Source organism: Muntiacus reevesi, chromosome 12 (genome assembly GCF_963930625.1).
Source record: "Muntiacus reevesi chromosome 12, mMunRee1.1, whole genome shotgun sequence".
NCBI classification, from domain to species: domain Eukaryota; kingdom Metazoa; phylum Chordata; class Mammalia; order Artiodactyla; family Cervidae; genus Muntiacus; species Muntiacus reevesi.
Window position 1 is genome coordinate 4,341,173 of NC_089260.1, and position 60,948 is coordinate 4,402,120.

The 60,948-nt window shown below is 40.0% G+C and overlaps 1 protein-coding gene across 1 annotated transcript; it reads left to right on the top strand.

The window, feature by feature from the left end:
• Window positions 1–45,365: 45,365 nt before the first annotated feature.
• On the top strand, window positions 45,366–60,232 carry LOC136144980 (solute carrier family 7 member 13-like). The gene is made up of 4 exons (XM_065903092.1): window positions 45,366–46,148; window positions 48,068–48,199; window positions 55,621–55,982; window positions 59,715–60,232. The coding sequence occupies exons 1-4, from the start codon at window positions 45,464–45,466 to the stop codon at window positions 60,006–60,008; spliced, it is 1,473 nt and encodes a 490-aa protein (XP_065759164.1). The 5' UTR covers window positions 45,366–45,463; the 3' UTR covers window positions 60,009–60,232.
• Window positions 60,233–60,948: the final 716 nt, after the last annotated feature.

A 60,948-nucleotide genomic window follows, 5' to 3' on the forward strand; every position in this document is an offset into this window, starting at 1 on the left:
ACTATCGGATTAAAATTTTACTGAGTGCTATCCACCAGAGAGACTCAGTTTTGCCCTCCGCCAGTCCCTCCCATCAGGAAGCTTGCACAGCCCTTAAGCCTCACCCACCAGAGGGCAGACAGAAGAAGCAAGAACTACAGTCCCACAAGAAAGTCCAGAACTAAAGTTCAGAGAGACAGTCACAGTCACAGAAAGTCCAATCAAAATGAAAAGGCATAAGATTATTTCCCAGATGAAGGAGCAAAATAAAACCTCAGAAAAACAACTAGATGAAGTGGAGATAGAAAATCTTCCAGAAAAAGAAGGCAGAATAATGACAGTGAAAATGATCTGGGACCTCAGAAAAAGAATGGAGAAGATGCAAGAAATGTTTACCAAAGACCTAGAAGAACTAAAGAACAAACAGAGATGAACAATACACTAGAAGGGGATCAATAACAGAATAACTGATGCAGAAGAACAGACAAGTGACCTAGAAGACAAAATGGTAAAATCCCTGTCACAAAACAGGATATAGAAAATGAATGAAAAGAAAAGAAGACAGTCTAGGAGACTTCTGGGATAACATAAAATGGACCAACAGTCCCATTATAGGGGTACAAGAAGCAGAAGAGAGGGAGAAAGGACCTGAGAAAATATTTGAAGAGAAAAGAGCTGAAGACTTCCCTCACATGGAAAAGGAAATAGTCAACCAAGTCCAGGAAGTGCAGAGAGTCCCAGGCAGGATAAATATAAGAAGGAACACAACAAGACACACAGTAATCAAAATTAAAGACAATGATAAAATATTAAAAGTAACAAGGGAAAAACAACAAATAGTATACAAGGGGACTCCCAAAAGGTTATCAGCTGATTTCTCAAAAGAAACTCTACAAACCAGAAGGAAATAGCACAGCATACTTAAAGTGATGGAAGAAGCTACAATCAACAATACTCTACCCAGCAAGACCCTCATTTAGATTTGATGGAGAGATCAAAAGCTTTGCAGAAAAATAAAAGCTAAGAGCACTGCTAAACCAGCTTTACAATAAATGCTAAAGGAATTTCTGTAAGCAAAAAACACAAGAGAAGGAAAAGACCTACAGAAAATAAACCCAAAGCAATTAGAAAAATGATAATAGGATCATACATATTGATAGTACCTTAAATATAAGTGGATTAATTGCATCAACCAAAAGACATAAACTGGTTGGGCAGATACAAAAACAAGACCCATATACATACTGTCTACAACAGACCCATCTCAGACCTAGGGACACTTAAACAGACTGAAAGTAAAGGGATGGGAGAAAATATTCCCCACAAATGGAAATCAAAAGAAAGCTGGAATAACAATACTTGTATCAGGCAGAATAGAATTTAAAACAAAGACTGTTATTAATATAAGAGACAAAGAAGGACACTATATAATGATCAAGGGTTCCATCCAAGATGAAATAACAATAATAAATATATATGTACCCAACATAGGAGGACCTCAATATTAAGGTAAATACTAACAACCAGAAAGGGAGAAATCAACAGTAACACAATAATAGTGGGAGACTTTAATATCTCACTTTCATCAATGGACAGATCACCAGACAAAAACTTAATATGGAAACACAGGCCTTAAATGACACTGTAGACCAGTTGGACTTAATCGACATTTATACAGCATTTTATCCAAAAGCAGCAGACTATACATGCTTCTCAAGTGCACATGTAACCTTCTTCAGGACTGACCACATTTGGGGCCACAAGGTGAGCCTTAGTAAATTTAAGAAAACTGAGATTAGATCAAGCCACTTTTCTGATCACAACACTATTAGAAATAAACTACAAGAAAAAAACTACAAGAACAGTGGACTGATTCGTAATTGGGAAAGCAGTACATCAAGGCTGTATTCTGTCACCTTGCTTATTTAACTTATTTGCAGAGTACACTATGGGAAATGCCAGGCTGGAAGAAGCACAAGCTGGAATCAAGATTGCCAGGAGAAACATCAATAACCTCAGATATGCAGATGACACCACCCTTATGGCAGAAAGTGAAGAGGAACTAAAGAGCCTCTTGATGAAGCTGAAAGATGAGAGGGAAAAAGTTGACTCAACAGTCAACGTTCAAAAAACTAAGAACATGGCATCCAGTCCCATCATTCCATGGCAAATAGATGGGAAAACAATAGAAACAGTGACAGACTTTATTTTCTTGGGCTCCGAAATCACTGCAGATGATGACTACAGCCGTGAAATTAAAAGACAATTGCTCCTTGGAAGAAAAGCTATGACCAACCTAGATAGCATATTAAAAAGCAGATTCATGTTGAGGCTGATTCATGTTGAGGTTTGACAGCAAACAACAAAATTCTGTAAGGCAATTATCCTTCAGTAAAAAAATAAAGATAAAAAAAAGCAGAAAGATTACTTTGCTGACAAGGGTCCATCTAGTAAAAGCTATGGTTTTTCCAGCAGTCATGTGTGGATGTGAGGATTGAACTCTGAAGAAAGCTGAGCACTGAAGAATTGATGCTTTTGAACTGTGGTGTTGGAGAAGACTCTTGATAGTCCCTTGGACTGCAAGGATATCCAACCAGTCCATCCTAAAGGAAATCAGTCTTGAAGATTCATTGGAAGGACTGATGACAAAGCTAAAACTCCAATACTTTGGCCCCCTGATGTGAAGAACTGACTCCTTGGCAAACACCTTGATGCTGGGAAAGACTGAAGGCAGGAGGAGAAGGGGCCAACAGAGGACGAGATGATTGGATGGCATCACTGACTCAATGGACATGAGTTTGAGCAAGCTCTGGGAGTTGGTGATGGACAGGGAGGCCTGGCATGTTGCAGTCCATGGGGTCGCAAAGAGGCGGACACAACTGAGAGACTGAACTGAACTAAGAAGATACATGCAACAACACAACATGAATTTACATGAAAATGTCTCAGCAGCAGGACCATCATCTGCTTTGAAGAATTTGAATCCTCCCAGCTTCTTACCAATATTGCTATCTTGCCCCTTAAGCCAAATAAACTCTTAAGAAATGTGAGGTATACAAAACCAAACATGAATACAGAGCTAGCTTTACTTTGGCCCGGATAACTTGTGACGATGCGCTGCGCCAAGAAGCAGGCCCTGGCTGTTGATGGGCATTCTTGCTATCACTAGCCACTTTGCAGGACAGCCTCAGCGGTGAAGTTCACATTGTCTCCTGGTGAACTAACTGCACTTAAACTGTCATGATGTTATTTAGCAAAGTTCATTTCAGTTGACCTTCTGATTGGACCAAAGGTAAACACTCTGTGTAATCTTAGAATACTAGTCTCCATAAAGCCTATGGGAATGACTTACTCTAAATTAAAGATAATCTGGAGCAATAGATAGAAGATTTTGTAAGTTTGGTTGGCGATGTGATATAATCCAAAACTTATCTCATGAGTGAAAGCTTATCAGAACTTGACTCCAGCATTTTACCACAATTTGAAAAGAAAATTGACATCAATAAATGCTACTCGTGGGCACTGCAGTCAGCTTTTAAAAGTAACTGCTGACTCCTGTGACAACAGTCAGACTCTAGAGTGACTTGGTGAAATATATTTGCTAACAGCAAATATCTTTGTTTTAAAATGTGTAAACTCAAACAATATTCCTTGAAGTACCAGCCATAAATGCAGAAAAAAATGAAGTATCTATAATCAGACTTAATAATAATTCTCCACATCCCAGGGCTCACTTAATGTTTGCAGGTCTCCAGTTTCTATCGGAAGCTGTTACTGGTGATACCATATTCACAACCATATTCTCAAGACTAATGTAGATACTTGAGGAAGACCTTATCTATCTCAGCAGCCTCCTTTTCAAACTTAACAACTTACTTCTTGATCCTACTAATTTCTTTTTCCAGTCCCCAAATTCATAATGTGTATATCTTAATACCCAGAGTTTTTAAGCAGCCTTTAGAATGTTTGGATAAAATCACCATGTTCAGTCTTTGCTGTATTATTCACATAAAACACAGTGTATGAATCAAGGATGATAGCAACACTTCTGCAGTTTACTAACAGTTCTTTGAGCATTGTCTTTGGTTTGAAGTCACAAACTTAAGGACAAACATTTTTAAATGAAGGATATTCTGTGAAAACCCATCAGAATGACAAAATAAAACAAAATCATGTCACATAGGAACAACTGAGGACATCAGAACTAGAAAAACAAGATTTGGGCTGTCATTTGGATAAGGAAAGGAAAGAGAGTGATAGAATAGAAATTACAGATATAGATTTAGGTTCAACTGAAAGAAATATTAACAAGTGCTGTTAAAATGAAATCTGACATCCCAGAAGTGAGGGTACATTTCATCGCTGCAGGTGTTTAAGAGAAAATGAGATGAGCATCTGTCTGGAAAATTTTGAGCTGTTTGTCTAGATAACTTCTAAGGTCTCCAGCTGCAAAAGTCTTTGATTCTTCCATCCATTCTGCAATTAGTAAACAGAGCTCTCTACTGCAAACACAACTGGCCATGGGCTTCTTTTACAACAGCAATGGAGAAACATCAGGTTTCAAACTTTAATGTTCTCCAAACATTGAAACTGCTTCCTGTAACTCTTTACATATAGTTTTTGCTTACTTCTTCATTACAGTCTCAAAAACATTTCCAAAGTACTTGAAAGTTTATTAATTTCACATATTAACGACCTCATCAATAAAATGTCTTTAACACATCATATATTGTCATAACATATTTCAGAGGTATAAGCTCTTGGGTGTATATTTAAACCAAAGAGAATAAAAAGGGCTAATTTTAGAATGTGCCAATGCTCCTTAGGCAACTGCTAACAGCATTGATGGTTAAGGACACCATCTTTTTTTTTTAATTTATTCATTTATTTTAACTGGAGGATAACTGTCCTTGATACTGAACAGAAAGAGGTTCTCGCTCAGGCTACACAACTGACTTGGCTACATGAACTTCCAGCACCCAACCTTCCTAACTGCGCTTGTTTCTTCATCTGCAAAGCGTAGATAATATCAACATATATCGTCTTTTAGGGTTGTAAGTTGCATACAATAACACACAAAAGGCATTTAATATGCTCACTAGTATATATCAGTTAATTTTTTTCTTGGAGATTTGCGTTTCATTAATTGCAGTATAATTGCTTTGCAGCGCTGTGTTGGTTTCTGCCGCACAACAAAGTGGATCAGACCTGCTGGGACACGCGGCCGCTCCCTCTGAGCCTCCCTCTTGCCTGCCCCCTCCAGCCCCTGGAGGTGCTCGCGGGGCTGCGAGCCAAGCCCCCTGTGCTATGGGCAGCGCCCGCCAGCTGCCTGTGTTCCATACGGCCGTGTGTGTCTGTGTGTGTCTGTCTGTGTGTGTCTGTGTGTGTGTGTGTGTCTGTGTGTGTGTGTGTCTGCGTGTGTCTGTGTGTGTGTGTGTCTGGGTGTGTCTGTGTGTCTGTGTGTGTGTGTCTGCATATGTGTGTCTGTGTGTGTGTGTGTCTGGGTGTGTCTGCATGCGTGTGTCTGTGTGTGTGTGTGTCTGTGTGTCTGTGTCTGTGTGTGTGTGTGTATCTGTGTGTGTGTGTCTGTGTGTCTGTGTGTGTGTGTATCTGTGTGTGTGTGTCTGTGTGTCTGTGTCTGTGTGTGTGTGTCTGTGTGTCTGTGTGTCTGTGTGTCTGTCTGTGTGTGTCTGTGTGTGTGTCTGTGTGTGTGTGTGTCTGTGTGTCTGTGTCTGTGTGTGTCTGCGTGTGTCTGTGTGTGTGTGTGTCTGGGTGTGTCTGTCTGTGTGTGTGTGTCTGCATGTGTGTGTCTGTGTCTGCGTGTGTGTGTGTGTCTGTGTGTGTGTGTGTCTGTGTGTGTGTGTGACTGTCACAGAGCTGCTCTCCCAGTCCGTCTCGCCCCCCGCCCCTTGTCCACACGTCTGTCCTCTGCTTCTGCGTCTCTGTCCCTGCCCTGCACACACGCTTATCTGTGCCGTGTTTTGGATTCCATGGATAAGCGCTGATTATGACCTTTGCTTTTCTCTTCCATGACTCCCCTCACGCAGTATGAGGGACTCTAGGTCCATCCATTAATCGCTCTTACTGCTGCAACTGCCATTGTTAAAGTTTAACCCGAGCACGTGAAGTAGGATTTTACATTTAACCAAATCTTCACAAGTGTAGTCTAGGAGTTCCTTGATATTCCAGTATTCACCTAGCTAGAACATTTTTATTTGTACCTCCTTATATTAAATTTTATAACAAATCTTTGGTCAAAGTAATAAAGAAGCAAATGTTCAATGGGAAACTTTTTCAATACTGATATCAAGAGTAGATTTACACCTGATATCATCCTAATAAATTTAAAGGAGTACATTATGCTCAGTGCTCATGTGTGACCTGAAAGCTACACTTGACCTCAAAATATGTGGTTACAGAGTAATCTGCAGTATCTGTTGAAGTATGATTGCTTTATAATCATATCAATTATATTCACAATATTAATAAGGTTATACTTTATACAAAGAACAATTATTTTATCAAGCTAAAGCCATTTGCCTAAATTTTTTGCACATGATATTTGAATAGAAATAAAATTAATCAGCACACTTTGAAGTAAAAGCAATAGGATGAGAGGGAGGAAGAGTTTAAGTGTGAATAAAATCAGCAAAAGAAAAGTTATTCTAAACCACTTAGTAGATCAAAAGGAAAATTCAGATGACACCTCAAGGCTGTTGACTTCTGCCTTCACGTTATATTTAAAAGCTCATTCACTCTTCTTATAATACAAATATTCTTACAGAAACAGCTAAAAATTTCTAAGCTTTTGATTGGAACCAAAAAAAAAAAAGAAAGAGAGATCTAAAATGACTCATTATGTTTTACGCCCTTAGTATTATTTTTCAGTTTGGTAACTGTGTTTTCTCATTCAATGAGTCATGGACCAACATTACAAGAGATTATTCATGAAGACAAAGTACTCAGGCCAAAAACACAGTGGTAAAAGCTCAAACAAAATATTTGTAAAAACCTTAATTAATTCTGATTCTAAAACCTCTTTCAGATTGGTCAGAGAGAAACAGACTAAGGGAACAGTGTCATTACTCTCAAGCACCAATGTAAGAAGTATTACAAACACTCCTTTTAAATCACTCTTGCAAGTCTCAGGAAGACAGACTTGCGTCCAACGGCTCTGTGAGAAATACAGGGGGTGCTTCACAGCCCTGGAGGTAACAGCAGACAAGGGAGGTAAGACGCTGGACCTGGGACCACGGAACAGCCTGGATCAAACTCAAGCTCCCTGCTTTCCCGCCGTGTGAAATTGGGCAAGTCCTCAACATCTCTGATTCTTAGATTCCTTTTCTATAAAGTGAGGTTAACAATAGCACCTGCCTCATGGGGTTGTGATGTTACATGCTAATGCCTAGCAGAGTGCCTGCCCATATGAATTATTAGCTAATATGATTAAAAAATTAAGATCTCTTAAGCAAAATAGATGACCACTTTACTTGCTTATTCATGGATAAGCAACAAACTACTGCTGCTTTAAAAGAATTCCAAAGAAAACTCCATTATTTGACAGTCTGTAAAGCAAAGCAGAGGAAAAGGAAAACCCCTGGAGAAAAACTGCCTCTAGCACAAAAATGCCTAGCTCCGACTCTGCATTTTATTAACACATTGGGAGAAATTTAGAGTAATCTGGTAACATACTTTTTAAAATGGGATTTTTCTCACATCATTTCAACAATACCTTTCAACGCTCAAGTAAACATATTCATTTAGAACCTAGTCTACCACAAAGAGCAAATCAAGAGAAAAAATAGTTTTTCTGTGTTGTCAATCCAAGTCATCACATGAGAATATGTCAGTAATACTCAAAAAGTGCCATGAATATAAAAATTATCATTTTAGAGACAGCTATTTGAGTAGTTTCATGCTGTTGGTCAGAATCAGAAACTAAGTGATTCTTCCAGAAACTAGAGAATAAAATAGACACGCTCCCTTCACAGTTGGTGGTGTGGAACGGGGGTGGGAGGTGCGGTTTGCTTCATCAGGCACTCCGACATTTTAAAACTTCGCAAAATGCCTGATACATAAATGTCTCAGAGGCACGAAGTGGTTGTTATTAAAAAGTCATTCTATAGGCCAAGTACTTGACCTTTCAGTTCTATCTTTTGGATTCTATCGAAACTTTAGCCTTATAAGTTGTAGCCCATAATAGATGCATTTCATTAAGTGAACAACAATACTATAGGCAAATATTACAATTTGCATTGTAGTTAAGAACAAACCACGCAAAACTAATTGACTCATTCAGAGCCATGCAGGCTCAGCGGAGTAGTGGAAAGAATCAGTCAAGCTGGGTTTGAATACGGTTGGCACCTTACATTACCTCTCAACTCTGACATCTTAAGGTCTTTGAAATTCATTTCTTCTTTGTCAAATGGGCATGGCAATATCTACTTTCAAAGTTACTGTGAGAAATATGCAAGATGCGTGTGAAAAAGTCTGGCACTTCATAGGCTCTCCATAGTCAGATGTACAAAGAAGTTCCACATTTCCAACAATAAAAGAAAAGAAAGTGAAGTCACTCAGTCTTGTCCAAATCTTTGAGACCCCATGGACTATAGCCCAACAAGCTCCTCCATCCATGGAATTTTCTTGGCAAAAGTACTGGAGTGGGTTGCCATTTCCTTCTTCAGGGGATCTTCCCAACTGAGGGACTGAACCCAGGTCTCCCGCATGGCGGGCAGACACTTTACCATCTGAGCCACCATATGTGTGCACTTAGAATAAGCTTTGGGATTTATTGATTGTAGACTGCCACAGGTGTCTTCCCGGTAACCCGGTCAAGGGAGTTTTCTGCTTCCAAACAGTTGCAGCCAGACATGACTGAATCTTTCATAGTACGGGCTGTCCCTGTCAGGAAACTGACTGCCCATGCAAGCCTTCAGGTCAGTTAGGACCCTGCAGATGCCCACTGGGTAGGTGGTCCTGCCAATGAGAACTGAAACCAAAAGGCAAGACGTGGAATAAGCAATGGATCAGGCTCTCAGAAAGGTCTCAAGGCCACCAGCTCAGAAAAAATAATAGGAAAAAAGTAGGGCATCCTCTATCTTTCCAACCCTCAGTCAGACAGGGATGGAGACGCTACTGGGAGTAACACCATGAAAGCTGCCCAAGGAGAACCCCGGGTTCTGTTCAAACCTGGTTCATGATGGTAGTGCTGGGAAAACCACAATCATGACACGTCATCTGACAGGTGAACCTGAGACGTGTGTAGCTCCTTTGGGTGTTGAGATACATCCCCTTTGTGCTCCACACCAACAGGGGGTCTATTAAGTTCAACAATTGGGATCCAGCTGGTCAGGAGAAATCAGGGGTTATGTCCAAGCTCAGTGTATCATTATAATATTCGAGGTAACCTCGAGAGGGCTTACAGGGACGTGCCTAACCAGCACAGAGATCTAAGACCAACGTGTGAGACCATCCCGCTGTGCTGTGTGGCAAGAGTTGACATTAAGGACATAAATGTTAAGGCCAGTCAACTGTCTTCCACCGAAAGAAGAACCTTCTGTACTGTGGCATTGGTGCCGAAAGTAACGACACCTCTGGAAAGCCCTTCCCTGGCGTGCTGGAGAGCTGACGGAGACCCTGACTTGGAGTCTGCTGCCGAGCCTGCTCTTGCCCTGCCAGAGGTGGTCGTGGACCCAGGCTGAGCAGCGCAGCAGAAGCGCGATCCAGAGGCTGCGCAGACACTCCTCTCCCAGATGGAGAGCTGCCCCGTGAGAAAGTGAGGCTGGGGCCCCGCGTCAGAGGTCTAGCTTCGTAGGCCACTGTTCTGCGATGTCAGCGGTGCAGCGTGTTTGCCACTTTCCCACCCGGCGAAGCAGAGCATGCGTTTCATCTCTGGACGCTGAAGGAGGTGGATGGGCTTCCAAGTGAATGGGAAGGTTAAACAAGAGCCTTCACTTTTTGGACCTGCATGTTTAGGTGTGCTGGAACACCATTGCTTCCTCCTTTGGTTTCAAATATAAAACTGCTATAGTTAAATTGAAGAAAGTAGGGAAAATCACTCGTCCATTCAGGTATCACCTAAATCAAATCCCTTACGATTATACAGGGGAAGTGACAAATAGAGTCAAGGGATTTGATATGATAGACAGACTGCCTGAAGAACAATTGACAGAGGTTCGTGACATTGTACAGGAAGCAGTGAGCAAGACCATCCCCAAGAAAAAGAAATTCAAGAAGGCAAAGTGGTTGTCAGAGGAGGGCTTACAAATAGCTGAGAAAAGAAGAGAAGTGAAAGGCAAAAGGAAAGATATACCCAACAGGATGCAGTGTTCTAGAGAATAGCAAGGAGAGATAAGAAAGCCATCTTAAGTGAACAGTGCAAAGAAATAGAGGAAAACAAAAGAATGGGAAAGACTAGAGATCTCTTCAAGAAAGTTGGAGATACCAAGGGAAAATTTCATGCAAAAAGAGGCACAATAAAAGACAGATATGGTGTGGACCTAACAGAAGCAGAAGATATCAAGAAGAGGTGGCAAGAATACACAGAAGAACTATATAGAAAACGTCTTAATGACCTGGATAACAATAATGTGATCACCTAGAGCCAGACATAATGAAATGTGAAGTTGAAGTCAAGGGGGCCTTAGGAAGCACCACTATGAACAAAGCTAGTGCAGGTGACAGAATTCCAGCTGAGCTATTTCAAATCCTAAAAGATGATGCTATGAAAGTGCTGCACAGAACACACCAGAAAATCTGGAAAACTCAGCAGTGGCCACAGGACTGGAAAAGGTCAGTTTTCATTCCAGTCCCAAAGAAAGGCAATGCCAAATAATGCTCAAACTACCGCACAGTTGCACTCATCTCACACTAGCAAGGTAATGCTCAAAATCCTTCAATCTAGGCTCAACAATATTTGAACTGAGAACTTCCAGATGTACAAGCTGGATTTAGAAAATGCAGAGGAACCAAAGGTCAAATTGCCAACAACCATTGGATCATCAAAAAAGCAACAGAATTTCAAAAAAGCATCTACTTCTACTTTATTGACTACGTCAAAGCCTTTGACTGTGTGGATCACAACTAACTGTGGGAAATTTTTAAAGAGATGGGAATACCAGACCATCTTGTCTGGCTCTGGAGAAGCCTATATGCAGGTCAAGAAGCAACATAGAACTGGACATGGAACAACAGACTGGTTCAAAGTTGAGAAAGTACATCAAGGCTGTACAATGTCACGCTGCTTATTTAACTTCTATGCAGAGTACATCATGAGAAATGCTGGGCTGGAGGAAGCACAAGCTGGAATCAAGAGAAATATCAGTAACCACAGATATGAAGATGGCACCTTCCTAATGGCAGAAAATGAAGAGGAACTAAGGAGCCTCTTGATTAAGGTGAAAGAGGAGAGTGAAAAAGCTGGCTTAAAACTCAAAAAACGAAGATTATGGCATCTGGTCCCATCACTTCATGGGAAACAATGGAAACAGTGACAGACTTTATTTTCTTGGGCTCCAAAATCACTGCAGATGGTGACTGCAGCCTTGAAATGAAAAGATGCTTGCTCCTTGAAAGAAAAGCTATGACCAACCTAGGCAGCATACTAAAAAGCAGAGACATTCCTTTGCCAACAAAGGTTCATCTAGTCAAAGCTATGATTTTTCCAGTGGTCATGTACAGATGTGAGAGTTGGACCATCATTAAGGCTGAGGGCCAAAGAATTCATGCTTTCAAACTGTGGTGCTGGAGAAGACGCTTGAGTCCCTTGGATTGCAAGGAGATCCAACCAGTCAATCCTAAAGGAAATCAGTCCTGAATGTATATTGGAAGGATTGATGCTGAAGATGAGACTTCAATGCTTTGGCCCTCTGATGCAAAGAGCTGACTCATTGGAAAAGACCCTGATGCTGGGGTTGAAGACTGAAGGCAGGAGGAGAAGGGGAACGACAGAGGATGAGGTGGTTGGATGGCATCACCAACTCAGTGGACATAAGTCTGAGCAAACTCTGGAAGACAGTGAAGGACAGGGAAGTCTGGCGTGCTGCAGTCTATGCGGTCGCAAACAGTTGGAGATGACTGAACAACTGAACAACAGCAATGAATAGTAACATGACAATATTGAGAGGTGGGGTCTTCTTTGTTACTGCCATCCCCATTTTTTTTCATTTAGTATCTAAATATATTTCAAACACCTAACAAAGAATAAAAGAAGCAAAGGCTCATAATAGGGGGATGGCAGAAGAGAAGTCATTCCATCTTTATCTGAAGCAGGACTGAGACCTTTGATTCTAAAGATCTGAGGCAGATTCCTGGGGATCCACATTGTCTCTGGATCTATCTGCCTTCTGTTAGCCAATAAATGTAATGCCACCAAATCTTTTAGTTTCTTCACTGGATGGAAAAATTCTTGGGGCACTATTACAGCTCCACCTGATTGTTTAGTTGGCTAAAAGTCCTCAAAGAGAACTTTGATCCTCTTTCCCAAGAACACTTTATGTTATTGTTAAACTTTCTTTTCCAGCTCAGGGTCAATTATCCAGTCACCCCTCTATCTAGAAGATATTTCCCTTTTTTACTTTTTTACTTTCCAAAAATTCATCCTTTCATCCCACCATCTAGTAGCTACTTTCCCTTCCCTGCAGCTGGTTATAATTAATAAATTATAAATTAGACACATTTCAGCTGTTTTCTCTTAGCAGCATCTTAGCAATGACTCTGTGGGAGTTTGGCAAAAAATATTCCTTCAGAAATGGTTCCAACTAAAAATTCAGTACTTACCAAGTAATAGAGTCCAAATCTTCAAAACTGTCATTTTTGGATGAAAGCTGAGCTGTGAGGATATGTATCTAGAGACCCCTTTCTATTTAAAGAGCCAACACCTGAACCAGTGACTAGATCTTCTGATTCTTGGTTAATTTTTGCATTGCTTCTTCTCTTAAAAGTTCAGCATAATTTAACAAATGCAGAACATCTTTAACAGAATTATATAGAAATTTGGGGGAAAATAGACTGCTCCCATCAGATATACTCAAAAGAGAAAAATAAAGACAGCTAGCCATAGGAGTCATAAAAGTCAGTGAGGTGTAGGAAGGGGATGATTTGAGTCAACTCATTAAATCATGAGCTGCACCCTTGATGCAGTTCCCCAGAAGGACACTTAGAAATGAGTCACCTAATATCTCCAGTCATCAGATCACAAATAGCTTTGTAAGCCCGGGAAACTGTGATCCCCACACCTACCTGCAGAGGCTAACTGCATGATAAAGATCTTTACATAACGAGTCAACGAGATGGTAAAACTAGAAATGTCAGTGAAGAATGAGATCAGGCAGGCACACAGTCCCCATGGTGATGGTTTTACTCTCCTCATGGCAAGCTTGTTCACCTGCTGTCAAAGAAGAGTCCCTGGAGGTTTACTGAGCTGAGGTCTACACAGTGGGAGCTATGGGAGATACAAGATTAGCCTTATGAGACATGGGGCCTATCTTCCTATTGCGGCTGCAAAATTTAACATAGAATAATGTAAGAACTACATAAGTACTCTCTAAATGATAAAGTGTGGGTTCAGAAATCAAATACTCACATCATCTAATAATGGAAATAAAGGTATTCCATGTAAAGATTTCTGTGTTTTTGTTATTACTACTTTATACGTATGTATGTATATATATGCTTGCTGCATGCTAAGCCACTTCAGTCATGTCTGACTCTTTGTGACTCTGTGGACTATAGTCCACCAGGTTCCTCTGTCCATGGGATTCTCCAGGTAAGAACACTAGAGTGGGTTGCCAATTCCTTCAGCAGGAGGTCTTTCTGACCCAGGGATCAAACCTGTGTCTCCTTTGTCTCCTGCATTGTAGGTGGATTCTTTAACTTTTGAGTTACTGGGGCTTCCTATGGGGGCTTAAGAGGTACAAACTATTAGGGATAAAATAAGCTACAAAGATATATTGTACAAAATGGGGCATATAGCCAGTATATTATAAGAACTGTAATATAAATGAACTATAACAAATGAAGTATAAACTTGTGAATCACTATATTGTGCATCTGTAACTTAATACTGTATATCAATGACACCTAAATTTAAGTAAAAATACAAAGAAGGAACACAGATACAAGAGACTCCATGAAGGTTGATGATTCGTTAAACCTTTAAGCTGGAGAAATGCAATTTTGAATTTTAAGCGCAGATAACCATAAAAACAAGTGTACTATTATTATAAGCAGCAGAGAACTCGAGAAGACTTCTCTTCTATGAGAGGTAGCAAGCATGGGGAAGAAAATATGCCAAACTCAGGTTGATTTCATGCTACCGTTAGAGTTCAGGAGGATTTCCGGCTAAAGATATCCATAAAGTATATCTAGGACAAAAAGTTTCAGTCTCCAGGTCTGGATATAAAGATGCAGGACTTGTAACCAATTTTAAAATAATTGTTAAACTCATAGAAATAGATTAAGTGGCAAACGAGTGGAATATAGAAAGAGAAGATTACAGGCAAGACACTGAAGAACACTAACTTTTCGGGGATGGGAAGAGAAAAATAAGTCCGTAGAAGAAACAGAAAAACACTCAAAAAACTGAAAGGAGCATCGGCGTGGGCAGTGTAAAGACACCAAGGCAGGAAAGCATTTCAAGGAGGAAAATCAGCAAGGAAAATGCATCAGAGACTCCAGCGGAGTGAAAGGATAAAAATAGCAAAGACTATCGGTTGAACTACTTGGAGATTGTTACTGATCTTAAAAGAACAGTTTTGGTGAAATGCTGAGGACAAAAGCAAGAGAAGGTGTAATGAGAGTGTTCAGTCAGAGTTTTTAGCCTACTTTCAAGAACTCTATTGTAGGAGGGAAAGAGATGGAAGGAGAGCTTAAGAGAGAAAAGGTCGAGGGAAGTTGTGTGTTTATAAGAGGGAAGAGAGTGGAGAGGGAAGCCTTTAAATGGCAGAAAAAGAGAGACCGATCAACAAGACAGCATTCGAAAGACAAGGGCCAATGTAGGACACAGGGGTAGGGACCATATTTGTAAAGAAGGAGAAATATTTCTTCCTTGAGTAGGAATAAATTATCAGCAGACTGGAGAAACAAAGATTAATTTTATGGCAGAGAGAAGATGAAGTCCCAGAAGCTGTCACTTAGGTTCTCATTCTTGATAAAGAAGACAAAAGTACCCAGGTGACCAAGCTGTCACAGTTTTACAAGAATTTTTCCAATTTTAGCACTGAGCATTCCACTTTGTGGGAGACCCAGGCGAGTGGGGATGGATGGTAACCATTAGCTGTATCAGCTGAGTGCTGCTGTCAGGTGGGTGCGTGTTAGTATTTTGCTGAGATTAAGAGGAAAATTTCAGAATAATTTGATGGGTAAACTTGATCAGAGCTCATCGAAGATGGATCCATAGAAGTCTGAGCTGCAGGGTAGACTGTCTCACGTCACGTCAGAGGATAGGGATCTGTAATGTCATTCATTAGAGGTGCTCAGCTTCACAAGTTTGTGCTCGCAGTGAAACAACATGAACAGTGAAAGAGAAAGCAGAGGAGGGCGTGGAGAAGGGCATGGCCGCCCGCTCCAGGATCCGTGCCTGGACAATCCCACGGACAGAGGAGCCTGGCGGCCTACAGCCCATGGGGCCGCAAAGAGTCAGACACGACTGAGAGACTTAACACACACACACACACACACACACACACGAGTGCAGTGCCGTGCGGTTCAGCGAATTTGTTTCAGCTTATTGCAGGTAATGCACATAAATTCTTATGGCTGTTTTCAAAAGTGGGGAAATGTCAGTTTCTTCCACAGATGAGCTGAAAGATTTTGAAGAACTTCTGCCAGTTAATTTCCGGCTCTGATGATTCCTCAGTTTTTCCCCCTCGCTACCTTTTCCCCTCTGGTGTTGAGCACCGAAGGATGCGGGCGTCGCACAGCATGCCTCCTGGCCTTAGGGGTCATGTCCTGCCGTTCAGGAGCGAGCCCTCTAGATCGTAGCATTCCCGGAAGTCACTCAGACGGTGAACAAAACTTAGCTGTACACAGCAATGTCTGCGAGCCATGTAAGCTTACTCCACTTTAGTCAGATAAAAGGCACCCCCAACTCTTCTTCCCTGGGGCCAGATCTAAGTTCCCTGTGAACTGTCACCACCACCCAACCTGAGAAATACGGCAAAGGTGAGTCAGCATGAAAAGAGGTCATCATTTTAACCAAATGCGGCTAAAAGACTTCGGCAACTTTTATGCAAACACACAACCTTCTAAGCACGTTGATAAGGCCTCCCCCCAGGCCTTTAGAAGGCGTTCCTGTGACTGAGGGATGCTGAAGCTGCACGAGCTTATGCTGCAATCGGCACCAGGCACCAGATTCGTGGCCAAAACTTGGAGCAATGCCGCTCCATGCACGCACATGCAGAACTTATGGTTGGGCCTTATTAAAAGTCTGTGGTTTCTAAAATTACCTTACTCCTTCATACCTCTCTCTCAGAGAGTTTTCTAGGGGTCAGCTTTCCAGATGACAGGAAAAGAAATTAGAAAGGCCCTAAAGGGGGCACATGTTTGGTGAATATGTGACTTTTCGATTTGAGGTTCAGGGAACAACAAAGAAGCCACTGCCGTTGGGAAAACACAGGAGAAGAGTGGGCAATACGGAAGCGGAGATAGGGCCAGGCAGGGCCTGTCGCCCTGTGGACACCGCAGACACCTCGACTCTTACCCCGAGTGAGCGGGAAGCCAGGGAGAGCTGTGGGCAGATGACTGACATGACCTGACGCACAATTTTAAAGTACCACACAGCTGAGAATAAACTGGCCATGCGTAGAGTTCTAGCTTATTCATCTCTGAGGTAAGGGTGGTGAGGGAATACTGTTTTTAAAGCTGGCAGCAGATTTCCTCTTGAGGGGAAAAAGTTTGTTTAGAAAAATAAAGCCCTGGGGACAAAGGCCACAGTAAACCCAGACAAAGGAACCGAGGCCTGAATGGTTCCGCACGATAGGCTCGGAGAAACAGCGAGCTCTGGGGGATGTGGGAGACGGAGGTTCGTGGGTAGCGAGGCTTTGGAGAGAGGAGGGCAGCCCAAGGCAAGAGGACAGAAGATTCAGGAACGAAGCTTCCTGCGGTGGGAGGAAGAGGGACACTTAGGAGGAAAATATGAAATATCCCATTTTGGATCATCTGAAACACAACCCTCGGATTAGGAAATCCTTCAGAAAACAGTCTAACTCACGCAGGTGCTTTCTGTGAGTGCCATCTTGGGGAAATCAAGTGTTTTGAGGACCGTGACCATTTGGGGTTGACTTGAGGGAAGAGAAAGTGAAGTCGCTCAGTCGTATCCGACTCTTCACAACCCCATGGACTGTAGCCTGCCAGGCTCCTCCATCCAGGGAATTCTCCAGCCAAGAATACTGGAGTGGGTTGCCATTTCCTTCTCTAGTGGATCTTCCTGACCCAGGGATAAAACCCAAGTCTCCCACATTGTTGGCAGACGCTTTATTGTCTAAGCCACCAGGGAAGCTGCTGAGGGAACAGAAAACATTGGAAATAGAGGGCAATGCGTGAATATAGTCAATAACTGAACAAGTATAAGTAGAAGCAAGAGAGGAATACAGAAACATTTTCTTGGAAAAGATGCTGGGTAGCTCATCACAGCAAGAAGGATTTAAACCATGACTATCCAGGTAGTAAAGGAAGGTTAGCTCTAACGCTCAATGACTAGAGGCAGGTAACAGCCAAATATGACCACTGCAGTTACATTAGTATTCACAATGTGCTGTGCATAAGTTTTAAAAAGGCAAGAATGAATTAGTCAATCAATGTCAAGGAATAAAATTCATCTTAAAAATGAAATTTGAAACAGCTAACCATAAATTTTTGCTGAGTCATGCAAAAAATGTTATATCTAATGCATATCTATGTGAACTTTAGAGTTCCATTATATGTTTACTTCTCAAGCAACATTTATTTGAGCTTACTGTATTCCAAACCCTATGTTAAGTGTGCTATAAGACCTCTATAACCTAGATACCATTGTTGCTGTTGCTGTTTAGTCACTAAGTCATGACTGACTCATTGTGATCCCATGGACTGTAGCTCTGTCCACAGGAGTTCCCAGACAAGAATACTGGAGTGGGTTGCCATTTCCTTCTCCAGGGGATCCTCCCAACTCAAGGATCAAACCCACATCTCCTGCCTTGGCAGGCATTGGCAGGCAGACTCTTTACCTCTGAGCCGCCAGGGACTCAGTCTAGGTATCATTACCACCCCCCTTTAAATACCAGAACACCAGGTCTCAGATAAAGCAACTTTCTCAAGGACGTACATCCAGTGGGGGGGAGGAGGGCAGGGCAGAGGCAGGGTTTGAACTCAGGCTGCAGAGTCCAGAGTCTTCATGCCATGCCTGGATACTTCCATTTCACATGTCACACATCCATCATCATGCTTTAACTCACACACGTGCCATCAACTCAAAACATGGAAGAGCCAGATCTATTTGAAAAGAAATCTGTAACAGATACTAACATGTTCTACTGGAGGATATTCAAACCCTGTGGGGAAATTAACAAATGTTTATATTAGAGGAAATCTAAATATTGTACCACAAAGGAGAAATGGACAAAGGGATCTATTCCATGGGAAAGAAAAAAAGAGACAAGAAAAGGAAAAAAAAAAGCACATGAATTCATTACGGCTTTGACAATATACATTTTCTAAACATTTTTTTGGAGCTCCATGCTTTTAATATAATTGTTCTACCAGTTCTGATCCAGGCACTGATGCTGTGGTTATTATGGTAGTCTGGAGACAAGGGGACTGGAGATTGTACAGTCTATGATATAAGGAAGAGAAATTTTAACCAACTATTGTTGGCCAAGGTTTTTATTTCTTCTTGTAGCTGCTTCCAAGATAAATTCAAAATGATGACTCAGCCATCCTGGTCTGGTGGAAAGCTCAGAATCACAGAGTAACACGATTAGATAACAAGGGAAAGGACAAACTGTCAGGAAGAGATTAAGGAAGAACAGCCCTGAGATGCTGATAAGACTTAAACCTATATTGGCTTTTTTTTTTTTTTTTGTAACTGAAAAATGTCACAGCTTACAAAGTAAGTGTGAAGAAGTAATGAGTTTTTTGCCCTTGAAATACTTTTTTCTTGAAAAAAATAAAATGTATGTAGTTCAAGTTTTATGATATAATTGACTCTATAAGGAAGAAATAAAATCTCGTTGGAAATTAATGAGTGCCCAGTATATTGAGTATTTCTGTGACTCTTGCCCCCTGGGTTGGCAGCTGTCTTCTGAAAGCAGGACTTTGGGGGGCATCCTTCTCTTTCATTGCAAGCTCATGAGATATGACTACATTCACTGAGCACATGAACCTGTGAATCACTAAGGAGACATTGAAAATTATTTGTTCACCTAACAAATTTGAGCACCTAGTCTGTGGTGAGCATTAGAACTTGGGATCCAAAGTTAGGGAGACACAGCTCCTGACCTTGACTCCCCGTCTAAAAGAGAGTTAAACATGCAAGCAATCAGAACTGACACTTGGCCAGCGTGCACAAGATGGCCTTTCTCCCTGTTCACACTTCTGGCGCTTATATGATGTTAGTGCCTATGCCAAAGTGGCTATTGAACTTTTTAAATATCACCGCTGTAAGCAACTACAGTTCTGGTTATGTCCTCTATTAAAATCACATATTTGATGCCAAAGAAACAGAGAAAAGACATTCATCACATCTTAAACTGAAATGGAAATAATGAACAGCTTCACATGCTCTGTGACACTCTCCAAACATACCTTCCCACAGCAGCATGGATGACGATTTTTAAGGTTGGGAAGGACCTTGGAAAGTAGCTAGACCAACCTCTTCACTCAACTGGGAAAGAGATGGAATGACAGAATGCTCCAGCGACTTCCCACAGTCCCGCACCCAGGTAAGATCAGAGATGGAAAGAGAACCGTCTTCTCATTTCTGGTCCCCAAACTCTCTGCACTGCTATCCATGTAGTCAGTAACTGGTTGGTTACGCTCACTGCCCTGCCTCCTGGGCCTTCCACGTTTCTCCCCTAATGGCTAACCCTTCCCCACTGGGAAGCCAGTTAGGCTGGAGCAGAGCCCTGGGCTTACGGTCTGAGGTCCGGCCCCCGCTCTGCCCCAGCCGGGGAGGCCGTGCGCGCGGCCCAGGTCTCCAGCCACAGCAGGTCCCAGGTCACGGGCAGCCGGGCAGCAGCAGGAGAGCATGACCCTTCCCTCCAGCCGCAGGGACAGGCACGGACCCGGTCCCCGCGGCTGCAGCGGGCACACCTGCACCCCCACGGCCCCACACGCCGCCGAGGCACCTTCAGCCTCGGTCTCACCGTCTCCCTCCCCCGTCCCGGCAGCGGAGGGCCTGACCCAGGCAGCCTTAAATGCAACCAAAACACCTGCCCTCGCGGCCGGAAGCGGCTCGGGTAAGAGAAAACTGTGACGCCATGTCCTGAAAAACAAAGCAAAGACTTCTAATTACTAACCTGTAAAATTGTTAGAGTCAGTTTTTTTTTTTTTTTTTAATTTACCTAAAGAAGAAAGGTATCTGCTATTAATACTTCAGATGCATTGGCATTGGAAGAACTCATCAAGCACCATAAAAAAACAAAAAACATATGTTTTTCTAGAAACCAAGCTTAAAGTCATGGAATATTGTGATATAACTGATAAAGAATACAAAACACTATCATGAAGAAACTCAGAAGCAATAAGAACACTGAGAAAGGCAGGTCAATGAGCTCAGAAATAAAATTAACATATTAAATAAATATTTTATCAGAGAGATTAGAATGCAAAAAAGGAACCAAACCGAAATTCTGGAGCTGAATAACTTGATAATCAAGATATAGAATGCATTAGAAAGCACTGGAAATAGAGCATAATATACGAAAGAGATAATTAGAAAATTGTAAGATAGAAATCTAGAAATAATACAGGTAGAAAAGGTGAGACAGTTGAGAGCTTTAAAAAATAAAGAAATTCTACTAGAAATATTTGACTTAATTAGGAAGAGCAGCATAAGACAATGGGTATCCCAGAAAGAGAGGAGAAAGAAGGGAACAGGGAGTTTCTTCAAAGAAAAATAATAGCTGAGACCTTCCCAAGCCGGGGGAAGGAACTGGATATACAACTCCATGAAGCTAAGAAAACAATTATCTCAACACAAAACGATCTTCTCCAAGACATGCTATATTAAAACTCTCTAAAGAGTCAATGGAAAAAAAAAGAAAAGTAGCCAGGAAAAAAAAGAACAATAATCTACAAAAGAACCTCCATTAGGATAAAAGCAGAATTCTCAGAAGAGACTCTACAGGCCAGGAGAGAGCAGAATAACATTCTCAAATTATTGACAGATTAAAATCTCTCAGCCAAGAATGTTGTACTCAGCAGAGTTATCGTTCAGGTATGCAGAAGAAATAAAGGCTTTCCCAGACAAAAGCCGAGGGAGTTTATCACCACCAGATCTGCCTTAAAGAAGTGTTAAAAGGAACTTTTCTACCTGAACCAAAAAGACAGCAGTACACAGAATTTTGAGTAGGATAACAAACAGGCAAAAATCATAAAGTTACAGCTCTGCATCAGAATAGGTTGTTAAACAATCATAGCATGAAGGTTGAAGGAAAAATTAGTGATATAGAAAAGGGTCATTTGAGTCAACAAAATCATAAAAGAGGAAGAGAGAGGCAAGTGAGGGTAAGATGCTTTCAGCAGAAAAACTACTATCTTATTATCTATGAGATGTTTGATACAAACTTCATGGAAACAACAAAATATAAAAACAGATCAGACACAAAAATCTTTTAAAGGAAACAGAAAGCTTCATAGAAAACTATCAAACAAAAGTAATAGAAACACAGGAGAAAAGAAACAACTGAGATATAGAACAACCAGAAAATAAAACATAAAACAGCAGCACTGAGTTCTCATTTGTCAATAATCACCTTAAGAAAAAAAAAAAATAATAATAATAATCACCTTAAGTGTAAGGGCTCCCCAAAAAGAAGAAGAAGGAAGAAAGAAAGAAAAGAAAGGAGGAAACTATACTATACCCCTATCTTACACCATAAACAAGAATCAACTCAAAATGACTTGAAGGCTTGACTGTAAGGCCCGAAACCATAAAACCTCCAGAAGGAAACTCAGGAAATAGGCTTTGACATCAGTCTTAGTAATACCTTTCTGACTCTGTCTCCTTAGGTAAGGGAGACAAAGGCAAAAATAAATATATGGCACTTCAACTAACTAAAAAGTTCTGGCAGAGCAAAGGAAACCATGAACAAAATAAAAAGACAACCTACCAAATGGTGGAAAATATTTGCAAGTCATATGTAATAAGGGGTTAATATCCAAAATATATAAAGAACTCATACAACTCGACAACAACAACAAGAAACCCCAAACAATTTGATTTTTAAAATGGGCAGACATTTTGAATAGACATTTTCCCAAAGACATACAGATGGACAATCAGTTCAATTCAGTTCAGCCCAGTCGCTCAGTCGTGCCCGACTCTTTGCGACCCCATGAATCGCAGCATGCCAGGCCTCCTTGTCCATCACCAACTCCTGGAGTTTACTCAAACTCTTGTCCATTGAGTCGATGATGCCATCCAATGGTCTCATCCTCTGTCGTCCCCTTCTCCTCCTGCCTTCAATCTTTCTCAGCATTAGGGTCTTTTCCAATGAGTCAACTCTTCGCATGAGGTGGCCAAGGTATTGGAGTTTCAGCTTCAGCATCAGTCCTTCCAATGAACACCCAGGACTCATCTTTAGGATGGACTGGTTGGATCTCCTTGCAGTCCAAGGGATTCTCAAGAGTCTTCTCCAACACCACAGTTCAAAAGCATCAATTCTTTGGTGCTCAGCTTTCTTCACAGTCCAACTCCCACATCCATACATGACTCCTGGAAAAACCATAGCCTTGACTACATGGACCTTTGTTGGCAAAGTAATGTCTCTACTTTTTAATATGCTATCTAGGTTGGTCATAACTTTCCTTCCAAGGAGTAAGCGTCTTTTAATTTCATGGCTGCAATCACCATCTGCAGTGATTTTGGAGCCCAGAAAAATAAAGTCTGACACTGTTTCCACTGTTTCCCCATATATTTGTCATGAAGTGATGGGATCAGATATCATGATCTTAGTTTTCTGAAATTTGAGCTTTAAGCCAACTTTTTCACTCTCCTCTTTCACTTTCATCAAGAGGCTTTTTAGTTCTTCTTCACTTTCTGCCATAAGGTGGTGTCATCTGCATATCTGAGGTTATTGATATTTCTCCCAGCAATCTTGATTCCAGCTTCTTCTTCCAGCCCAGCATCTCTCATGATGTACTCTGCATATAAGTTAAGTAAGCGGGGTGACAATATACAGCCTTGACGTACTCCTTTTCCTATTTGGAACCAGTCTGTTGTTCCATGTCCAGTTCTAACTGTTAAGCACATGAAAATAAAAGTTCAACATCACCAATTATTAGGGACAGGAAAATCAAAACCACAGTGAGAGATCACCTCACAACTTTTAGAATGACTATTATCTAAAAGGCAAGAAATAGTAAGTGTTAAAGAAGATGAGATGAAAGGGAATACTTGTGCACTGTTGGTGGGAAGGCAAATTGATATAACTACTACAGAAAGCAGTATGAAGATTCTTCAAAAAATTAAAACTAGAATTACCATATGATCCAGCTAGTCCACTTTTGAGTATTTATCCGAAGAATACTAAAACACTAACTTAGATATATATATGCACCTGATGTTCACTGAAGCATTAGTTACAATAGCCAAATATGGAAACAACCTAAGTGCCCATCTATATATCTATAGATAGATAGAAATCTATTTATCTATATATAGATACACACGCACACATATATGTAAAAGACATACACTACTCAGTTATAAAAAATGATGAAGCCTTGTCCTTTGCAATAACATGGATGAAGCTTGACAGTATCATGCTAAGTGAATTAAGTCAGATATGCCATATGACTTTGTTCAGATGTGGAATATAAAAACAAACAAGAAACCAAAGAAGAAGGAACACATAGATACAGAGAATAGAAAAGCAGTTACCAGAGGAGAAACATAAAGAGGGTAATTACATGCTGACAGACAGAAATTAAACACGTGATGGAGAGCCCAGCAGAGTATGGACAGAAAGTACAATGTTGTGCACATGGAACTTATCTAAATGCTATAAGCCTATTTTACCTCAAAAAATGTTTTTAAGAAAATGGAAATAACAGATGTCACATTTGTGAGACTTAAGCTATGCAGATAAAATCCCTTGAGACCCCTGGCCTTCAGTCCCTCCGACTTAAGGCCATTCCCAAAATGATCTTTCTAGTACAAATCCAATCAAGTTATTACTCTGCCTAAGAGAGAGAAAGCTAAGCTTCTAAACACAGCATACAAGCCTTGACTCAACTTTCTTTGCATTCTCATGCCCAGTCACTTCCCATAATATCCCGTGTACCATGGGCATTGAACTACTAGCTTGTATTTCCCAAACACCCCTTGCTGGCTGCATCTCTGTTTTGCATGTGTATTTCCACTCCCTGGGATGTCCTCCCACCTCTAGACCTACCTCCTATTCATGGATTTGTCTTCAGCCACCCTTCCAATTAATTATTAAAGACCTTGCTTCCATGTTTGACGTTTTTACAACTAGAAGGTATTTATGTACTACTTTTATAACAAAAGATTAAACATTCTACTCCAAAGAAAAATTATGGCCCTATTTAAATATCAAATTTTCTGTTATAATTAATGTAACTAATTATTTTGCCAAGTCTTAACCAAAAAATATTTTGCTAGGCCTTTTCTACCACTTTCTGTGTAGCGTCTTTCTAAATTCTTCTTTAAAAGAGTCAGAAAAAAAAATTAGATATTTATTTACTTGTAAGGGACCATGGTGGCCATTATTATATTTAAACATAGACCTAAACAAAGCAGTACAATTTAAGGAAGAAAACTATTTTATCACACGCTAGTACAATATTTTCTTTTTCTCTCATGGACCCATTGTGTAACTCTTAATTCCAATTTTCTCTGGGAATTCTGTCTCTTATTGAAATGGTTGTGCTTTCTCATTAAAACAATTCACACAAATTCATTTAGAAACCAGCATAGCCGTGTAGTGGATGGAATTAGTGAGTGGCTTAGACTAGATGTCTACGGGCAAGACATCTATTTATTTCACTAGGACCTGGAAAAAGCCTTTAACAACCATTGTCCTCAGTGTCCTCCCATGAAAATTCATATATGGACAAAAATCAGAGTTTTTGCATCTTTGCAACAGCGTAAAACTCTCTTCACAGACAATATTTCACAAAAGCTCACCAGATAAGTGGTGTTTCTCCGGGTAAAGGGAAGCAAGGGCGGCAGAGAATTGCCAGCTTGAACTGTCATCTGCTTCCCAGGGAACTCTGAGATATCCGAAAGGAAATATCCAAGATTCCACAAAACAGTGTGAAATCCATAAAAGAAAATATGATCACTAAGATCATTTCTAACTCTAAAACTTCTATAAAAGTTCTATAATGTGTTCCTACTGGTTGGATTGTGCACTTCGGCCAAATGAAGGCTCAAAAGGTAATGGCTAGACTAGTACAAACACAGCAGAGAATACTATTCTGTTTTCCATAATATAAGAGAAGTGACAAAAAAGGAGACAAAGTTATGCCATTTTACCTCCTTCTCAATCCCTTCACACTTCATGATGCAATCAAAATCAAATGTCAATTAAGATAAAGTACTATCGGAAAAAATAAAATAATCATAATATAGGTCACATTGACTACGAGCATTTAGCTGTGGTGATATATATATATATATATACACACACACACATATATATCATAATATCCATACATTATGTATTTATACATTCATAGTTATTCATACATACTATATATATTCATACATTTATACATATTCCTCTTCCAAAGTTTCCTTTGATTATTTCATTTTGGGAACTTCTATGTCTCTAGCCAGATTCTAAGTTAGACCCTCAAAGCCATTGCTCTTATACACTGATTGCAAGTATCCTTTGGTGATAATTATTAAATGGTTTGAAAAAACTAAGAAAAGCTGGAAACTACAAAATCTAATCAAGAGAGCCAGGAGAAAAATATCAATAACCTCAGATATGCAGATGACACCATGCTATGGCAGAAAGCAAAGAAGAACTACAGAGCCTCTTGACAAAAGTGAAAGAGGAGAGTGAAAAAGTTGACTTAAATCTCAGCATTCAGAACACTAAGATCATGGCATCCAGTCCCATCACTTCATGGCAGATAGATGGGGAAACAGTGGCAGACTTTATTTTGGGGGCTCCAAATCACTGCAGATGGTGACTGCAGCTATGAAATTAAAAGACACTCCTTGGAAGAAAAGTTATGACCAACCTAGACAGCATATTAAAAAGCAGAGACATTACTTTGCCAACAAAGGTCCATCTAGTCAAGGCTATGGTTTTTCCAGTGGTCATGTATGGATGTGAGAGTTGGACTATAAAGAAAGCTGAGTGCCAAAGAATTGATGCTTTTGAATGGTGGTGTTGGAGAAGACTCTTGAGAGTCCCTTGGACTGCAAGGAGATCCAACCAGTCCATCCTAAAGGAGATCAGTCCTGGATGTTCATTGGAAGGACTGAGGCTGAAGCTGAAATTCCAATACTTTGGCCACCTTGTGGGAAGAGCTGACTCATTGGAAAAGACCCTGATGCTGGGAAAGATTGAAGGCGGGAGGAAAAGGGGACGGCAGAGAATGGGATGGTTGGATGGCATCACCGACTCAGTGGACATGAGTTTGAGTAAACTCCAGGAGTTGGTGATGGACAGGGAGGCCTGGCGTGCTGCAGTCCATGGGGTCGCAGAGTCGGACACGACTGAGCGACTGAACTGAACTGACTGAACTGAACTAAAGCGCTGCGCTGCAAACACTCCAGAGCTTCCTGCCTCAGGATGAAAACCCAAGCCTCCCCCTGACGTGACCCCTGTAGAGCTCACCAGCCTCACCTCGTCCCACTACCTGCCCCCACTTCTGTTCCTGAGGTGGCAGCTTGGCCCTCTCTCCGTTCCACGTTTCCTCCCGTCACTGAGGCCTTGGTTACGCCCTTCCTCAGCCTGGAGCCCGAGTCTTCCCAGCCGGCTGCTACAGCGGTCTGCTCACCCTGCAGACTCCAGCGTGGGCCTCTCTTCCTCAGAGAAGACGTCCCTGGCCCAGTCCACCTCGGTATCCCCCTGTGTATTCCAGTAGCACCTTATCTCTCTTCACAAAGCTTTACTTCTCTGAAACTGTTCAATTCATTGTTTGTAGTTATTCATTTTGCTTCTGAATTCTTGTTGCCAGGAAATTCCATGTAGAAGAGACCACATCTACTTAGCATTTCTCATAGTAACTGGCATTTGGTAGATATTCAATAAACATGTATTGATAAAAAAGTGCACTTGGAAAATTCACAAACTTCTGAATTCACTTCTTAATGGCTCACAGTGGTTTTTTACTCACTTTATTATACCTAAAAATTTGCTTTATTTCTTTAATTTTCTTGTGTTATAAAAGATTTTATGATGCCTTCAAATTCTGGAACTAAATGAAATGCTCTGAATATATATGCTTTTATAGAGCCATCTAGTGTCCATTTTGTTTAGTGAAGCTAAAAATAAAATAAGGCAAAAAAAAAATATATTCTTAGCAGTGAGGAATACATAATATCCATTTGGCAATAGCAATTTAACACATCAACTGGCTGCTTAAATTTTTTTTTCCTGAACTTCCTCTGCCCTTCAATATAGATATGGTATCAGTCATTCTAGAATTCTGGTAACTAAAAATTTGATGAAAGATCTTTGGCTAATGTCATATATTAGAACAAATGTGCTATTATTGGCTCCTTTCTGAAAATTAAAACATTAGGAAATGAATAAAATATGCATAACTTTATAAAGATAAAGAGAAGAAGTTAATAATCAGTATCAGATAAGAGATGTAATAATATTTTGGAACTTAGAAAAAAAGAATGGATGGTAATTGACACCACCATTAGAGAAAGCCAACTTATTCTCAGAGTACAGCATGCAAAATGCCATCCTGGATAAATCACAAGCTGGAATCAAGATTTCCTAGAGAAATATAAACAACCTCAGATATGTAGATGATACACTTTAATGGCAGAAAGAGAAAAGGAAGTAAAGAAATTCTTGATGAGGGTGAAAGAGGAAAAGTTAAAAAACTGGCTTAAAACTCAACATTCAAAAAATTAAGCTCATGGCATCCAGTCCCATCATTTCATGTTAAAAAGATGGGGGGAAAGTGGAAATAGTGAAAGATTTTATTTTCTTGGGCTCCAAAACCACTGTGGATGGTGATTGCAACTATGAAATTAAAAGATGCTTGCTCCTTGGAAGAAAAGCTATGACAAACTTAGACAGTGTATTAAAAAGCAGAGACATCAATTTTCCAACGAAGATCTGTATCGTCAAAGCTATGGTTCTTCCAGTGGTCATGTACAGATGTGAAAGTTGGACCATAAAGAAGGCTGAGGGCCAAAGAATTAATGCTTTCAAACTGTGGTGCTGAAGAAGACTCTTGCGAGTCCCTTGGATTGCAAGGAGACCAAACCTGTCAATCCTAAAGGAAATCAACTCTGAATATTCACTGGAAGTACTGGTGCTGAAGCTAAAACTCAAATATTTTGGCCACCTGTTGTGAAGAGCCAACTCATTGGAAAAGACCCTGATGCTGGGAAAGATTGAAGGCAGGAGGAGAAGAGGGGAGACAGAGGATGAGATGATTGGATGGCATCACCAACTCAATGGACATGAGTTTGAGCAAACTCCAGGAGTCAATGAAGGATGAGCCTGGCATGCTATTCATGGCATTGCAAAGAGTCAGGCCTGATTTAGCAATCAAACAACAACAAAAGCTATGGAAAACAGTAGGTGAAGCCAGTAAGAAGAAAAGCCTAAAAACATCTCAAAAATTAAAGATACAGTAAACCCTTCTCAAGCAAGTCCTATAGGATGTATACTCCAGCAGAGTATAAACCAAAAAAAAAAAAAAAAAGAAAAGTGAAAATATGGTATCCAGCATGCAGAATATCCAAGAAAGGAAAGAAAAAAAGCAAATTTCCAGGATGGTCAGGAAGGGAAGTCTCAGAACTCCAAGAAATATGTATATATATATATACATACATGTATTTTAAAATCTGCTGTTTGAATATACAGAGAGGATATTATAGTTCTTCCAGAATATTCAGCAATGAATTAGTCATAGGTAGAGAAAAAATTTAGAAAAAAATTTTAAATACAAGAAAAAATATTAAAATAATAAGTGCCCAGCTTGCAATTATATATAAAAAGCAATAATAATGTAAAAGCTAAATATTGATTTAATCAATTGTGATATAACTGCATTGAGAAGATAGGAAGAGGGAAAACAGCGGGTGTGGTGGGGGCATAGAAGAGAGCTAAATTTCTTTGGCTAAATATTTAAATATATGAACTAAAAAAATTAACAATCAGCTACATCATTTAGATACATGGAGATGAGCTCAGGAAGTAACTTTGAGACAATCAAGATGGCCAAATAGGAGGGCATCAAGGTCACATCATCTTAGGATCTCATCAGAAATACCTATCCACGTGAAGCAACTCTCCCTGAAAGCAAACTGGAGATGGGCAGAAAGACTCTTTCACAGCCAAGGCTGTGAAGAAAGAGCTCAATAGAGTCGGGTGGGAAGGGAGGTGAAGTCAGGACCCACGACCCTATGAGGGGGCAGAGAAGAAGGGGGTATTATGGGCTTGAGGACCTTCTCTGCGGCAGGAGGAGTCAAGCTGCATATTGGGGTCTGACATCAGGAAAATGAAGTTACCTTAGCTGACTCAAAAGTCATCAGGACAGAATACAGAGCACCCCAAATCAATCTCAGTCTCTCTCCTCCCCTCCCTGACCCCTTACACTTGGGAACTGGAAACACTATCACACTCAAATCTACGCAGGAGCAGCATAGGAGTAACCCCTATCCTAATAAAGTGTTGTGAGACATTCCAGAAAATTATATTGGCAATTGCTAACATAATTTAAAATGTGTTTAAAATGTCCTAAGAGTCTTTAAAAATAGTTTCTTACCTCCCTTTTGCCTCTTTCCAGCACCAAAACTCACAATTGGAAAAGAAAGCATTTAACCACCAGTAAGAATACAGTTTCCCTTAGACTGCAAGGAGATCCAACCAATTCATCCTAAAGGAGATCAGTCCTGGGTGTTCATTGGAAGGACTGATGTTGAAGCTCAAACTCCAATACTTTCCCCACCTCATGAGAAGAGCTGACTCATTGGAAAAGACCCTGATGCTGGGAGGGATTGGGGGCAGGAGGAGAAGGGGACGACAGAGGATGATATGGCTGGATGGCATTGCCGACTCGATGGACATGAGTTTGAGTAAACTCCTGGAGTTGGTGATGGTCAGGGAGGCCTCGCATGCTGCAATTCATGGGGTCACAAAGAGTCGGACACGACTGAGTGATTGAACTGAACTGAACTGAAGAATACAGTTTACGGTTTTACATGAATATTAGTTTATGCCTAGTGTAGCCATAGCAACCTGTATTCGTTCTTGTTGTGAGTATAAAATGTAGCTCAACTATTAGAAAATCCCCTAATGCTGGGAAAGACTGAGGGCAAGGGGAGAAGTGGGCAACAAAGGGTGAGATGGTTGGATGGCGTCACTGACTCAGTGGACATGAGCTTGCGAAAACTCTGGGAGCTGGTGAAGGACCGGGAAACCTGGCGTGCTGCAGTCCATGGGATCGCAAAGACGGCTGGGTGACTGAACGACAGCGGGAAGCCCAGACTCCTCCAGTGGAGAACACACACGTGAGGGCTTGTTTATGCCAGGAGTAGTGCTGGCACGCCGGCTGAAGACCAGCCGGGGCTCTGGCCAGCTTTTCTGTGGCTGCCCGAGCACTTCCCGCAGCCTGCGGGCATCTGCCCTGCCCTCCTCCTCTGGCACAGCTTTCCGCCAGACAAAAGTGCCAGTGCTGAGGACAGTGGGCAACTGAGAGGGACTGTAACCAGCTCAGGGCCTCGCCCTCAGGGTTTCCGGTCCAGGACCTTGTGCCCCAGCCCCACTCCCAGTAGGAAGCAGTGATGGCCACTCAACAGAGGCGAAGCCCCAGCGCACATCTGGCTCTGGCTCGAGCCCCTCCATCACCAGCCTCCCTCCCAGCAAGGTGGTAGATGCCCGCACACCCAGGGAAAGAAGAAACGCATTCCCACTTTAGATCCATCTATTCCAGCAAAGCCACTGGGCACAGAGACTGCCTGGGGATGCTCGCATGCGATGACACAACTTCATGTCGGGGGGTAACCGTTTCGTCTAAGTGCATAGAGGCGGCGAGAGACAAAATGAAAAGACAAGAATAATTTCAACAGAGAAAAAGAAGAGAATCCCCAGAAAACAACCCCATTATGTGTGTTAGTCGCTCAGTCATGTCCGACTCTTTGCAACCCCACGGACTGTAGCCCACTAGGCTTCTCTGTCCGTGGAATTCTCCAGGCAAGAATACTGGAGTGGCTGGCCATTCCCTTCTCTAGAGGAGCTTCCAAATCAGGGACTGAACCCTGGTCTCCTGCACTGCAGGTGGATTCTTTACCATTTGAGCTACAGGGAAGTCCTAAAATAACCCTAAAGAAGCAGAAATAAATAATTTGCCAGATAAACAGTTCAAAGCAATAGTGATAATACAGCTAACAACTTGGGAAAGAATAGATGAACACAGAGATAATGTTAACAAGGAAATATATATAAATAAAATATATATAAAATGTTAACTAGAAAATATAAAAAAGAACCAGAACTGAAAAAGACAATGACTGAATTAAAAAAAATTTTTTTTTAACAGACTAGGTGATAAAGAAGGCAAAAGTAATCTGGACTACAGAATAATGAAAATCACCCAATCAGAACAGCAAAAAAAATTTTTACTGTGAATAGTTTAAAAGTCATATATAGTGCAGCATCAAGTATACTAACATTTGCATGGTAGGAGTCCCAAAAGGAGAAGAAGAAAGGGTCAAAAATATATTTGATGAAATTATGACTGAAAACTTCCCAAAGTGGAAGAAGGAAACAGATTTCCAAGTAAGGGAATCAAAGAGAGTCCCACACAAGATAAATTCAAAGATATTCACAAGAAGACACACCACAATTAAAATGGCAAAAGCTAGAGAATTTTAAAGGCTTCAAAAGATAACAAAGGGTTACATACAAAAGAACCCCCATAGGGCTATCAGCTGATTTTTCTGCAGATATTTTGCAGGACAGAAAGGAGTGGCATAATATATTTAAAGAGCTGAAAGGGAAAAAGCCTAAAACCTAGGACACTCTACCCACAAGGTTATCATTCAGAATTAAAAAAGAGAAAAAGAGAGCTTGTCAGACAAGCAAAAACTAAAGGAGCTCATCAATACTACACCAAAATTACAAAAAGTGTTAGAAGATTCTCATTAAGTGTAAAAGGTAAGGCTGCAAAAAGAAGGATAAATTTATAGGAAATGAAAAATCCCACTAGTAAGGCAAATATATAGAAAAGTCTATGGATCAACCACTAAAATAAGCTGGCACAAAGACTTAAAATTGGGATTGTAAAATCAACTATAACTATAATAAATAGTTAAGGGATAGGCATGAAGATGTAAAATATAAAAACAAAAATACAAAATGTGGAAAGGACGCAGGAGTAAAAATGTAGATCTTTAAAGTATGTTTGAATTTAAGTGACTACCAGTTTAAAACAAGCAAACCTGTAAGTATAGGCTGAAATATATAAACCTCATGGTAACCACATCAAAAACCTACGATAGATATATAAAACTAGGGACGAAAGAACACAAGCATATCACTAGAGCAAATCATCAAATCACAAGGGAAGACGCTAAAAGAAGAAAAGAACAGAAAAGAACTATAAACACAGCCATAAATCAAGTAACAAAATGGCAGTAAGTACAAATTATCAATAATCACCTTACGTGCCGATGGACTACATGTTTCAAGCAAAAATCATAGGGTGACAGATTAGGTTTAAAAAATAAGACCTATTTATTTGTTGCCTACAAGACTCATTTCAGAACTAGACACACACAGATTGAAAGTGAGGGGATGGAAATATATATACCATACAAATGGAAATGAAAAGACAGTTGAGGTAGTAGTATCATACAAGACAGAGTAGACTTTAAAACAAAGACCACAACAGAAAGCAAAGAAGGGCACTACGTAATGATGAAAGAGTCAATACAAGAAGCAGATACAATATTTGTTAACATATATGCACAGAAAATTGTCGCTATTGTTGTTTAATCACCAAGTCATGCCTGACTCTTTGGGAACCCATGGCATTAGCCCATCAGGTCCCTCTGTCCATGAGATTTTCCAGGCAAGACTACTGGAGTGGGTTGCCATTTCTTTCTCTAAGGGATCTTCCCAACCCAGTGATCAAAGCACCTAAAATATGAGCACCTAAAAATATGAAGCAAATATAAATAAACATAAGGAAAGAAATTGGCAGTAATCCAATAATAGTAGGGGAACTTAACACCCCACTTACATCAATGGACAAATCATCCAGACAGAAAATCCATAAGGAAACAGTACTCTTAAGTGATGTTTTAAACCAACTGAAGTTGATAAGTGATTGCAGTACATTCCACTTAAAACAGAAGAGTACACATTCTTTTCAAGTGCACATGTAACATTCTCCAGCACAGATCATGTGGTAATCCACAAAGCAAGTATCATCAAATTTAAGAGGTTAGAAATTGTACCAAGCATTTTTTCCAACCACAGTAGTGTAAAACTAGAAATTATTTACAGGGGAAAAAAAAACCATGTGGAGACCAAACATTCTACTAAAAAACCAATTGGTTGATTATAAAAATAAAAGAGGAAATCAGAAAATAACTTGAGACAGATAAAACAAAACTTTCAGGAACACAGCAAAAGAAGTTACAGGAAGGAATATTTTAGAGATATAACCGTTTTACAATAAACAACAACAAAAAATTCTTCAAATAACCAACCTAACATACCATCTAATAGAATTAGAAAAACTACAAGCAAAGCCCAAAGTCAAAAGAAAGAAGGACATAATAAAGACTAGAGAGGAAATAAATAGAGACTAAAAAAGAATAGAAAAGATCAATGACAAAGGCAAATTTTTTAATTTTAAAAATTAATAAGGCTTTAGTCAGGCTCATTAATATAAAAGAGAGGACAAAAATAAACAAAGTAAGAAATGAAGAGGAGAAATTACAACTGCTACCACAGAGATACTAAAAATCATAAAAGAATACTATTTATAGCTAAATGCCAACAAATTGGACAACCTAAAAGAAATGGATAAATTTCTAGAAACACACAATCTTTTAAGACTGAACACAATCTTTTAAGACTGAATCAAGTAGAAATGGACAATCTGAGCAGGCCAATCACCAGTTATGAAATTGAATTAGTAATCAAAAAACTGCCAGTAAACAAAAGTCCAATACTGGAAGGCTTCACAGGGGAATTCTATCAAACATGTAAGGAAGACTGAATAACTGTCTTTCTCAAGCTTTTCCCAAAAAATTGAAGAGGAAAGAAACTCCCAAATTCACTATACAAGGCCACAGTGCCCCAATACTAAAGCCAGACAAAGATGCTACAAAGAAAAGAAAATTATAGGTCAATATTTCTATTGCATATAGATGCAAAAAATTTGTTCCCTCTACCAACTCTGATGAGAATTTTAATCATGAATGAATGTTGATGGTTTTTGCACTTGTTGAAATGGTCATGTGATTTTTATCTTATGTTTTGTCAATATGGTATATTGCTTTGCAGATATTAAAACATCTTTGCATCCCATTTAATCATGGTGTATGATCTGTTTAAAAAAATTGTTGAGTTCAGTTTGCTAATATTTTATTATTTCATGACTTCAACATTTTTTAGTGTTCCTTAATTTGGATTTCTCTGATGTTTCTTTGTGGATAGATTCAGTTTATACCTTTTAGCAGGAATAACCACTGACTGAACATTGTTCCATTACTGATTAAGTTACTTTTGAAAACTTGACTAAGATAGAATTCCTCCATTTTCTCCAATGTGGCTACTAGTTTTTCCATTAATATTAGTAAATAATTTCTGGGGAAAGTCTTTGGAACTGTTTAAAGATTTTATCAAATTTTTTTTCAAATTTTAATAGCCTTTAGCCTTCTTTTTAGCATTCTTGTTTGAATCAATTATTATGATGATTGCAGCAAAATTATTTTTAACTTCATTATTTCTTCTAATTTTACTAATTGATATTCTGTTGTGCAGATTTTTTAAATCTCTCACACAGGACTGGATCCTTATAATCAGTCCCTCTCTGAAACATGGAAGAAAAAAAAATTAGCATTACTTGGTCTAAAATCTGTTTTACAATATTTTTTAAATATAAAAAGTTCTTAAAGTCTACCAAGCATAATGTTAGTAAAAGTTTAAATCCAATATTTGTTTAACATTAAACATTAAACACCAGCACCATCCTTTTTACCTCAGTTGTATTTCTTATGTTCACCAATTAACATGACCTACAATTTTTAAAATACATTAACCACAGTATTTCTGAAAAACAGAAAAACCTGAGTAAAATTACATGTTTTGTAAGATCAATGTTGCTAAAGCCCAGACAGATTTATAGCTGTCTAACTCTTGCATTTTACAGATGAGGAAACAAAGTCCCCACACGGACAAGTAATTTATACAAGATGTCATCAATAATTAATTTTTAAAAAATAGTTCCAGAGCCAAGATCTCCTGTTTTTTTATATGTTACATTATCTAAAAGGCATGATAACTAACCAAAATAAAATTTTATAGCAAAATGGTTGAAAAACAAGCTTCCTTATGTCTCTTCAGATAGTTATGTGAGATCTTTTGAGAGTAAATAGGAAAAAAAAAATTATCATGGCCAACGACCTTTTGAAAATGTTAAAACTGCAACATAGAGACCACCAAGCTTCCAAAGGCAATGGACTTTTTTTGTTTCTGGAATCAAGGATTTCAGAAGAACAGATGTGGGAACCTTTCTGTCTCCCAGAGACCCTGACACACTTCTCACTCAGGGAGAGAGCCGTCGTTCGGGCTGTGTGTCCAGGGGTCTCCACGCTCTCTGCGCTTACTCATGCCGAGGCAGGACAGTTTTCTGCAAGTGGAGCTCCGTGCTCTGCTCTCTGCCTTCTGACCCGCCTGACGTCTCAACAGCATGAGGTGCTGCAGAACTTCCCAGCCAGTAGAGCTTCTTACCTAGCCTTTCCACCCCTGACATTCCAAAGTAGATCTCCTCACAAAGGATTTTGCTTGGTGATTTTACAGTCTTGAGAAACTTTGATTTTTTGAAGCTTCAGTATGTGGTTTCAGTGTATACGGGAATAACAGTTGTCCACTTTATTTCTCTAACTGTAAATGTGCTCAGGTACAGGAAGAAGGGAGTCTGGAGAAGACTTATGAACACCCTCAGTGACAGTCTCCTGAAGACACTGACGGAGAAAGCTGAAAAAGGCATAAGTAAGTGAAAAGCTATTCCACATCTTTGAAGCAAATAAACTCATAAATACAGAGGACAGATCGGGGTTTGCCAGAGAATAGACTGATGGAAAGAGATTCCATACTCATGTCCTGGAAAAATTAATATTGTTAAAATGTCCATACAATTTACAAACAAGTCTAAAATTTGCATGGAACCACAAAAGACCCCAAGAAGCCACAGCAATCTTGACAAAAAGAAGAATAAAGCTGGAGGTATCATGGTTCCTAATTTCAGACTATATTATGAAGTTATTAATATAATGACCAATAAGGTATTGGCATAAAAACAGACACATAGATCAGTGGAACAGAGTCAAGTGCTCAGAAGTTAACCCACACATTTTTTTTTGAAAGTCACTCAGTCGTGTCCTACTCACCATATATGGAGATTAAATTTATATATTAAGACATCATTCAGCCATAAAAAAGCAAGAAATCTTGCCATTTACCATGATATGGATGGACCTTGAGGACATTATGTTAAGTGAAATAAGTCAAATAGAGAAAGACAAATACTGTATGATGTCACTTAAACAAATAGACTCTTAAGTGTAGAGGACAGATTGGTGTTTGCCAGAGAACAGATTGATGGGAGCTGGGTGAAATAGGTGAAGGTGGTCAAAATGCATTACAAGCTTCCACCTCTAAGTAAGTCATGGGGACAGATGATTTGAACGTTGCTAAGAGAATAGGTCCTAAAAGTTCTTGTCACAAGAAAAATTTGTAACTATATGTGGTGATGGATGTGAACTGGACTGACTGTGGTGATCATTTCACCACAATACTGCTGTACACCTAAAACTAACATCATGTTATGTTTCAAAAACATGCCAGTTAAAAAGAAGAAATATCATAGGTTTTGATATCTGAACCAAATTTTGGATGGCAGAGTACCGGATCCATTCCATCTCAGTGGGATGACTACAGTATCTTTGAAGATTGTTTTCTATCTTAAAAAGCATGTTAATTTCACCTTCTGCTCCATAATATATGCATGCTTGAAATAAGTGTTGCAAAATAAATTTAGAATGCTTAAATAAAAGCTTCAAAAATTTTCCTAAAAAATGTACTCTGTGGAAGATGAATGACATTGGTCCCATGGCTTCATCTACTCTCTGGCACAGAGTTATTTGAGCAATGAGTATTTCAGTTTGAGAGTTATAGATGAAGTCCTGCTTCATTAACTTATAAATGACAGAAAGAGATCCATTGAAAACAAAGGAAATTTCTAAGGTTACATAGTTGGCCAGAACGAAGATCCTGTGCTTCCAATATGACAATTATTCCAAAAACCTAGTTTATTATTAACACTGAAAAGCTAGTGCAGTCAGGGTGTTTGTAAAAGTTATTCGCAAGCATAGTCAAACATAAACACCAAAATCAAATTACTATCTCAGGAGTTAAAAGCATAGAGACAAGGGGAGAGTTACAAGTGCATGTGTGTGCGCTCAGTCGTGTCCGACTCTTTGCACACCCCAAGGACAGCAACCCAACAGGCTCCTCTGTCCATGGGATTTTTCAGGGAAAAATACTGGAGCAGGATACCATTTCCTCCTCCAGGAGATCTTCCTGACCCAGGGTTCAAATTCACATCTCCTGCGTCACGTGCATTGATAAGCAGATTCATTACCACTGTGCCACCTGGGAAGCCTAGAGTTACAAGTAAACAGCTACAATAAAGCAATCAGCATCTTCTCATGTACCTGTTAGCTACTTTTAAGTCCTCTGCCAGCTTTTAATTGGACTTTTTTTTTTCTATTGAACTGTATAAATGAGTTCCTTACACATTGGATATGAACCTTTATCAGATAGATGGTTTGCAGATATCCCATGCTGTTTCATTTTGTTTGCGGCTTCTCTTGCTGTGCAGAATCTTTTTAGTTTGATGTAGTCCTACTTGTTTATTTTTGAGTTTGTTGCTCACACTTTTGGTGTGATATCCCAAAAAAATCTTTGGTAAGACCAATTCGAGGATCTTATTTTCTGTTTTCTTTCAGGAGTTTTATACTATTAAGTGTTATGTTTAAATCTTTGATCCCATTTTGAGTTTAGTTATTGCGTGCATGCCTCGCGGTATAAGGTAGGAATCTAATTTTGCTTGTGAATATCCTATTTTTCCAACACCATTGATTGAAGAGACTATAACTTCCTCACTGAGTATTCTTGACTTCTGTGTCAAATACTAGTAGACTATAGACACATGCATTTATTCTCTATTCTGTTCCATTGGTCTGTGTCTCTTTTTTCGCTAGAAAAAGTATAGACTATTCCCAACGAGTTTTGCTTGCAACTGTAGAAATATATCTGCTGTTCAGTCACTTAGTCGTGTCCCCCTCTTTGCAACCCCATGGACTGCGGCATGCCAGGCTTCCCTGCTCTTCACTATCTCCTGGAGTTTGCTCAAACTCATGTCCATTGAGTCGATGATGGCATCCAGCCATCTCATCCTCTGTCACCCCCCTTCTCCTCCTCCCTTCAATCTTTTCCAGCATCAAATCTTTTCCCATGAGTCGGTTCTTCACATCAGGGGGCCAAAGTATTGGTGCCTCAGCTTCAGTATTAGTCCTTCCAATGAATATTCAGAGTTGATTTTCTTTAGGTTTGACTAGTTTGATCTCCTTGCTGTCCAAAGAACTCTCAAGAATCTTCTCCAGCACTACAATTCAAAAGCATCAATTCTTCGATGCTCAGCCTTCTTATGGTCCAACTCTCTCATATCCATACTTGGCTACTGGAAAAACCATAACTTGAACTAGACGGACCTTTATTGGCAAAGTGATGTCTCTGCTCTTTAATATGCTGGTGATGTTTGTCATAGCTTTCTTCCAAGGAACAAGTGTCTTTTAATTTCGTGGCTGCAGTTACCATCTGCAGTGATTTTAAAGCACAAGAAAGTAAAATCTGTCACTGTTTCCACTTTTTCCCCATCTATTTGCCATGAAGTGATGGGATAGGATGTCATAATATGTCTAGTGATCTTCAGAATACTGTTCTACAGCCAAGACTTGAATTAAAGTCTATCTATAGAGTTACAATAACCTACGCTGACAGGCCATTGTAATTGTGCCATTTGTGAGAGAAGGGAGAGTGAGGCTGAAAATGTGCTCAGAGCTGAGTCTGACTTGAGTACTGCAAGTTGCTTCTTGGTTCCTTATGGCTTTATGGATTTCTTTTTAAGTAAAATCATAGATATATTTTTAAAACATGTAAAGTCCATTAAATTAATTAAAGTGAATAGTTAGGTAATCTTGGCAAACTACTTATTATTCTTTAATTTCCTTATCTATCTGTACTATATCACAGGTGGTCGATTTGACTTAAAGGGTTAATATAAGTGTCTTAATATAAGTTCTGGACACACAGCAGGTGCCATGTAAATGTTAGCTATTGGTATTATCATGTTGAATCTCACAGCCAGTATTAAAAAGTCTTAATTTATATACATCTTCTCTAAACAGCAGCTTCTGGAGGATAAGAATTGTCAAAACAGATTTACTGAGACATACTGTGTAACCTGAGCTGGGCCAAGTGCCAGGGTAAACTGGTGAACAAAATCTAGACCGTGTCTCAGCCACTCCTGCACACGCACTGATTCACACTGTACCAGGCAAAAGGCAGATGCTCAGCAGAGTGTGCCATCAGTCAGACTAGTTGAAAACATAGAAAAAATTAATAATGCTTAAAAGATTAACCATGCCCCTATTGGAGTACTGACCAGGAAAATGTAAAGCCCTAAATATGTGTACAAAGTGAGCTGTTTGTCAAAAATGAAGTCTAATTTGCAACTAACCACAAAATGTTTTTTAAAGATCTTACATAAAAATAATAAAAAGTAACTTAAAAAGATAAATAAAAGACCTTAAAGAAGCTGAAGAACTCTGTATATAATGCAGATAGTGATAATTAAAATAACCAATTATTTTGGTGGCTGTGCCGTGCTGGAGCAATGAGCAGCCATGAGGAGATGCCCCGCGTCCGAGGTCAGAGAAACCCCAGAAGATGGTAGGCGCTGGAGCGGCCGTGAGGAGATGCCCCACATCCGAGGGCAGAGGAGAAGCCTTGGCAGATGGTGGGAGGGGCGAATTTGCGTTTAGACTCAAACCCCGTTCCCACCAGAGACGCTCAGAGGGCTCACACAAACCTCGTGCGCACCGGGACCCAGGGACCCCAGAGACGGAGACAGGCTGTTCGGGCGTCTCCTGTGGAGGCGGGTCGGCGGGGGTCGCCGCAGGGGCGCGGCTCTGGGTGTGGGTGTGGCGTGAGCCCTCGGGAAGAGGCCGCCATTAACCCGCCACAGAGCCGCCGGGACTGCCACAGGACCGGGAAATAGGCCCTTGGAGGCACAACAGGACTGGGAAATAGGCTCTTGGAGGCACAGCAGGGCCTTGGGCCCAGGACCCAGGAGAAAGGACAGGGACCCCACAGGAGACGGACCGGACTTGCCTGTGGGTGTCCAGGCGTCCCTGGTGGAGGCGTGGGCCGGCGGGGGCCTGCTGCAGGCTGGGGGCGCGAGTGTAGCAGTGCATGCTGGGAGCTTCTGAAGGAGCTCACCACCTTCACCATAGCTTGGCCCCAGGTAATAGCAGGGAGGGAACACAGTCCCATGCATCAACAGAAAACTGGATTAAAGATTTACTGAGCATGGCCCCGCCCATCAGAACAAGACCCAGTATCCCCCTCAGTCTCTCCCATCAGGACGCTTCCATAATCCTCTTATTCTTCTCTATCAGAGGACAGACAGACTGAAAACCATAATCACAGGAAACGAACCATTCCAATCACATGGACCACAGCCTTGTCTAACTCAATGAAACTATAAGCCACGCTGTGTAGGGCCACCCAAGATGGACGGGTCATGGTGGAGAGTTCTGACAAAATGTGGTCCACTGGAGAAGGGAATGGCAAACCACTTCAGCATTCTTGCCTTGAGAACCCCATATGAAAAGGCAAAAACATAGGACACTGAAAGATGAACTCCCCAGGTCGGTGGGTGTCCAACATGCTACTGGCTATCAGTGGAAAAATAATTCCAGAAAGAACGAAGAGGCATAGTCAAAGCAAAAACAACACCCAGGTGTGGATGTAACTCATGATGGAAGCAAAGTCCGATGCTTCAAAGAGCAATACTGCATAGGAACCTGGAATGTTAGGTCCGTGAATCAAGGCAAATTGGAAGTGGTCAAACAGGACATGGCAAGAGTGAACATCGACATTTTAGGAATCAGCAAACTAAAATGGACTGAAATGGGTGAATTTAACTCAGATGACCATTATATCTACTACTGTGGGCAGGAATCCCTTACAAGGAATGGAGTAGCCATCATAGTCAACAAGAGTCTGAAATGCAGTACTTGGATGCAATCTCAAAAAAGACAGAATGATCTTTGTTCGTTTCCAAGGCAAACCATTCAATATCATGGTAATCCAAGTCTATGCCCCGTCCAGTAAAACTAAAGAAGCTGAAGCTGAAAGGTTCTATGAAGACCTACAAGACCTTTTAGAACTAACACCCAAAAAAGATGTCCTTTTCATCATAGGGGACTGGAATGCAAAAGTAGGAAGTCAAGAAACACATGGAGTAATAGGCAAATTTGACTTTGGAGTACAGAATGAAGCAAGGCAAAGGCTAACAGAGTTTTGCCAAGAGAATGCACTGGACATAGCAAACACCCTCTTCCAACAACACAAAAGAAGACTCCACACATGGACATCACTAGATGGTCAACACTGAAATCAGATTGATTATATTCTTTGCAGCCAAAGATGGAGAAACTCTATAGTCAGCAAAAACAAGACTGGCAACTGACTGTGGCTCAGATCATGAACTCCTTATTGTCAAATTCAGTCTTACATTGAAGAAAGTGGGGGAAACCACTAGCCCATTCAGGTATGACCTAAATCAAATCCCTTGTGATTATACAATGAAAGTGAGAAATAGATTTAAGGGAGTAGATCTGATAGACAGAGTGCCTGATGAACTATGGATGGAGGTTCGTGACATTGTACAGGAGGCAGGTCTCAAGACCCATCCCCAAGAAAAAGAAATGCAAAAAAGCAAAATGGCTGTCTGAGGAGGCCTTTCAAATAGCTGTGAAAAGAAGGGAGGGGAAAAGCAAAGGAGAAAAGGAAAGATATACCCATTTGAATGCATAGTTCCAAAGAATAGCAAGGAGAGATAAGAAAGCCTTCTTCAGTGATCAGTACAAAGAAATAGAGGAAAATAATAGAATGGCACAGACTAGAGATCTTTTCAAGAAAATTAGAGATACCAAGGGAACATTTCATGCACAGATGGGCACAATAAAGGACAGAAATGGTACAGACCTAACAGAAGCAGAAGATGTTAAGAAGAAGTGGCAAGAATACACAGAAGAACTGTTTGGTTTGTCATAACTTTCCTTCCAAGGAGTAAGCACAGAAGATCTTCACGACTCAGATAATCATGATGGTGTGATCACTCACCTAGAGCCAGACATCTTGGAATGTGAAGTCAAGTGGGCCTTAGGAAGCATCACTATGAACAAAGCTAGTGGAGGTGATAGAATTACAGTTGAGCTATTACAAATCCTAAAAGATGATGCTGTGAAAGTGCTGCACTCAATATGCCAGCAAATTTGGAAAACTCAGCAGTGGCCACAGGACTGGAAAAAGTCGGGTTTTCATTCCAATCCCAAAGAAAGGCAATGCCAAAGAATGCTCAAACTCCACACAATTGCACTCATCTCACACGTTAGTAAAGTGATGCTCAAATTTCTCCAAGCCAGACTTCAAAAATCCGTGAACCACGAACCTCCAGATGTTCAAGTGGTTTTAAATAAGGCAGAGGAACCAAAGATCAAATTGCCAACATCTGCTAGATCATTGAAAAATCAAGAGAGTTCCAGAAAAACATTTCTGTTTTATTGACTATGCCAAAGCATTTGACTGTGTGGATCGCAATAAACTCTGGAAAATTCTGAAAGAGATGGGAATACCAGACCACCTGACCTGCCTCTTGAGAAACCTGTATGCAGGTCAGGAAGCAACAGTTAGAACTGGACATGGACCAACAGACTGGTTCCAAATAGGAAAAGGAGTACATCAAGGCTGTATATTGTCACCCCGCTTACTTAACTTATATGCAGAGTACATCATGAGAAATGTTGGACTAGATGAAGCGCAAGCTGGAATCAAGATTGCCGGGAGAAATATCAATAACCTCAGAAATGCAGATGACACCACCCTTATGGCAGAAAGCGAAGAAGAACTAAAGAACCTCTTGATGAAAGTGAAAGAGAAGAGTGAAAAAGTTGGCTTAAAACTCAACATTCAGAAAACTAAGATCATGGCATCTGTTCTCATCACTTCATGGCAAATAGATGGGGAGACAGTGGAAACAGTAACAGCGTTTATTTTGGGGGGCTCTGAAATCACTGCAGATGGTGACTGCAAGCCATGAAATTAAAAGATGCTTACTCCTTGGAAGGAAAGTTATGACCAACCTAAACAGCATACTAAAAAGCAAAGACATTACTTTGCCAACAAAGGTCCATCTAGTCGAGGCTATGATTTTTCCAGTGGTCATGTATGGATGTGAAAGTTGGACTATAAAGAAAGCTGAGCGCCGAAGAATTTATGCTTTTGAACTGTGGTGTTGGAGAAGACTCTTGAGAGTCCCTTGGACTGCAAGGAGATCCAGTCCATCCTAAAGGAAATCAGTCTTGAATATTCATTAGAAGGACTGATATTGAAGGTGAAACTCCAATACTTCGGCCACCTGATGCAAAGAGCTGACTCATTTGAAAAGACCCTGATGCTGGGAAAGATTGAGGGCAGGAGGAGAAGGGGATGACAGAGAATGAGTTTGCTGGGTGGCATCACTGACTCAACAGATATGAGTCTGGGTAAACTCTGGGAGTTGGTGCTGGACAGGGAGGCCTGGCGTGCTGCAGTCCACGGGGTAACAAATAGTTGGACATGACTGATGGACTAAACTGAACTGAACTGAAAATAACCAAATGACAAAAGTAACTTTTATGGATCCCTAAAATATGTTAGGTGGGACTTCCCAGGTGGCTCAGTGGTAAAGAATAAGCCTGCCCAAGGAGGAGACGCAGGAGATGTGGGTTCGATCCCTGGGTCAGGAAGATCCACTGAAGGAGGAAGTGGCAGCCCTCTCCTGTACTCTTGCCTGGAAAATCCCATGGACAGAGGAGCCTGCTGGGCAGCAGTCCAAAGGGTCATACACAAGTGAGCAGGCACGCAAACTGTGTTAGGGATAGTACTAGGAGTTCTGTATTAGTATTTGCTTCATCAGTAAATTACCTTATTTAATTCTATTAAAGAAAAAATAAGATAAGGATTATCAGTCCCATATTTCAAAAAAAAAGTGACGTGTATTTTCTAGTAAGTGGCAGGTGTGTGTGTGATTCAAACCAAGATCTGCTAACAAGGGGCAAACTTATGATTCAGACCTTGTATTTTTGTCATTCTTTACAAACTTCCTTATGGTACAAACTTTTAAAGAATTACTTGTTTAAGGATCGAAATGAATGTGGTTACATATCCATAGTGGAAACCTGACCTGGATGTTTTCATCTCTTATTCCCAATTAGCTGTGTCTAACTTGTTTAATTGTGTTTAACTTTTAAAATGTTTAACAGTAAAACATTTTAACCCTAATTTTAAGATCTCATGAACTTTAGTTTAATTAACTTTACAAGTTAACTTTTTTTTTAATTATGCTAAGTGCTGTGGGGAAGTCTATTTGAGGAGGAGAAGAGGAGGGAACCAACGCATTTAACTGTAAGAAGATCACAAGTGTCACAGAGTAAACAGTGAATTTATGTTAGCTTTGGACATTAAGTGTCAGACTTGAGAAAATGAAGATGGGAGAAAGCACTCAGCTTCAGCGGGTAATAGGATATTTCCATGGGACAATTTTTTTATTCAGTATCATCATAGGTGCGGGAATATTTATTGCTCCTAAAGGGGTGTTAAAATACTCTTCATTCAACGTGGGGGTGTCCCTAAGTATTTGGGCTGCTTGCGCTGTGGTGTCTATGCTGGCCGCCCTGAGTCACGCAGAGCTGGGGACCACCTTCCCTAGAAGCGGAGCACAGTATTATTTCCTCAAAAGGTCTCTTGGACCCTTTATTGCCTTCCTCTACCTCTGGATCAATCTGTTCAGCACTCCCGCAGGACTTGCTGCACGCGGCTTGCTGCTAGCGGGGTACATCACGCAGCCTTTCTATCCTGGGTGTCTTGTTCCTGAGACGCCAAAGAAATGCTTGGCTTTGGCTATCTTGTGGTGCTTGGGGATTCTGAATGCTCGGGGAGTGAAGGAGGTGACGTGGTTTCAGACTGTCAGTACCGCTGTGAAAGTGACAGTTCTCGGCTTCATCTCTGTAACTGGAATCGTGTTGCTGGTGAGAGGAAGGAGGGAGAACCTAGCCCGGTTTGAGAAAGCCTTCGATGCTGAAGTTCCGGATGCTCCACAGATTGCCGAAGCCTTCTTACAAGGATTGTATGCATATTCTGGCTGGGGCGTCCTTGTCCGAATAGCAGGTAAAGTTATTATTTTTAAATTATAAAGAGCTCCACCAGGCTATAAACATACAAGGGTTAATCAACTTAATTCTAAGAAAAAAACACAGCATTGTTTCACTCTGACGTGTGTCTCTCTTCTGTCAGGTGGGTGGAAATGCATTAAACTCTCTACAAATGTGGTTTTCTAACTTTGGAAAACAAAATATTTTCTAGGGGTTTACAAATTAAAACAAGTAGGGGTAGAACTGATACAGCTTAAGGACTCAACAACAATTGCATTTTTTTTTTTTTTTACTTAACAAATATTTTAATAGCAAAAGCTCATCAGAGAAAAATTTAAATACAGAAAATATAAATTAAAATAAAGATTACCAATTATCTTGCATGTACACACTTGCAGGGGTCACACTTGTATATATACTCATCATTTATTTTATTTAAAGCACATAGTGAGAATTCATAAACATTATTAAATATAAATGCCTTTAAATGAATACACAATATTCTATCATATGCAATTTGACCATTTTTCAAGCATCTCCCATTGTTGGTTACCAGAATTTTTTCTAGTTTTTCACTTTAACATTTTATAGTTACTGTTCCAATCAGCATCCTTTTATATAAATCTTTGTGGAACTCTCATTGTTTTATTAGGAAAAAAGTCTTGAAAAATCTTAGTAAAATTACTAAGTGAACCATACAAATATTCAGAAATGTCTTGAGAAATATTGCCAAAATGCATCCCAGAAAGGCTTTACAAATGTCTATTAGTGTGAATTAAAGTGATGACACCTGAAATCATCAAACCTTTTTCACTCTTTAGTCACTTAAAGTTGTGAAAATAAAATTTCAGAACTCATTTTTTCTTCAATTTCTAGTGAGAGGGCAGAGTTTTGCAAATGTTAATGACCAGTTTCTTCCTTGTAGGACAGGTAAATGGCTATCTTTGCTTGTTTTCATTCATCTGTCTGTCAAGTCTGAGCTGCGACCTGCAGGATCTTTCGTGGTGCGTGGGCGCTCTAGTTGGGCATGTGGGCTCAGTATTCAGGCATGTGGACTTAGTTGCCCCGCAGCATGTGGGATCTTAGTTCCCTGGCAAGGATCAAACCCATGTCTCCTGCAATTTCAGGTGGATTCTTAACCATTAGACCACCAGTGAAGCCCCTGTTGTTTGGCTTCTTTTTTCATTTTGTTCATAAGATTTTAAAAATTTCAGTCTTAAAGACTAGAAGTTTAATACCTACAAGTATTAAACTATCTATCTTTTAACTTTTCATCATCTCCATACTTGAAAATTCTTTCCTCATCTCAAGGTTTAGATAAATATGTATCTGAGCTTTTTTTCTCTAAATCTTTATGGTCTTTAAATTTTTCTTTTTAATACATGTGAGTTATTTTGAGGGAGTTGCATACTGTAAGTTAAAAATTTTCCAAGTAGTTAAACATCTGTGTCAAACTGGTGTTGGCAATATACAGTCAAGTTTAATCTAAGATTTAGCTAGTCTAGAAACTTAACCCAAGGAGTGAAAAGAGGAGAATCTACCCTAATGTCCTAGACTGTCGTGACCAGATTAACAGATGAGCTATTCCAACCCTTCATTATCACAAACTTTTACTTCTATAGTGTGGGCCGTAAGGTAAGGGAATATTTGCTCCAGTCCTCCTGGCCTAGAATCCAGGTTTTCTGAGTTGTTTTCTTATCCAAAAAGCTTATATTGGGCACATCAAAGATACAAGAGTAAACCCCAGAATTCAGCAAAATTCCATTGCGGCTAAAGTTAATACTTTGTCTAAACTTGGTAAATAAACTCTTGGCAAGTGAACTCTTGCTGTGTGTAGTTGTGTCTACTTCTTTTAGTTATTGTATGTTATAATGAATCTACTTCCAAAGATGATCTGATTAGTCATTTTTTCTGAGTGGCACTTTTTTTTTGCAGGAGAGCTGAAAAACCCTAGTGAGAATATCCCCAAATGTGTGGTCACTGCACTTACCCTCGTGGCACTGATCTACTTACTGGTTAACATCTCCTACCTAGCCGTCCTGACCCCGAAGGAAATCGTGTCCTCAGGTATGGTTGCACAGAACCAGAAGGAAGACACTCTATTTCATTGTCCTGAATAAAGGGAGTTTCGAGTTTACAGTGGATCTTTTTGCAGACTTTAAAAGAATTATGCTAATCTGGTTCATGTTTTGGGTTATTTATTTAACTATTTATGTAAAGGCAGACATTCAAAAGGTCAAGCAATTTCTTTAGAGCATATAGTAAAGGGTAAGGTCTAGCAGCCAAAAATATGGAAAATACCAAGAAATGTAAAAGGGAAAAAAAGCAGGACACAATGGATAGAATAGAATAGAAAATATGAGAATACTTATCAAAGTCTCTTGTGATATACTTCATAAGGAGTAGGTGGGTGCTCTGGGTCAGCATTTGCCTCCAGGAAATACAACTCATACATTTTGTCTTCAGACATATCCCCAAAATCTATACAGAGTTTGAGTACTTAACCTTTCCTATTAGTGAAGTGGACATGAATCATATATGTGTGTGTGTGTGTGTGTGTGTGTGTGTGTGTGTGTGTGTATCTATAGAGAGAGAGAGAGAGAGTTTCAGTTTACCATAAAAATTATTCAGATTTTCAGAAATTACTGCCTTATGGTAAAGAAACTGGTTTTTGCTCTAAAAATAGACAAATTGAAAGAAGCTCATTTCTCAATTGAATTTAATATATCTATATAACTATTTTAATAAAGTAAATATTTTTAAACTTTACACTTTCAGTTATCAGAAAAATAAAAGAAAATCATTAATAGCTTTCACTGAAAAGAAAAATTAGGCTTATCTTACATGCAAGCTTGACACTCCTCAGTTATCTCAACTCTAAATGACACTACTTACAATATCCAAGACATGCATGCAACCTAGGTGTCCATCAACAGATGAATGGATAAAGAAGATGTAGTAAATAGATGGATAAATAGACACTGTGTGTGTGTGCTCAGTCAAGCCTGACTCTCTGTGAATCCATGGACTGTAGCCCCCCAGGTTCCTCTGTCCATGGACTTGTCCAGGCAAGGATACTACCATTTCTAACAGCAGGGGATCGTCTCGTGTCTCTTCTGCCTCCTGCATCGGCAGGCAGATCTTTTGCCACTGTGCCACCTGAGAAGCCCCAGACAGACACTATGCAGCCATAAAATAGAATGAAATATTGTCATTTACAATAACAGAATGGACGTGAGATTATCATACTGAGTAAAGTTAGTCAGACACAGAAAGACAAACATTATATGATATCACTTATTTGTGGAATCTAAAAAACCATACAAATGAATTTATTTTACAAAACAGATAACAAACTCATAGGCATAGAAAACAAATTATGGTTACCAAAGGGGAAAGGGAGAAGGAATAAATTAGGAGTACGGTGTTAACAGATACTCAACTAATACACATAAAATAGATAAACAACAAGGATTTACTGTATAGCTTAGGGAACGATATTCTATATAATAACCTATAATGGAAAAGAATCTGGAAAAAATATATATAACTGAATCACTTTGCTGGACATCAAAAAAGTAACACAATATTCTAAATCAACTATACTGCAATTTTTAAAAAATGTAAAAAAGTAAAATGAGAGTATATTATTTGTTCATTTCACACATTAATAGTAATAATGAATGTGAAAATGTATGTGAAGGTACTCTAACAAAAACTGAAAAAATTCATTGCTAGCAGATTTACTGAAGGAAATTCTTTAGACTGAAAGAAAGTAACTTCAATCAAAGGGAAGGAAGAAAGAAAACCAGAAATATTAAATATATGGGTAAATATAAAAGACTCCATATGTGTATACACACATTTTTTGAATTCTTTAAAAATATCTTAGATTATTTAAGGTAATAACTCTGAAACTTAAGTGTAGAGTTTATTAAATATATAAATATAACCTATATGACAATAATAGCACAAAGAAAAGAGAAGGAAATGAGCTATAGTAGCAAAGTTGTCATAGTTTACTGAGATTAACTGGAAATTGACTTTGATGAATTTAAAGGTGGATGCTGTAATTACCAGACCAACTGCTAAGAAAATAACTGAACAAATCAACAGAGGAATTAAATGGCACGTTAAGAATATCTCTTTAGAGCAGCCCAGTGGTTAGGCACTTTCACTGCCAGGACCCAGGTTAGATTCCTGGTTAAGGAACTAAGATCCCACAAGCCATACGGCATAGAAAAAAAAAATCTATTTAACAATAAAGGAAAAATAGAAGAACAAAAGAACAAAAATACATAAGACATGAAAAACAAATAGCAAAGTGACATAGGTAAATACAATATCAATAATATTAAATGAGAATATGCAAACACAATAAGAAGGCAGAGATTGTCACACTGGATAAAATTATCAATGCAACTATATGCTGTCTATATGAGACACACTTTAGATTCAAAACATAATCAAGTATAAAGTAAAAGAACGGAAAAGTTTATCATGCAAACATTAACTGTAAGAAAACTAGAATATAATATTATTCAGACAAAATGAAGACTAAAAGATTACTAGAGACAAAGAAAGGTATTTGGTAATGATATTAATAAAAGGATCAATGCATGAAGAAGATATAACAATTATAAATGTATACGCCTCTAAATAACACAGCCCCAGAATACATGAAACCATACTAATGTAACTGAAAGGAGAAATAGATGATTCAGCAACTATAGTTGCAGATGTTCATACATCACTCAATAACTAGATAGAAAATCAATAAGGATATAGAAGATCTGCATACCACTATCAATCAAGCTAATCTAATTGACATATAACGCTCCACCAAACAGAAGCAGAATATTTATTTATTTCAAGCACTTATGGGACATTCCCTAGGATAGACACAATGTCAGGATATAAAACAAGTCTCAACAAATTTAATATTTCTATCATACAAAACACTTCCTTCAACAGCAATAGATGCACAACACAAACCAACAATAGAATGTAACTTGAGAAATCGCACATATTTGAAAATTAAACAACATACTTCTAAACAACCCATGGGTCAAGGAAGAAATCACAGGACTCTCAACAACTATGAGAAGTCTGAGATTTAGCCCCTCATAAGGGAGTCGGGCACAGTTTCATAGATGTTGGCAGTGGAGACAAAGACAATTTATTTTTCATATAATAGCAGTAGCTAGAATGTCATTTATGCTGTCCCCCAAACCCTGATTCCCAAAAGTCAAAGCAAGGAAGGCCAAATGATATCTCCACGTAACAGCAGAAGATCCTCAAGCTTAGGGAATCTAAATCTTTTATAAGTCTTCCTTCAGAAGACAGGTCCCAGGAATGGCTCTAAAAGACAAAAGATCATTATTGTCCTTCTATCCCTATATTTTTCAGTCTAAATATTCCCTTCTGGAAGGCCACAATTGCCGCTGTAAGAGGACTTAGCAAAGAGAGTACTCAGTCAAGTGGTTATTATCTGTATAATCTATGATCACATCAGTCCGAAAAGAGGATCCAGGTGTGTGGACCAAAACTGATTTTGAATCCTCTTGGCTTCTTTATGGTCAGGTTGCTGCCCAGAGGCTGCACCAACCAGGTAGACTGGGGTTGCTATGTGGGGAAAAGAAGCAGCACAAAACCCAGCTATGACCAGGAAAGCGTCCCGAGTTTCCAAAATAGGGCTATATAACTACCTATGGCACTCCCCCGACCAGCACTCGGGGAGCAGCCAAGAGCAGGCGATCGCTCTCTGAGAGTGAAAGTGTTAGTCACTCGGTCGTGTCCGACTCTTTGCGACCCCACAAGCTGTAGCCCACCAGGCTCCTCTGTCCATGGGATTCTGCAGGCAAGCATACTGCAGGGCATTGCCATTCCCTTCTCAGGGGATCTGCCCAACTCAGGGATCAAGCCCGGGTCTCTTGCATTGCATGTAGACCCTTCACTCTCTGATCCACCAGGGAAGATCACTCTTCCCTGAATAAACACTCAGGGTTTATTCAGTGACCAAACTACCTGACCAAGAAGCGTAGACCAGAAGAATGCGAGGGAGGTAGAGTCAGAAGTATTTCTGGGTTGACTTTTGAGGAAGCCATCCAAACATTAAACAATATCAGATGCATTCAAACGGTGTATATGAAAGATACATTGAATACCTTTGCCTTCAGCAGGTTGATGTGCTTCTGTGATGTCAGCTGTCACATTTTGAATGGCCAAACACGTAACAAAGATTAGTTTCAAGGGCCACAGTGGTGTGGCCACAGAGGGCTGATCAAATTGGAACAGCAATACTGCAACCTGGAAAAGCGCCAACAGCTATGAGCTGTCGTCCCAAGAGAGGGTCAAAGCTGCAACGCAGTTAATTTGCCAGAAGTGAGCAGGGACAAAATCTTGTGTAAATGACCTCCTTCACTGTGAACAAATGGTCAAATCTTGGCAGAAGTCACAGTGTGACATTTGGTGTTAGCCTTTGTAGCAAAAATATGGAATCCTTTTTCTTATGTCCAATATATAATGGTCAGTGTGTTGCCATATCTAGAAAGATGGATTCAGACATTCAGTCACGGCAATCTGAATAGTTCAGTATCAATCAGCAGTTTTATTCCAATTATTCTCATCAGAGAATGGGCTCCATGGACAGAACTTAAGGTTATTCTCTTAGCTCTGGCCAATTCCCCCCTTGATGAACCATGCTTATATTTCTAATGACATGAACTATTGTCAGAGGCGTGGGTGTTTGGTCTGTCACTTGGAAAACCACAGACTGGCAGACTAAAGACACCCCTCTCCGGGGCCATAAACTATAGAAAGAAATCAAGGCTGCTGATTGAATAATCTGCTTTTGATCACCAGTTCCCGAGTAGAATATCCTGTCTGTAGAATATTCTGCAAGCTGGTGCTGATGCTCGCAGCCGCAGCAGCCTGGAAGGCCCCACAGGGCTTCAGTTCAGCTAACCCGTCGGTGGACCATGACCAGATATTTACAGGGGCCCTTGTGAACAGACGGCCCTGCTGAACCAGCAGCTCTGCTGCAGTCAGCAAACTGGCATGTAATTTGCAATTTTTCATGCAAAACCAAGAAGCCACTGGGCCAGGCGAGCTGTGTTCTTGAATATACCATTTCCACTTGATAAGAGAGATTTGGGGGGCTCTTCATACCTTTTCAATAATTGAATTCAATTTGATTCATCCCAAAATGAGATTATCAGGCTGGAAAGTCATAAAGCCTCCATGAATGAGGTGTTCAGTTTTACAATATTCCAGTGCTACTTGCTAAGCTAGTATTATTTTTTCAAAAGGAATTCACCAGATAGTTGTATCAAGGAGGAAACAAGTAAAAAGCCTCAAGGGGCACCTCCAGCTATAAGGTGCCTCTCTTTGCCGGGCTTCCCTCTCCAGGGAAGTAAAGACAGTAAAGAATCTGCCTGCAATGCAGAAGAGCATCATCAGTCACAGAGACTTCCAAGTCAAAGCAGTAATTATGGTTGTGGATCCCCACTGGTAGAAAGGGTGCCGCAGCTTACTGGACAGCTTTCAGTACAGTTTTCAGTACAATCTGTTGATTTGATCCTCCAGTTAAAGGACATTGATCTGTGAATTAGCTGATATGGAAGTCTAAGTAGAATCCCAAGTGAGACACATACTAACTATAACACATAAAGAATTCACAAGGTGCTGAGTCTTCTTTTACCAGTAGGGAACCAGAGACAATTTTTTTTGACTACCAGAGGTACTAAGCGTTGCAAATTTACATATATGTTTCCAAGAAAACTTACTTGGCAAGCAGTACTCTAAATTTTATTGGGGTTCACCAACCTGTTGGTAGAAGTTTAATAATACCAATTCAGATCTTTTTAGACTGAGGCTTTTAGCTTGTCAGCCAACCGATCATGAAGAATATAGGGTACATTTTGGATCTCGGATGGCAGAGGCACTCTTGAAAAATCCTGAAGACCAGCTGGTGGCAAATAGCAGGGGAGTTTAGGAATCCCTAGTGGAGTACTGTGAAAGCCTGTTGAAGGCCTTGCCACATGAATGTGAATTAGTCTTGGTCTTCAGGGGCAGATGAGATAGAAAAGAAGTGCTGGCAACGTTTGAGACAGGATATCAACTGGCATCAATGTATACAGGGTCTCCATTACAGCCCCAGTGTCTGGAACAACCACAACTGGGGCTAGAGGACAAGTGGTCACTGAGTAACAATCCCCAGTAAACCTCCAGCTCCCAGCAGCTTTTGTCCCTGGGCACATCATAGTTAGATTGAGATATTGCATCTTTTACCACCACCGTCGCTGCCTCGAAGTTTTCCATCAGGTCTATGATCTTTCTCCCACTGAGATTCGACATTGTTTTTTGAACCACACAAGGAGGGAGAAAGGAGAGGGGTTTCGAAGGAACTCACATGTCCCATTATACTCTCTACCCACACCTCTACCTAAAATAGCAATACCAACAAATAGCCAACAGTGGAAGCCATGAAACTATAACACTTTAAGTGGACCCAAAGGGCTTTATTCACAAAGGAACCTCTGTGGGTAGAGGGCTTCCCTTCCGCCCTGTGAGTTCAACCCAGATCCCCTTAGCTGAAGGGCTTGTTGAGGACTTGGGAACCCATATCTAAGAACCACCATAAAGTTTCCCAGCCTAATCGGATGGGTATAGCCTTCAGGGTAGGGAGACCTCTGTCAACCCCTAGTCATCTTTCTCCTCAACCAGAGGTTGAGAAGCAAAAGGGAAGAGGCCATGGAAAAGAGAGTGCTATGTGCCACTGAGTAATTTTTATTACTCCTCAGTTAACAGAACTGCCTCCAGAAGACATAAAATATCTGAATAAATCTATATTTTTTTTAAAAATTGAGTTAATAATCTAAAGTTACCCCACAAATCAAATCCCAGACCCTAGTAGCTTCACTGATGAATTGCATCAAACATTTAAGAAAGAAACAATACCACTCCTAAACAATCATTTCCAGAAAACGGAAGAGGGGACACATCCAAACTTATTTTATGGAACCAGTATTTCTATGATACCAAAGCCAGAATAATTATTTACACAAAGAAAGAAATTACATACACATGTTACATCCAACATGTATTGTTCCGTGAACTACAATGTCACACAGTTCTTAAAAACACTGGCAAATTGAGTCCAGCAACACATAAAAAGGAGCATACACCAGGAACAAGTGAGATTTATCATTGGTTAGTTTAGCATCCCAAAAGCAATTAATATTTTACTAAGTTAATTTCATAACAAAAATCACATTATAATATTAAGAGAGTCACAAAATGCTTTTGACAAAATCCAAGAATCATTCATGAATTTTAGAAAACGTTGGCAGTTTCAACCTATGACTTATAGCAGTCCTGTGTCTTTGCTGCAATGATAATTTAATACTTTCTAAGCCAATTAAAAATACTATGCAGTATGAATATTACATCAGCGCGTAATTAGTGGCTTCCCTACTCTCTTGCAGATGCTGTTGCTGTTACTTGGATGGATAGAGTAATCCCTTCCATGCAATGGGCCATTTCACTTGGCGTTTCTTCCTCAATAGTTAGCTCCCTCAACTGCACTGTATTTTCAACATCAAGGTTATGGTACATGGCAAGCCAGGAGGGTCAGCTACCTTTGATCCTCTCAACGTTGAATATTCACTCTTGTCCAGTTGCAGCTGTGATTCAGATGCTCATCTTTGCCTCCATCTTAATTATTCCCTCAGACTTAATCCTTTTAATAAATTATGTGGGATTCATAGACTGGATTCAGCTCGGGCTAATGATGATAGGCTTGCTTAAACTGAGATTCCAGGAGCCCAACCTACCCAGACCTTATAAGGTAAGTCAAACCAGGAAAAAAAAAAAAAATCCTATATCTTTTTAAAGAGCATTTTGTACTTTTAATGCTTTTTCCTTATATCTACATGAAAAATCTTTCTAACCCACTGTGACCCCATTTTAGGAACACTTGAGAATAGATTTTATATTTAGGATATTCTACAGTACTACAACTAGTGACACTTGAGTCAAGAAGGACCATATGTGAGATGCACAAGGTCTGTATTCCGTCTCAGTGTGTGAGACTGAGCAGTGTCCAGGGCCGAGGATTATTTGAGCATCCTCTTAACGGCACTCCCTTAGATCACCTTGTCGGCTTGCCTAGGGCTTTCCAGGCTTATCAATTTAAATGTCTATCGATGTATAAGTCTCCAGCCTTAACTAGCCAATACAGAAGAACTACACTCCAGGTATCTGTGAAGTTGTATAATCACAAACTCATTCACCTTTTAAAATCTCACCTCAGAGACAGAGTATCTATGAAAGATTGACTGAGGGATACGTTTTCTGTTGATGCCTCAACCCACCAAAACCTCGGTCTACCATTAACTGCATTTGAAATGTTTCATATCAGCTTATGGAAAGTTTTTGTCTTCTAATTGTCTACTATAACCCATCCATCTATATTGTGGGTTTAATCGATATTCTGTTTAACCAAACATCCTCCAGCAACTCATTCCTATACTCACTGCAAAGAGAGTAAGTGGTTTATTTTTACATTATGCTACTCTCTATATTAGAGCCCCAAAGAAAGTTACTTCTAATATTTACATCAGAAATACGTGGGTTTCTATGCAGATTATTTAGTTTTCTTTACAGATCCTGATACCAAAACTCAGCCTGTATACACTGGTGACAAAGAGAATCTTGGAGACAGAGTCTGGGTGAAGTAGAAAAGAACAGCTGCATTGCCTTGTCAGGCAAAGGGGGCCGCAGTGGGCTGGCTCCCTCACGACCGTGTCCCAGCCTGACACCCGGAGAGCTGTGAGGGGTCCTCTAGTCGGGGTCAGGGCTGCTGAGAGGGTCAGGGGGCCTGCAGGGCCTGCCTGCCTTCAATCCAAACATCCTCTGACACCTGGGGGTTTCGTGATGACTTTCTCTCTAAGGCCCTCTCTCTGGAATGAAGGATGCTTCATCAAGCAGTTAAAAATCTCCCATCTGGTGGTGATTTTAGTTCTGCAGAGGAGCTCAAAGATATCGCTGTGCATATCCCCTGAGGGGAAGCCGCCCCGCCCCGGCGCCCTCCCGCATCCAGACAGCTTCTCTGTGTCTCTGCATCCCCCCTCCTCTCTAACTGTGGACTGTTTGAACTGCCCTTTGGAACTCAGGGAAGGCCATGGGGGCTGAATGAAGCCTGTTTCCTACAAATAAGAAATGGGGGACACAGAAAGGCTTATGTACCCAGGAGTCCACAGGGTCCTCCTGCTCAGCTTCAGTACTTAGAGTGTAAGCTCTTGCTTCCCTTTTCGCGTAGGCTGCTAGAACGCGCCAAGCTAAGTTCGCGGTCAGTCACTTGGTCAGCTTATGGCATGCGTGTCTGGCTATATCACCTTTTATTGTTAGCCCTATAAGTCATTTTTAAAGGGGGTAGGTTTCAAATAATCGTTGTTTTATCAATGAATCATACTTTAAATAAATCAAGGGGCCTCTTTGATTATGGACCTTGTATAAGGTAAAAGAATGTAGCAGAATACCCACAGAAATACCTCAGCAGTATACAAAGTTGCGGGGTCAAGTAGAAGGTTAAAAAAGAAAACCAACACAGTTTAATGATTTAGACTTTTAAAGTCTACTGTGAAAAAGAATAACTTTTGGGTTTCTTGTATAAATTCAAATTCCTAGACATCACCCCTGGGGATTCTAATGCTTAGGGTGAGGACCAGAAATTCACATTTCAAGACTGAAAAGAAGGAAAGATAATGATAATCTTGCATCTGAGTCACTTAATGATCTAATAAATACTGAAGCAGCTACTAAGGAACCACTATGTGGAAGACACTAGTCTAAACACTAGATATAGATGGATAAATTGCCCATCAATAATGCATCGATAAATTCCTAGTCTAATAGGAGAGAGAAGAGTTACACAAAATACAGTATTAGGCAAGAATCAACAGCATTTAACTAAGCATTTTACTGTTTGCAATTACCACTTTTTTTTTGCAATTACCACTCTTTAATTATGTATAAATGTGCATGCTTGTGTATTCTTTAATTATCCAAATTAAGGTACACAAATTTGAAAGATATATATTGTTAAGATCCATATTAAGGAAAAAGTGAAGATCAGAGAAAATGAATCCAACCCTGTGGTCCCTTTACGACAAAAACATTCCCAAAAGGAATTATATATAGGTTCCATTCAGTTCAGTCACTCAGTTGTGTCCAACTCTTTGGGACCCTGGGGACTGCAGCGTGCCAGGCCTCCCTGTCCATCACCAACTCCCGGAGTTTACTCAAACTCATGTCATGAGTTACTCAAACTCATTGAGTTGGTGATATATTCCAACAATCTTATCCTCTGTTGTCCCCTTCTCCTTCTGCCTTCAATCTTTCCCAACATCAGGATCTTTTCCAGTGAGTCAGTTCTTCACATGAGGTGGCCAAAGTATTGTAGTTTCAGCTTCAGCATCAGTCCTTCCAATGAATATTCAGGATGATTTCCTTTAGGATGGACTGATTGCATCTCCTTGCAGTCCAAGGGACTCTCAAGAGTCTTCTCCAACACCATAGTTCAAAAGCATCAGTTCTTCGGTGCTCAGCTTTCTTATAGTCCAACTCCCACATCCATACATGACTACTGAAAAACCATAACTTTGACTAGACAGACCTTTGTTGGCAAAGTGATGTCTCTGCTTTTTAATATGCTCTCTAGGTTGGTCATAACTTTCCTTCCAGGGAGCAAGTATCTTTTAATTTCATGGCTGCAGTCACCATCTGCAGTGATTCTGGAGCCCCCCAAAATGAAATTTGTCATATTACATTATATGTAGGTTGTGTATTATGTCATTATGATTGAGGTACAAAAAATATTAATTTTGATATTGCTTGAAAATAAAAAGTTCAAAAAAATATATAATGAAAAAATGCTTTATGGTAATAGCATGGAATGTTTCTGAGGGTCGTTATTCAAGAGATCTGCATGGGACTTCCCTGGTGGTCCAGTAGTTAAGAATCTGTCTGCCAGTGCAGAGGACACAGGTTGGATACCTGGTCCAGGAAGATTCCATATGCCACGAGGCAACTAAGCTTGTGTGCTAGAGCCCACGAGCTGTGACACTAAGCCTGTGTGCCAAAACTACCTGAAACCTGTGTGCCCTGCAACGAGAGAAGTCTCCACAACAAGAAGCCCACACACTGCAACTAGAGAGCAGCCCCTATTCGCCAGAACTAGAAAAATCGTGCATGCAGCGACGAAGACCCCCACGGCCAAAATAAGTAAAGAGAGCTAAATGGTCAAGTGGCATGGACTTATGAAAAAAACCAAAGGGAGAGCAAAATGGTGAAACTACTAGGAAAAAGCTTTCACTTCTGCTGCTTCACACTCTGAGGGGATTCCCAGCAGATGGTTTTCTCTTATATAAAACTAAGGAAGACCTGGTAGGTAAATACATTTTTATCAATGAAACCAATTTCCTCCATATTAAACAAATGTTTGTATATAAAATATTTCATGTTATTATTTGTAATCACTTCCAAGTCCACTCTAACACAAATTTATGTTTGTCCTCAGGTACGCTTGCCATTTGTATTTGGAACCATGGCCATGTCTTTGTTCTTGGTTTTGACACCCATCATCAAGTCTCCTCAGATGTACCATATCTATGTTATTCTTTTTATCTTCAGTGGACTTTTATTTTATTTGCCTTTTGTGCATTTTAATTTGGGTTCTACATACTTCAACAAGATAACTTGCTTTTTACAGTTACTACTAAATGTTTCACCTACTGATGACATTGATGAATATATTTCAATAGGAGAAAATGTACAGAAAAATTCACCAGCAACTGCAACCAAAAAAGAATAAATAAATTATGCATATTTGGCAAACTATTGACTTATTAAAAGTATCTTTCCCTTTCAACTAGAATATTCCTAATACATATACACATTCCTTATGTATATGTATACACATGCCACATATGTAACACCCAACCAGCACAAAATACTTAATGTCCAGAACTTTAACACTTTAACTCTTATTTGTAAACGAAACCTTGCTTCTCCAATAAATCATGCCGATTCCCAATTTCCCAAGACTGTAGTAGATGTCTGTCTTTGTGCACTAATGCTTCTGAGTTTATTATTAATATGTCAGAGTCCACACCCTTTTTTAATCTACTTACTTTTTCCCTAAAGACAGTGAGCGCCCTGAAGCTAGGGATTACTCCTTAGCCATTTAAAAAAATTTTAACTACATTTCTTTTATTTAAATTTGTATACTCTCTCCCTAAGACAGTGTGTGCATAAAAATAGACAACCTATAAAATAAATATCTGAATGCACAGGCAAGTGAGTGAATAAGTGAATAGCCTGTCAGGACACATCCCTGTAGAGGGCATCTCCCCTGATAGCCTGTCTCAGTTTGGGTTCTCGGCAGCAGCTCAGAAGTGTTCCATCAATGATTATAGCACTACATTTCGGCATGACTGAGGCTGGATACAGACAGTACCAAAGAAGAGTTTAACTAGTTCTTACCAAATATTTATTCTCTTTCTCCTCTTAACTGACTTCTCAGAAACTGCTTTTGCCAACATGACCCTACCAGTGTCAGCATAAATGTATCCATTTGTATTTATCACAATGGTCACTGGGGACCTGACATCACTATTCTAAACATAAGTGCAAACCATTTTTAGTGATAGTATTGAAAGGATTAATACAAAATGAAAATCAAATCCTAGAGAGGGCAAATAGGTATCAGGGAACCTAAGCTGAGGGAAAAAAGCAACCTACGCGTAATTGAG

Excerpts from the sequence above, each read along its gene's own strand:
- LOC136144980 (XM_065903092.1), top strand. The coding sequence starts at position 45,464 with ATGAAGATGGGAGAAAGCACTCAGCTTCAGCGGGTAATAGGATATTTC. Across the intron at positions 48,200-55,620 it reads GAAGGAAATCGTGTCCTCAG|ATGCTGTTGCTGTTACTTGG; the intron begins GTATGGTTGCAC and ends ACTCTCTTGCAG. Across the intron at positions 55,983-59,714 it reads ACCTACCCAGACCTTATAAG|GTACGCTTGCCATTTGTATT; the intron begins GTAAGTCAAACC and ends GTTTGTCCTCAG.